We start from the raw sequence: 59,465 nt of genomic DNA on the forward strand, positions 1-59,465 counted from the left end.
TGGAATTTGAGAAAAGAAAAGGACTAAATTGAAATTTGGGGAAATTAAAAGATGATAATTAATTACATGGACATATCATCTTTTCTATCATCTTCTTCCCCAAAATTTACATGGAAACCCTAGAGAGAGAGAAGAGACTTTCTTGGCATAAATTGGTAAGTAATCATGTCTCGTTTTAATAATTTTATATTTTGAGATCGAGATAACATGTTCTCTTTATTTTGAGGATTTATTTGAAAAGTTATCAAGGTATGGAAATTGTGTCATGGATGAACATGCTGAAAATTGAAAATTTATGGTAGAAAATGAAAGGTTGTTAGTAAATAAACAACTTTTACAAAGTGATTTTGGGTGAAATTGAGATTTAGGGACTAAATGGTAAACTTGTGAAATTTAAAGGAAAAATTCTAATTTTTTGAAATCTATGAACTGCTATAAATACATATGAATTTTGTTTAGGCTTGAAAAGGGGATTAAATTCCATGAATTTCATTTTTCGAGCCTAGGGACAAAATAGGAATTAATGAAAAGTATAGGGGCAAAAATGTAATTTTTCCAAATAGTGATTTTGAACTAAATTGAATAATTTGAGTGTTAAATAAGTTTAATGTATTGTTATAAATCAAGAAAGATGAGAAATTGACCTTGATCGATAAAAAGAAAAATGAGAAAAAGTGAAATTATGAAAGAGTACATTTAGCAACAAAACAGCTTAGACAGCAACAATTGTGTGACTTTGAAAATTCACCAAAAATGGTGGAAATTGAATTAGAGGCTGAATACTATATTAAATTTAAGCTGAATGAATCTATTTTCACATAAAAGAAACAGAGCAAGCAAAAGAATTATATATTTTGAGATATTTGAAGTTTAGTTAGACAGAGTCAGAATGAGTTTGGAATCCTCTATTCTGACTTTGAAAAATTTTAAAAAATTGTAAAAAAATAATTATGGTATAATTTTTATATGTTTAGAATCCTCAGTGAATCTATTTTCAAGAGAAACAAACGAAAACAATATCCGAAATTTGTACAATGAGATAATTAATTTTTAGTGAAGAGAGGTCAGAACTGTCGAGCAGTGAAACAGGGGAAACTTTAAAGAATAAACTATACTATTTGGCTAAACCAAAAATTCTGAAAATTCTATGAAGAAGATATGTGAATCTAGTTTTAGGGAAAATTAACGGATCTTAATTTGGAGCTCTGTAGCTCGAGGTATAAATAAATTAGTGACTTTGACTCAGATAGACAACTTGAATTTACATACAGGAAAATAGTGATAGTATGGAAAATGTTGTTTCAATGTGTTATGCACATTAAGGATGTGGAATGGAGAGGAGGAGGAGGAGGAAAATTGGGAAAATATATGAATGATTTGTGTATAATTGGTCATATGCTTGATTATAATTTATAAACGATGAAATGGAAATGATGCTTATATTTGTGCATTATTGGTCATGGTTTAAGCTCATGTGTGAAAATAAAGTTTCATAGTATGTATGTATGGTATATCCGGCATATGATTTGACATGAAGTAATGTCATGAATGGTTTATGAATTAACACATGTTGATAAGCGTGATACATGAATAAATGTTGTGCTCATCCATGCTTATAATGCTTATGCTATATGTGTATTTGGCCAACATATTTGGTGTACATGCTTAGGCTTTGGCCAAGTAATGGTTGGATTATGCCACGTTAAATTTATAAGTTATGCATGGAAATGATAAGTGCCTAATTGGAAATATGCTTGTGATCATAAAAAAAAAGGGGTGGTAAGGTTTAAATTATGTAATCTCTAGTGAAATGGTTTATCATGTGGTTAGTTCCAAAAAGAGTTATGTTTAAATACACTAGCTTGCGACTATGGTTGAATGATATGTTTATATCTTGTGTGATATGCATAGGAAATGAGTGTAGAAAGGTAATAAAATATTAAGTTTATATGGTTCAAATTTAATGATTACATGTTAATTTCATGAATTATATTGTATGATGAGATATATTTGTTGATGAATTGAGAATAAAATAACAATGCAAAAAGTGAATAGATGACCAAATTGAGCGGAACGTCGGATTTGAGTACTTCTGATCAGTGACAAGTGATAAGTGGTAGTTTTGCTACACTTATCTGATCGGTGACAAGTGACAAGTGATAAGTGGTAGCTTTAGCTACACTTATCTGATCAGTGACAAGTGACAAGTGATAAATGTGATCCGTGTAAGACCATGGCAGGGCTATGGCTTCGAAAAATGCTAAGTGATCATACGCAAGACCATAGTTATACTATGGCAAAGTGGAAGTGAAGTATTCAATTTTCCGTAACCGTTCCCTACTTTGATTAAGGATGGTAAGTGACAAATGGGCCCAAAATAATTATAGTAAATGGATAGTGGTAGTGAATTTATACTAGGATGATGAGTTGAATTGATGTTGTTATTTAAGCTAAATTGATCTTTTCATTGCAAAATTGAGAATTTCATAAATGTGTAAATGAATGGTACAATCGATAAAGGTTGAGTTAAATGGTAAATACGTATTAAAATTGAACTTAATGATTTGAATTGTGAACATGAGAAATTTGTAAATTGAATGAAATGGAAATGAAGCATTGAATTATTAAGACTTGTAAACTGCATGAATATGTATCGGGTCTTGTAGCTCCTATTTATTATGAATATAATATTTTAAGGATATATTATGAAGAATTTTAAAATCATGTTAATAATTTGAAAGTTTTAATTTAGATGAAGTTTTATAACTAGGTTAAATACGTTTACAAGTGTATGTGTTCTAGTAATGCCTCGTACCCTCTTCCGATGTTGAATACGGGTAAGGGGTTTTACATTTTAATTATTAAATAATTAATATTTACGGAATGACACATCGAAATTGTGGTCCTGAAACTACTATTTCTGACACCACTGGAAAATAGGTTGTTACAAACATAGTCTTCACGATTTAGCTATAGCGTCTAGGCCAGGTTGGGAAGGTTACACAACCTGACCCGTATACTTGTGGAAACCACCTAACTTTTATATTTGGTTGCAAGAATTACACTTTAGATGTTAGCACGTCCAGAGGCGGTCAATGTGTTAAAAGTTCCCTTATTAACATTTTAAAGGGTAAGATACAATTGGCATGCCAATAGGGTTATTTGCGCGCTATACATGATAAGTAAAAGAAATGATACTGAATTCATTAATGTGCGGAGAAATCACTGCTTACCAAAATCAAGCATTTGTTGCAAATTACTAAGTTTGTCTCTGCAGAGATCCAAGAGTGTTTTAGAGAGATGTGAAGCCTACGAGCTTGGCACTTTGGTGCCCAGGTGTGTATTGGAGATATTTCTTAAATGAGCAATTACGTGTGTTTTGGTGGTTACCTGTGTATTTGTATCTGCTTATTAGAATTCATCGGGCTAAATGGTTATGGCACTAAGTTAAATGAATGAAAAGTAATGTGTATTATGATAGAAATAGAAGATATAATATGAAATGAGTGAAATAATGATATGTGTTCTGAATTAATATGTTATATGATGATTGAATAATGTAACTGAAGTATATATGCACTTGATGATATTTATTAAATGACACTAAATTGAGTTTAATGGTATTGTATGGATTGAATTGTCATGAGACTTGTGTCTGATGATCTCACCTTGTTGTTGTTAAATATGGAGATAGGAAAGTGGTATAGTTAGCTAATTCGTTATGTTAATAATGTTTTGAGGTGAGTTTATTGTATTAGTTCCTATGAACTTTCTAAGCATATAAATGCTTACTCTATTTCGTTTTCTATTTCTATAGTTGACGTTTTGCGAAACTCGGCTTCCAGACCGCCCTAGACCTCACACTATCCAGCTTCAATCTCAGTAGACTTTTATTTCATTCGAACTTGGTTATATGGCATGTATATAGGTTTTGGTATGACTATAAGTCTTATTGTGTATGTATGCACAGTTGAATGTTGAAACCTTGAATTTAGTTAATGGTTAGCATTATTCAATGGTTCAAGTCTTATAACTCAATATAGGTATGTAAGGAAATGGATGACAATGCTTTGTATGACTTAGTGAATGGATAGTTGCATAATTAGATAGGATAGAAGTGAATGTGTATGGAGGATAAGCATGATTTCAATGGAATCAAAGGTATAAATGTAATTGTATGTTTGGAATGCCATTGAGGCATATAGTAGATTAATGGTACATGATTGAGTTGTGGTATTTGGGATGTTGAAATGTTCATGTGTAGGTTAATTTTGGTGCCTAAAAGCACCATTGATATTTTGGTAGAGAATTGAATATAAAAAAGAATGATATTTTTGGTTTTTTGAAAGAAGTATCGATACTTTTAAAGGAAGCATCGGTACTTGACCAAATGAACAGTGTTTTAAAAATGGCAATATGCCAAAACAGTATTGGTACCAGATTTCAGTATCGATATTAGTGGAAGAAGTATCGATACCAAATCCTATGTATCGATACTTATGGTTTTGAAATGTTTTTGCTAAACAAACAGAATCCTAGGTATGAATACCAAATCATAGTATCAATACTTATGCCCTACTTTTGGAAATTTGTAATTTAGTCCTTTTTCATGTGTGAAACAATTTATTTATATTTATGAACTGATGAGTTTCGTTTCTATTTGTAATTACTATTGTACTCGTATTTAAAAAAATGATTCGATGATCTTTAAATTGAATTACTTGGCGTAAAATGTATGTAATTATTCTGGTGATAGGAGTAGCATCTGGTGATCGAGCCGGGTAAAGGGTGTTACACTAGACCTCTTCTTAATATGATTGCGTCAACATGAAGAAGATAAAACTTGCTCTTTAAGATCCAGTCTCAATGACCCTTGAAGTGGATTAACCATCCAATATCAAGTCTCAAAAACCCTTGGATCCAAACTCTCTCTAAACTCGTTTTCAAGATCAAGTTTCAACAAGCAAGCTTCATTGATAAAGGATAAAGTCTTTAATATTCTTGATTCCAAATTAAATCAAATTTTCAAGCAAGTATTTTTTTCCAAACCCAATTTTTAAATCTAGTCTCAACGACCCTTAAAGCGACTCGCATCCATCTAAAATCAAGTGTAGACGACACTTGGACCGAAGCTCCATTGAAGAGAAGAATCAAAGGATTCATCAATAGGTCGTAACTCATAATTTTGTAAACACTTTTTTTCCTTGCTTTAATTTTTTAGGTCTTATTTCAATTCAAAATTTACATGTAATATACATTTAAAAGATTTGGTTCATTTATATTGACTTATTGGTCGATTTAGGATCCACATTTGACTAATTAAGAAAATGATTTTAGAAAATATTTTTTCTTTTAATGTTAAATTATCTATCTAAAAGTTGGGCGGTACATCACAAGTCATTTTAGAATCCACACTCAATCTTCTAAGGATCAAACTCAAAATTTATGTCCACAAAAGACTTAAACCGCAAGTATTTTGCCACTCTATTAGTGGCATAGTTGACAATTTTTTTTAAAATGATATATATATGACTTGTTTTAAGGTTGAGGGAATAAAATTATCTAAAAATAAACTCATAATTAATATTAACGGAAGACCTTTTAACACAAATCTCTTACCACTTCATATATGGTTCAATTAATTTTAAATAAAATATCTTAATAAAGTAATATATATAATCACATGTGAATTAATCTACATTATTAGATCATTATTATTAAAATTCATTCTTATTATTTAAGAGTATAACACTTATCCGTAAAACAAATACTGACCAAACATATTATTGTATTTTAGTCTTGAATGTTTTTTCTTTTTCTTTTCAGAAAGTATAACAATACTAATCATTATTTAACTTCGTTGCTACTTTTCCGGTTCTAGTCAAACATACGTCATGTTTAATTTCCTAGAATGAAATAGACTAGAAAAATAGTTATTTAATTAAAATTGAGAAGAGGCAATAAATATTACTGAGTTTGATAAACATGTATTGTATTTTTCATCAGATAAAATAATATTAGAGAATTTGTAAGAAATAGATTAAAACGAAAATTTTGCCCTTAAATTAAAAAATTATTTTATTTATATATTTATTAAAATCTTATAAACTTGGGATAAATCTCAAAACTATAGATAAATTATGGTTTAATGTGTAATTATGTACATAAATTTTAATTTTGTGTAATTTTGTACATGAAATTTTGATTTGATTCAATTCTTGTAAATTATTAACACAATTATTGATATAACATTATTTTATGTTTATATACACATAAATATTTATATTTATCCAATATAAAAATAATTTAATATGTTTATTTCTTTAAATGTGCATGAATAAATCAAAATTAAAGTTTCAAATATATATTTGAGCCACAATTAGAGTTTCACGTGCATAATTAAATCAAATTAAAATTCATATATATAATTACACTTTAAATTAAAGTTAATGTATAATTTTAAAATTTATCCTTATAAACTTCCTTTGTAAGAAATGGAATAAAATGAAAATTCTACCCTTACATTAAGAATAATATTTCTTTTATATTATTATAGGTTGAGATTTTGTCTTGTGTTATTAAATAGTGTTTTTTTAAATAAAAGAAAATAAATAAAACATGTAGCAAAATCTTAACCACATTATTAAAATAAAAATTTCCACAGCCGGTGTATCAAATAATTACCTTTATTATAAATATCTTATAAACTTTTATAAGGGAAAATAAGAAAATATGTTGAATGTTGCTAGTCCTTGTTCCATAAAATAACCCATTCCTTGACATCCTCCAAAAATGATTACTATAAGACAAAAGAGAAGAAAGGATGAATAGTATTACATAGAATTCACCATTCATTCCAATTAAACTATTGAAAAATGATTCATCACAGAATATTGGAGGAAGGCTAGTCCATATCCCCAACCAAACGTGCAGTTAGCTGAAGGCGGTGTAGGTTTCAAGAACCATTACACTGAAGTCTTGCGAAAGAAAGGTTACATTTCAAAACACAACTAAATTTCAATTTTCAGAATAGCTAGGTTGAAGGCTAGTTTAGGTTATAGTACAGTATCTCACCACGGTTGGCCCATCCCACCAAGTCGCCTTGCCAACTGAATATCCTTCTTCACTGAGGCAAGAAAAAGTATATCAAGTTAGTTCATTCCTTTTGAAAGGAGAAATGTAATAAATTGATTGTTGATAATAATGTGCTAAGCAAATGATGCATAAGAATATAGCTAGACACACAGGATATAGAGGGTACAGAGATTTCAAGATTAAAACATAGTCTAAATTTTATATGTATAGATGAAGATAACAATTAAAAATGCGATAAAACTGATACTCAGCAAGTCAGATTTTACTCTTCTAATCAAAGAGTAAGCTAGATATTCAAAATAAACATTACAAATAGCTACCCCTCCTAAACTTCTCCTTGTTTCCCTTAATTGAGAGAGACTTCAACAGAGGAAAAGATTAATAGGCTGAAACCTGAATGATCTCCGTTAATATAAACAACTTCTTAAATAAACCCCAGAGTTGACTTCATAATGTTTACCAATTTATACCGCCACGTTATTATGGGTTATATGACTACCTTTAGGTCACTACAACATTTCAACATTAACTTAGGGAAACCGGAAATGCAGAACAAATATCGCCAACATGAAAATGTTCAAACAAAAACAACACCAGTTTCTCCACTGTTTAACTTACTCAGTGTAACACGCTTTGCATGAATTGCACACAGCATTGCATCTCCAAACAATTGAATCAAATAGTCCTCTGCTGCCTACATATGCACCTGAAGTTATATGCTCTTCAAAATATAAAGTAGAAAATTTATTGGTATTACAAATTGCCTTGCTGTTACTTATTTTCAAATGATCTATGACAAACTGAACAGACTACAGCTCATCATAATCATACAGTTCAACTCAGCAAATGGAAATTAGCAATTTAGCATAATCATACCACTCAGACGCAAGTTCATTTTTTGGACAACCTATGCATACATGATAATAAGGGTAAAATAATTTGCATGTGAATATTAGCAATCTAACCTATGCATTCATGATAATATGGAGGTCAGGAAGCATGATTTATAACAGACCAAACACATCCACAACCATATGCCAAAAATCAGAATGTATGTGTTTTACTGTGTTTGTCTGTATTTGATTTTGAAGTCTTACAATTTTTTCTTTAGTTTAGAAGATTGGATAAGTTACCAAACCTCTTGAATTGCAACTAAAGCTTCAGCTTGCCAACGACTTATGTCTGGAGCAAATCGGTAGCTAATAGCTCTTACCTACAAAATTTCACATAGAACATCAATACCTTCTGATTAAGCCTCATAAATCATAACAATGCTTAGCTGAAAGGTGCTGCATAATTCGCGCAGAGATGATTCGGATAAGTCACTGCAGAGATGTCAATATCAGCTAATTGTAAAATTTTATAGTCAAATATAGAAATTTAATAAGATGCCTCCTTTAATCAAATTCAACCATAACTCATGCACTCATAGCCAATAGAGCTTACTTTAATCTCAATTTACCATAATAATATTACAGTTTCATATACTGCAGCAACTGTTATGTGCATAAACTAAATAAGCACCAAAAACATAAAGAAGATGAGGAAGAGAGCTCACTTCTCTGATGAAGCTGGCAGCAGGAACGAGTAGATTTGAGGTCTTCTGGTATTTCCGAATCTCTTGAAGAGCCCTAGTTCCTGCTCGAAAACGATGAGGCCGCTTCAAGTTTCCTGGAGCTTAAACAATAAATAAGCAGAACATTTAATCTTCTTCTTTGTATGGAAAGAACATTTAATCTTTGATATAGCATGTACTTTGTTACTTTTAGTGCGGGAAAAAGGGGGGGAGTTATCAGATCCGAGAAAAACTCACTTGGCGTGCCCGGTCCTCCAGTTTTTTTTGCAGTTACCTTCAGGAACAAAAGATTGCGTATCTGACTCAGATTTGTTTTGCACTTGTAATAAAGAAGGAAAATAAGGGAAAATGTAAGGGGCGGGAGTGAAAAGACAAATAAAAATGCTATATTATGTGCTAACGGAGGTTAGAAGATAACATTTTTGTTTGATTTTGGTTTCATTCTTTTCATATTTGTGCAGGTTGTTTCTTCTAGCATGTCTTCCTACTTTTCTTTGGATAGGTACAAAATTCGATTACCAAAAGAATTAAAAGAAAAAAAAAAGAGAAATAGTAAATTTGGATTTGCTATAAACATAATAGCTGTTAGCAGTAATTGCTCGGATCTATGTTGAATGTTTCAAAATTTGTTCTTGTCTAGTTTCCTCACTCTACTTAGCCAGCCACCACATGGACAAGAAGAATAAAATCCAGCTTGGGAGAGCTAAGAAGAATAAAATTTCCGTCTTCTTCAATTTTCCCCCAAGACAACGTAAAAATCAACAAGATGACCTAATTTTCTGGATTCTCTATCAACATTTTCTCATTAACGAGACAAATCCAAATGAAGTTTAAAAAAATCAGAGAAAGGAAAAGTTACCGATCTGGTATGTGGTGATGCCGTCGCCGGTGAAGCCGCAGCGGCAGCTACATTTTGCAGATTAAGAGAGAGAAAACAGTAGCAGTTAGCAAAATTCAAAGCAAATTTATCTGTTGTAGAGAAAGATAGAAAGAGAGAAAATACCAGATGGCTTCCGTCTTGGTTTCTTAGCAGCGGTGTGCTTGGTTCTCGACATGGAAAGGACTGGCGAACTGGGATTCAGGGCACGATTGACCTTCGTTTCAACGCTGTCTTGTTATTTAGCCGAGGGAAAGGGGCTTCTTCAAAAATCTAACACAGCCAATAGCTCTAAAACTCTAGATCCGACCATTGTATTTAGACTATTTCAAGTTATGTTTCCCGCTTCATTTCACTTGAGATTTCAGCCGCGCCGCTACAAACCTGCAACGGATACGCTTGCCCGAAACGAAGACGTTTCGCCCTTTTTTTCTCCCTTTAGAGCCCCTACCAGGCACGAGTTCAAGCAATATAGTTTAGCTGACGGGAAAACCAAAACGACTTGCCGTTTTGAACAGATTTTGTTTTATCCTGACAATTTTGCCCTTCATACTCAACAATTTTACATTGAAGTCCTTTAATAGATAGTAGATAACAAAAATCCCATCAGAAAAATCTGTTAAAACTGGGTTTTGCTCATAAACCCTAAGAATCCAAATTTTCAATCCCGAACGATCTTCACCCTCTGTCCCAAACAGGTTATTCTTCCCTCTAATCTTTTATGTTCTTCTTCTTTTTTACAATTAAAAATGGAACCTCTGCTTCTGCTTGCTTCAAACAAAGCTTCAATATCAACCTCCTTCCCCCTGTTTCTCTCCTACAAATCCTCATTTCAGGAAAAACCAAAACATTCCACGAAATCTCATTTTCATCCCTCAAAGGGAGTTCCAGAGAAAACGCCATTTTTGGGTCGAAGCTTGGTTTTTCAAGATAAGGTTTTTACTTCTTTGGGTAATCTGAGAAAAACCCATTTCCCTTTTGAGCCAATAAGAGCTGCAGTTAAGAGAAGAAAAGAGCTTCCTTTTGATAATGTGATTCAAAGGGACAAGAAGCTTAAATTGGTCTTAAAGATAAGGAAGATTCTAGTGAGTCAACCTGATAGAATCATGTCACTTAGGTCGTTAGGGAGATATAGAAGAGACTTAGGTCTTGAAAAAAGGCGTAGATTTATTGCTTTATTGAGGAAGTTTCCTGGAGTGTTTGAAATTATGGAGGAGGGAGCTTTTTCATTGAGGTTTAGATTGACACCTGAAGCTGAAAGGCTGTACTTGGATGAGTTGAGAGTTAGGAATGAAATGGAAGGTTTGCTGGTTGTTAAGTTGAGGAAGTTGCTGATGATGTCAATGGAGAAGCGGATTCTGTTGGAGAAGATTGCACATTTGAGGACTGATCTTGGGCTTCCTTTAGAGTTTCGTGATACAATTTGTCAGCGATACCCTCAGTATTTTCGTGTAGTTCAAACTGAACGAGGCCCTGCTTTGGAGTTAACTCATTGGGATCCTGAGCTTGCTGTATCAGCTGCTGAACTAGCTGAAGAGGAAAATCGAGCTAGAGAGTTGGAAGAGAAGAACTTGATTATAGATAGACCGCTTAAATTCAATAGAATTAAGCTTCCCAAGGGTCTTAATCTTTCTAAGGGTGAAATGAGAAGGCTATGCCAGTTTAGAGACATGCCTTATATAAGCCCTTATTCAGACTTTTCAGGATTGAGATCAGGAACACCTGAGAAGGAGAAGCATGCTTGTGGGGTGGTACATGAGATTTTGAGCCTCACTGTTGAGAAGAGAACTCTTGTAGATCACCTCACTCATTTCCGAGAGGAGTTTAGATTCTCTCAGCAACTCCGAGGGATGATAATAAGGCACCCTGATATGTTCTATGTGTCTTTGAAAGGGGATAGGGATTCTGTTTTTCTTAGGGAAGCTTATCGTGATTCTCAATTGATAGATAAGGATCCACTGTTGCTTATTAAAGAGAAGTTTCGCTCTCTTGTTGCCATTCCTAGGTTCCCAAAAAGGGGTAGTTCAAAGAAAGATGCAGATAATAATGAAGAAAGCAACATGCAAGAGGAGGCAAGTGATGAGGAAGAAGAAGAAGGATATTCCGATATGGATAGTTATCTGAGTGATGGTGGGTTTGGTGATGATGAGGGTGGCGAAGATGATGACTATGCGAATGATTGGAGCGATGATGATGATGATGGTGATGCACCACCAGATTTTGATGACGATGATGAGCTTGTTAATGTTGGGTCAAGCAAACCAACTAAACAAGCAGCTTTCTCAGCCAAGAAAGAAGAAGAAAGGCGCGTTCCTGTATTTCCTGATGGTCGGCCAAGAGAGCGTTGGTAAAAAGATACCAAATTTGCTATAAAATGAAGACCCCACTCCTTTTGACTCCTAAATAGTTGCTTATCGTTGCTTGGCTTCAAAAGGTTAGGTTTTTTTCTGGAGAAAGAATCCAGTTTAGTATTTGGTGAGATGCCAAATCTTATTTCTTAAAAGCTTGGAGCAGTTCATCACTTTGTTAATACATCTGAGACATCACCATTGATCTAAATAGAAATGTTCTAGTGATTTGTTCTTGTTTATCTTTGTCTCATAGTACATTGCATTTATAACAGTGAAATGGCAGGTTGGAGCTCTTGGATAATTAAAGCATATCTGCAAACTGTACTAATATGTATAACTAGTTCATATATGCAATGTTTTAGGCAACTCTTTTGGGATGTTAATGTGTAGTTGCTTTACATGGTATTGCAGTGGCACTATTTCCAGTTATGATATTTACCCTATTTTGCAGGGCATCTCATTTAGGTTCCTTTGCTGCTCAGATTGTAACCAGACGTCTACTATTCACAAATGTACTGAAAATAATGTTAATAAATTTTTAAACGATAAAGAATGTTTGGGAACTTTGTAAAATGAATTCATTATATGTTTACCAAATTGCAGATCTACGCTGCTATACGTGGTTGTTAGTATCCGGCTGATTAGTACCGTCTGAGTCTTTAATTCGGCACCAAAAAAATTTAGGTATTTAAATGCATCAATATAACAGTATTAATACATACACAAATATGTATAATACATCCATCAGTACAGTACTGTAACTTTCTTGTAGGAAGAGATTTCTTGTATGTATCTCGAAATTATACTATGAACTATAATTTAATACGTAATGTAATATGTGAATTTAGATTTAGTATAATCATATTTTATAAAGTTTTTATTTTATTTTAGTTATATATGAAATTTTAATTGTATTTGTCACAGTATCTGAAAGGTTCCTATATTATGAAAATTGGATCAATTTAGTCCTTCTATTATTAAATGGACCAATTTAGTCTCTATACTATTAAAAGAATCAAATAAATCTAAATTATATTAAAAATATCTTGAAATATTTTTTTAATTGTAGTTCAATTCCAAACAAAAGTTCCATTTACGAAACCATAAAAACTTTAAAAATATTAACTTTGTTAAACATCTTTAAATAGTAAATTTTAAATCTGTTCCAACTTGACCTTATTTGAATTTTTTAATAGTACAGGGATTAATTTGATTAGGTTTCTATAAGAGAGGGACCTCTTACATGCATTGACCATTTAGAAAAACAAATAGATGTATTTTCTTTTATTTTGGGTAAATACAGAAATGAGTGTATGCAAAAGGAAGCATGAATGTTTCAAAACAAGCGTTAGTTATTTATAAAAATTAAACTAAAATTATACAATTACACAAAATTAAAATATCAAAATTTATGTATTCAGATTGATCTGAATGGGTGATAATAAGAGAGGGGTGAAAACGCAAAAAGAGAAAAAGCTTTTGGACATAAATAATAATAAAGCAAAGTATGGATAAAAAGCCTTATCCATGAAATCCTGAAGGCATCGCTGTTTCTTTTTTCATCCGATCGCGTCACGTAGAATGAAAACAAAACCCCAAAACCGCCGTTTCTTCGAAACCCAACCACCACCTTCACAATCCTCATTTCATTGCCCAACCGCCAAAAAGCCTCCATGGATAGAGTAGCACCATTCCAACGCTACTTTACTCTCTCCCAGAGTCAAAACCCTATAAAACCCAAAAAAGTTTCACCTGCTTCTGTAGCTCTTGGCCCCGCACTCATCTCTCCTGCAACCCAACTCTCTAATTTATCACTGTCGTACTCTTGGTCACATCTCTCTCCTTCCCCTGCTTTTCACTTCTCCGATGACTTAAAAGAGGTCAACAGTTTGGAGTCAGTTAAAGTTTTGCATGCCAGGTTGCTTAAAATGAGTAATAGTTGGAGTTCAGATTCTATGACTAAGAGTTTGATATCGAGTTATGTGAAATTCAACGATTTCAGAGCCGCTACGACGATTTTCTTCGTAGGTTTCGCTCGGAACTATGTTTTCTGGAGTTCTTTCTTGGACGAGCTTCAAAGTTGTGGGGGACAGACACGTAGAGTACTTGAGGTTTTTGGTGAACTATGTGGTAAAGGAGTGGTTTTTGATAGTAAAGTTCTTACTTTGGTTCTGAAGATGTGTGCTAGTTTGATGGATCCATGGCTAGGATTGCAGATTCATGCTGATTTGGTCAAGAAAGGTTTCGATTTGGATGTGCATTTGAAGTGTGCATTGATGAATTTTTATGGGAGGTGTTGGGATCTGGAGAGTGCCAATCAAGTTTTTAATGAAATGGTGGAAAAGAAAGAGCTTGCCTGGAATGAAGTTATCATGTTAAACTTGAGGAATGAGAGATGGGAGAAGGCTATGGAGTTGTTCAGGGGAATGCAGTTTTCTTGTGCTAAAGCGTATGCTAGTACCGTTGCAAAATTGCTGCATTGCTGTAGCAAAGTGGGAGCTCTCGAGGAAGGAAAGCAAATTCATGGGTACGTACTAAAATTTGCATTAGAATCAGATTTATTGGTAAGCAATTCCTTAATCAATATGTACTCAAGAAATAATAGACTGGAACTTGCTAGGAGAGTTTTTGGTTTGATGCAAGATCATAACCTATCTTCTTGGAATTCTATAATTTCGGCTTATGCTACCCATGGCTATTTGAATGATGCTTGGAATTTATTGAAGGAAATGGAATCATCTGATGTAAAACATGATATAATAACCTGGAACTGCCTTTTGTCTGGCCATGCCCTTCATGGATCTCATAAAGCAGTCCTGAAAATTTTTCGGAGAATGCAGGTAGTTGGTTTCAGGCCAAATTCAAGCTCTATCACCAGTGTTCTTCAAGCTGTCATTGAATTGGGAATATTGAAATTTGGGAGAGAAATTCATGGTTATGTTATAAGAAATGAGTTGGATTATGATGCATATGTGGTAACTTCATTGCTAGACATGTATGTGAAGCATAATGATCTAGGAAAAGCTCAGGCAGTTTTTAGTTGCATGAAAAGTAAAAGAAATATTGTTGCTTGGAACACGTTAATATCTGGATATTCGTTCAAGGGCCTTTTTGACGATGCTAGGAAATTAATGAATGAGATGGAAGAGGAAGGGATAACGCCAGACCTGGTAACATGGAATAGTTTGATTTCAGGATATTCCATGTGGGGGCAAGGTGATGAAGCTTTGGGCCTGATTCATCAAGTAAAGAGTTCAGGAATGAGTCCCAATGTGGTATCTTGGACTGCTCTGGTCTCAGGCAGTTCACAAAATGGAAGCTATAGGGAGTCTCTTGAATTCTTCAGCCAAATGCAACGAGAGGGTATCAGGCCCAACTCTGTCACCTTATCCAGCTTACTTCGAAACTGTGGAGGGCTATCTCTTTTACAGAAAGGCAAAGAGATACACAGCTTTAGCATTAAAAATGGTTTTATTGAAGATGTCTTTGTAGCTACTGCACTTATAGACATGTACTGTAAGTCCGGCAATTTGAAAGCTGCTTATGAGGTTTTCGAGAGGATTGAGAATAAAACGTTGGCCACCTGGAATTGTCTGATTATGGGGTTTGCAATCTATGGTCTTGGTAAAGAGGTGGTCTCACTCTTTGAGCAGATGCTTGGGGCAGACATAATTCCAGATGCCATAACATTCACAGCTGTACTCTCTGGTTGTAAGAATTCAGGTTTAGTTAATGAAGGATGGAAATATTTTGATAGTATGAGCTCTGACTATGGGATAATACCAACAATTGAACATTATTCTTGCATGGTAGATCTTCTTGGAAGAGCTGGATACCTTGATGAAGCTTGGGATTTCATGCAAAGTATGCCATTGAAACCAGATGCTACCATTTGGGGTGCTCTTCTTGGATCCTGCCGTATCCATAAGAACATCCAACTGGCAGAGATTGCATCAAAGAAACTTTTCGAGTTAGAACCATATAACTCTGCAAATTATGTTTTGATGTTGAATCTATATGCCATGTTTGACAGATGGGGGGATGTCGAATGTATCAAAGATTTGATGAGTGATATAGGGGTGAAAAATGGGCAAGTTTGGAGCTGGGTTGAAATTGATCAGATAATTCATGTATTCTGTGCAGGAGAGAACCATCCAGATGAAGGGGAGATATATTATGAGTTGTACCATCTGGTTTCTGAAATGAAGAAGCTTGGGTATAAGCCTGATGTCAAGTGTGTTTATCAAAATATTGATGACAGTGAAAAGGAGAAGGTGCTACTGAGTCACACAGAGAAATTGGCCATAACTTATGGACTAATCAAGTCAAGAAGCATTACACCTATCAGGGTAATCAAGAACTCAAGGATTTGCCCTGACTGCCATACTGCAGCTAAATACATGTCATTGGTTAAGAATCGAGAGATTTTCCTACGGGATGGTAGTCGGTTTCACCATTTCAGTGAAGGGAAGTGTTCCTGCAATGATTGTTGGTAACGACAGGTGCTGTTATGGCTTTCACCATTTCAGAAGGCACTATCTTAAGTTATGGGATGAGGTGTCTGCATAGCGTTTAAAGAGCTATCTCTTAACTTCAAAACATACTTTGAATCAATCAATTTTGAGTTTGAGAGCTCTAGTTATGATCGTTCTCTTGAAGACGGTGTGAGCGGAATTTTTGGACCGGATTATTATGGGGAATTACGTGTTTCGGTTTCGGTTTGTATATATTAAATTTTATTATTTATTTATTTCGAATTTTAGGATGTTTTTAAGTATTTAAAATTGTTTAAGAGTTTTATGTTTCTTAATCAACAAGAAAGTTTAATTCTACTTTGTTTAGAGTTTCATTATACTTATTTTGGTGTAATTAGTTAACCTACATAAAAGTCTTTCATTATTTATTATAAAGATACTTTGATCAATAAATTTTAACTCTTTGAGTTATTTCTTTTTGTGAAATTTCTATTTTGTTATTTTTTAGAAATAGGTTTTCTTCTTAATCTAGAAGCCATGGAAAATTGTTCATCCTCTAATTTATTAGGGTTCAGTCTTAGGGGATGGTTAGAGTCATTTGTGAAGTTTATTGAAAATCATTTTTTTATTGAAGCTTTGCACTTCAAGGGAGACAATTTTTCCATCATCCATTTTATTTTCATTCTTCATTTTTCAATTTGTTAATGATTATTTTTTGGAGGGTTGATTAAAGTCATTAATTAAATTTGTTGAGATATATATCTCAAATGGTTGAATTGAACACTATCACATTTACAGAGCTATGATGGGGTATAACTCTTCATTATGGTTTCTACGCATATGCATATGTTAACAACATATAGATGATTTAGCCTTTCTTTTCTTTCTTTTTACTATGGAAAAAAGGAAAATCCTAGGTCAGTAGCACCTCCACCAAAACTTGTATAGTCACTAGACCTTATGTTTCCATGGTATAGACTAAAATTGGTATTTTGTCTTCAAATCCAAAGTTTTATTTCACATGTCTGTTAGTAAAGATTTTATTTCTAACCCAGTGAAAAAGAATGCATTCATTCATCACTAACAAGGCAGAAATTGTATCCGTACAACACAACCAGAAAAGGGAACCTTATTTCTAGATGATAATAGGTCAAATTAAAATTTTCATCTCTTTACAATACTTAAATTGGGATGACAATTGTACAAGACCCGAGGTTCTCTTCTCCCCCCCATCTCCAATCCTATTTTTATATCTCTCGATTATTATATCTTCTACTTGACTCTGCCTTGAACCTCACCTTGACAAAAGAATTCCTCAATTCTTACTCGACTACCTCAAAACATTAAATACTTTTTATACCATATTAATGTTCATATGATTAAACAGAGGGTTACTACTAATTAATACAATTGGTCTACAAATTTTTAATTCCGTTCCGATATTATTACATTTTTTACTACTTATTTTATAGGCATAACAACATATCTAGTCCTCTAATTTTATAAAAATCATTTTATTCCTCCATTTAATTTTTTTCCTTTTTAGCCTTTAAACTTGTCTTGTTTCTCAAATCAACCTAAAATTGATGGAAAAGTTAACCATTGTTAACTCTGTTACATGGCATAAATGTAGATTGCCACATGGATGTCATATCAGTGATTAATTAATTTTTAAAAATTTAAAAATTCAAAAAAATTTATAAAAATTATATTTAAAAAATTAATTACTGATATGACATACACGTGGACTGTCACGTGAATGTTATGCCAGTAAAGTTAGCCAACATTAACTTTTTCATCTATGTTGGAGTGATTTGACAAACAAAGGCAAATTTAATAACTAAAAATGGCGGAAAAAATGAAAGATTAAAATGATTTTTTCTTTTTGTAAAATTGAATGACCAAATAAGTTATTATATCTATTTTATGCTTCACCCTAAAAATGATATGTGTCACGGTTCAAAAAAATAAATAAAACCATAATATCATTGTAATCTCGAGTTAAGACGATTCATCTGGACGACTCTATGTGCCACCCTATTACTGGTATGGCTAATAAAACAAAAAGGAACATTATGAAAATTTAAAGCTAAAGAACGTTCTTCATCAACTAAGTAACCCAGCAAAGTTAAATCAACCAAATTTCTTTGGAGTTTAGAAATCAGTCCATAAGCATTACCCTCTATGATTATATTTCTAAGCATCGGTTCTCAACAAATTTCAGCCCTATGTGTGAAGCCTCCCACTAGCGTGTACCACGGCACCCTACATCCTAGACAGATCCGCCTTATCAAATGCACCATCAATGTTTATTTTCAGTGTATTATCTATTCGGGCCTTCTCATGCACCACTCTCTTTGCTTATGAAATGATCGGGCGTCATCCTAAATTACGTAATATGAATTCATCCTACAGGCACCGAGCTGACTCTAAAATAATATGAGTTAAAATAATTTTTCCACAGTTTACAATTGCCAAAGTAACACAGCTAGGCTTGTAAAAGTAAAAATTCAATGCAAAACAAAATTATAAGCATTGATTGAAAATAAACCAAGCATAAAAAAATTTTACTGTGTCGTGGAAGAATCATTACCTTAGAAGCAAATTCGTCTTGATCGGTGTAATTGTATAATGATGTTGTCCCCAAGATTAACACAGAAATTCAATATTCGTACATCCGAATAAGGAAAGTGGAACACAATTGGTATTACTCTTCTCTAAAAAAATCAAGAAATAAGATAAAAATAAAGCTTTAAAGCAGGTCGGAAAACTTGGCCAAAAAAATCACACTAGGTTCAAAGGTTAGGGCAGTCATAGACGGTTCTGCTTAAAATTCAATCTCTTAGGCAGAATTTCTTCTAATATAATTTTAGTAAGATAACAAAGTTAAAAAAAAAAAAAAGATTTCATTTTGAGAAAAAAAAAGATAATTGAGACGAATGAGAGAAGCTCTCATTTTGTTGCTTGTAAAAAATGAGGAGAAATGACCTATTTATAGGATTCTCAAATGGTTAAAGTGGTCCAAAAAATTCAATGATCATATTATAATGGTCAGATCCTAAGAGTCATATTGTAACGATCAAATTACAACAACCATATTGTAACGGATACATTTTTACATCACCAACAAAAGCCTCCCAATCCAAAATATGCAACATCACCTCTAACCAATCTCTGTAATTATCCACTGGTCAATTCAATAAATCAGCATTTATTACCATCCATTCTAAGTGCAACATGTTCAAACCACATACATGTTCTTTAACACCGTTACATAAATGTTGGTAGCTCCCTATACATTGTTTTTTTATGTGTTGCATAATTGGCTTGCATTGTGTGAAATGCTGAAGGTTTTTGGCTTTGATGAATTAGGTAAGAATGCATATGTTTTGAATGAGATGCACTAAATTGTTAACTTATATGTGATGATGCATTAGTAAAATGTTCAATAAGGTATTAAAATGCATGAAATAATCCTAGGGAATGACATATACTAGTTGAATATGAAATGTTTGTGTTTGATAGTTAATCTGAAAAGTTGCAAGTTGATATTCATTTAGAAATTGTAGAAACAGTACATGACGTCGCGATGAGATCAAAACTTCAGACCACGATGAGACGTCAAATTTAGTCGTCATGACAAGGTTATAACAGTATGTCATGTTGCGACGAGGAATTCCCTATGTCGCGATATCAACTTGAAAATTTGCCAACATTACAATTTAGTCTTAATTCAACTTAGAGGTAGCTTTAGAACTTTTGTAAGCTCGTATAAGACCTAGTAATGATTATATGACGTACCATATATTCATATTACTTGTTTTTTCATGTTACTTGACATAAATTGAATATAATTGGATTATAGTTGCTCCAGCAACGAATGTGGCACTTAAAGCTCGGACCCGACGATTAGGTCGGGTATAGAGTGTTACAACAGCTTCTCAAAGTAATTGCATTAACATTTTGTTTCGAATTAATAATAGTTTATGAAAGCAATTTATCCAGAGATTTTAGTCTACTTACTAAAATTGTCAATTGACTAATTTGATTCTCCAAGTTCTGAATGCTTAATTTTTGCTCCTATTAAAAATTGTGTGCTAGTGACAAGTGATTGTGTACAAGCATGTGACCTTGGTTGAAAGTTGTGAATGGATGGTGGCCTTACTCCATAATTGAAATTTGGATGGTCCTGCCATCATAACTTGTAAGTATTTGAGGAAGGATCATATTTCTGTTGTGGTGCATCAAGAAATACTCCAACTGCATTAATAACTTCACGTAAATTCTCTTGAAATGTGGAGCATATAACATTTGGGTGGCTTTTTGCATGTTCCTTGTAGCCATTTGTGGAATAAAAGAAGTTATTTTAAAATTTTTATTTTCATGGGATCATACATTTATCTCATTTTAATGGTTGTGAATGAACTTTTTAATAGTTCTATTTACTATGACATTTTCATTAGTTCAAAAGCTTTAAAATAAAGAAAGGAAATAATATTATAGAGGAAAAAGAAGATGAGAGGACTTACCCCTTTAGTCCAGGACTACCCTTATCAATCCTTGGAGACATAGATGGTAAAAAGAAATTGAAAATACGCTCACAAAATCATGAAAATAAAATCTAACATCGTTTTCCCTGTTATCCTTGCTTTTGATTTGGGTGTCCCAGCCCAGGCCTTAGTTATTAGATATTATTGGGTCTCACTATTTCTTAATACGACAGGAATCCCATATCCTTGTAACCAAACGCCTCCATTCTCTTCCCCCTCCCTCCCTCTTCTTCTTTCTCTGACTCTTTACCACCGACCCATAGTAGGCTTTTTTCTTTTATTTTCAATCCTTTTTTTCCTATTTCCAAATTTATCCCCAATATTTTCATTTGCATTTGCTTTTTCGTCCTCCTTCACCTTCTTTTTCTGATGATTCGCCAATACTTCCCAATTTCCAGGATTGGTGCAGTTTCTATTTAGGGTTTTTGATAATATCACCGCTCCCTTTATTGTTTCCCTTTCCTTTCTTTTGCCCTCCCAGGTTTCCTTCTCCCCTTTCCTTTTTTTTCCTAGCTTTAGTTTTCTAGTTTCTAGGGTTCTTTTATCTGATTTTTGTTGATTTTTATTATCAATTAGGAAAAGAAAAGAAAACTTACCTGGGAAATTTATTAGAATATCCCGTTCCTTTTGGCAGTATTTACTGCACTTGCCATTTCCTTACTTCAGAAACGTTAATACGACGATATAGGTTGTTACCTGATTAATTAAAATAAAAGAAGAAGCCTAAAACTAATTCCAGAGTTCATTTTTTTCGTAGTCATATATTCACCTGGAAACCGTACGTATTGGAAGAAACCACTTTTATTTTCGGATTAGTTGCCTTTTTATTTTGAAATTATTGTCTTTTTTTTTTGTTGCGTTGTGGCGGTTCGAAGGGTTAAGAAGTTATTAGGGAAGGAAAAGTGGTTTAGGATTGCATGGGAGAGTATGAAGGGTGGGCGGCACAGCAGCCACCCATCGGGTTATTACCGAACGGTTTGTTACCGAATGAAGCCGCCTCGGTGATTCGGGTACTTGACTCGGAGCGATGGATGAAGGCCGAGGAAAGAACCGCTGATCTCATTGCCTGCATTCAGCCCGATTCACCCTCGGAAAGTCGCCGTAATGCGGTCGCGGATTATGTACAACGCCTAATCGCTAGATGCTTCCCTTGTCAGGTCCAATCAAATGCCACTCCATTATAATTTCTTTTCTTAATGTGAATGTCATTCTATGAAATTATATATGTCTAATTCTTCATTTTTGGTTTCTATGTTGAGGAGATGATTGAATGATTCACTCTGTTACAGATGTTAAATGTGGATAATTCATAAGGGGTATTCATATAAATAGGATAAAAAGTTCATATCTTTGCATTTCTTTTTCGGGATGTTGACTGGAAGGCTGAATGTAACTTATGCTATACCAATTTTAATGTTGAGTTTCTTTGCCTTTTGATGATAGGTGTTTACTTTTGGGTCTGTGCCCCTCAAGACGTATTTGCCTGATGGGGATATTGACTTAACAGCCTTCAGTAAGAATCAAATTTTGAAGGATACATGGGCTCATCAGGTTCGTGATATGCTGGAAAATGAAGAAAAAAATGAAAATGCTGAATTCCGAGTGAAAGAAGTTCAGTACATTCAGGCCGAGGTAAAGTCATGATTTGATGCCTTTTCTTCACAACTCCTATGGAATCTTCTCTGGAATCTCAGAGATTGTCTTGATTCTTAGAATATCTTGTTTATCCTTATGTCAACATTTTAGTATCCTTGGCCTGATTTCTTCAATGAAAATTTGCATGTTTGTGACACTTGCTACTGGCTGGGATCTTCTTATTTGCTGTGTTAATGCTATTCTTCCTATTTTTAATATTATCTGTAGAAGGTTTTGCTTTAACCTAGCTGTAGAATTCTTCACATGTTTGCTTGATGATGTTATTTTAACACATGAATTTGTTTTTATATTTCCTTTTTCTTCTCATGCACTTCAGGTGAAGATAATCAAGTGTCTAGTAGAAAATATTGTGGTAGACATTTCATTTAATCAGCTCGGTGGATTATGTACCCTTTGTTTTCTTGAAGAGGTCAGTGATGCAATACCTGCCACTTAATGTCTGCAGATTTATTTTTGGAATTGTGGAATGGTGGACCTTTAGGTATTAGTGTATGTTTTAACCAAGCTTAATGTCCATGTGTGTAGGTTGATCTTTTGATAAATCAGAACCATTTGTTCAAGCGTAGCATCATATTGATAAAAGCATGGTGTTATTATGAGAGCCGTATATTGGGTGCTCATCATGGACTTATCTCAACTTATGCCTTGGAAACCTTGGTTCTTTACATATTCCATGTTTACAATAAGTCCTTTTCTGGACCACTTGAGGTGGCCATTTTTACCTTTCTATTTTTTTTATTCTTTTTGCGTTAGTCTCCACATCTGTTTGACTTTTCTCACGTCTTCATGCTTAGGTCCTGTATCGTTTTCTTGAGTTCTTTAGCAAGTTTGATTGGGAAAATTTTTGTGTTAGCCTATGGGGGCCTGTTCCAATTCGTTCGCTTCCAGACATATCCGGTACTGCATTTTCTGGACATCTTATTCTAAGCTTTGAATAAGAATCCTCCACTTACCAATTTTTTTTTTTTTTTTTGTATTAATTACATTGTTTGAAATACTTTTTTTGCAGCGGAACCTCCTCGAAAAGATGGTGGAGAGTTATTACTTAGCAAATATTTTCTTGATACTTGCAGTTCAAGATATGCTGTTTGCCAAGAAAATCAGGGCCAGCCCTTCACTTCTAAACATTTCAATGTGATCGATCCTTTGCGTCTAAATAACAATCTTGGACGTAGTGTTAGTAAAGGTACATTTGTAACTTTTTTAAGTGGTTATTCCTTGTATTGTTTTGAGATTTCTCTGTCTTTGTGACTTCCTTCTCCCTTACCATTCTCTGTTTCCAAAACTATGTCTGCATACTTTGTTGCCATCAAATTCAGTTGTGGGTGATACATTGCAATGAACTTCTAATACAGCTACCTGATTAAGAACTTTTCAAAATATTTAACTTAAATTGGTAAAAAGGAAGTTGAAAAGACTGTCAATGCAGGGATGAAAAGGTAATAGAAAACAATTAGAATCTTGATTTTGTTTACTTCTGCAAAATTCTGGCACTTAGCTGAAACTTTATGATTAAGCATGTCATGAGTCGATGATGGATAGTGCCATGTACATGTAAAACTTTTCAGGCTTAGTGCTTTTGGAATAGATAGAGTTGTGAATTTTCTGGTTGGATGTATCCTCTGCTAATAATAGGTTTTGTTGTGCATAAAAATAATTCTATATTCTCCAGGCAATTTCTTTAGGATACGCAGTGCATTTGCATTTGGTGCTAAAAAATTGGCAAGATTGCTTGATTGTCCCAAAGAGGACCTGTATTATGAAGTAAATCAATTCTTTATGAATACATGGGAAAGGCATGGCAGTGGCCAACGGCCTGATGCGCCAAGGAATGATCTGCGGTGCTTGAGATTGTCAAATTTGAAACACACGCATGGATCTAAGAATATCAGAAACAATTCAAGCAGCAAAGGAAATGACATGTCCTCACAGCATGAAACTCAAGCTGAAAGAGTTCAAGGATCATTTGGTGTTTCATCACAGCATGTTAATTATCCTTTGGAAAGCACAAGTAAGATTAGTGATGTTTCTGCTGTTTCTCGTACTCAAAGTCAAAGGAGTCATGGTAGCAAGAGCAACTCAAAAACCTCTGATCAAGTTAGATGGGATTCTAATTCCAATCAGAATGTTCATAACGGTGCTGATCAGAGAATTTCTAAAGCAGAGAATTTGGTGATTGATGTTCAAGGAAGATATCTTTTTGCAAGGACGTGTTCTAGTCCTCAGCTTACTGAAACATATGGAGAAGTTATCTCTAATCAAAGGCAGAACAGAATGCCGGAGAGTGGGAAAACCCAGATTGCTTCTATGAGGTCAAATAATGACGGGGGGAAGAATATGGAATCTGGTTTGGCAGAAAGGCATAACATTAAATCTTCATCTGATGATCCTTCATCTATTAGGCAAGCATCAAGCCATCAAAGCATTGATGCTGCTGCTGATCCAAACAGTCTTCCAAATAGTTTCCAAGATGATTTTGGCTTGGGAACCATGAGTCAGGAATTTTCTTTGGTTCCAGGTGTACAAGGAATGCATCAAGAAGAGCAAGATCTACTGAACATGATGGCATTTTCTACGGCTCATGGCTTTAATGGTCAGGTTCCTGTTCCGCTAAATTTAGCTACAGGTCACTTACCTTTTCCTTTCCAATCTCTACCAATGGGATACAATCAGAGAAATTTGGGTGGAATCCTTCCTTCAAATATTCAAATGTTTCCCCAAGGATTGGTCTCTTCTCCTCTGGCCCATTATTTTTCTAGCATTGGATTAACCTCAAATACAGAGGATCCAATTGAGGCCAGTAGTGAAAATTTTGGTTCTCCAGAAATGAACTCAGGGGAAGTGGAACATGATTCATGGCAGGAACAAGACAGGGGCTCTAGTGGTGGTTTTGTTGATCTTGATAACGGGAGTATTGAAATGCTTCAGTCGGATGATAAGCAACTTTCAACCTCAGCTGGCTATAATTTTGTTCAGTCTTCTAGGGTAAGCAGCTCTAGTAGTTCTAAAACCCAACAGAAGTTTGCTAAAGAAACTCGAGGTTCAAGTAGGGAAGGTCATCTAGATGATAACCGAGGTAATGATGTTTTCTTTGATGAAAGAACTACAAGTTCTAGATCCATGACTGCTTCACATACAAGTTCACTCAGAAGTAAAACCTCATCAGAAAGTTCTTGGGAAGGGTCGTCAGCAAAGGTCTGTAAGCCAGCTTGGGAGAAAAGGGGTAGGAAATTGTCTTCTTCTGCGGTTCCTTCTGCTACATGTGGAAAAGGTAAAAGTATATCTGACTATTCCTCTCAGGCAGAAGACAATAGCAGAGACTGGAACCCACCATCAATAGTGAGCAGTGATATGGCAGAAAGAACTATTGAACCTCAACCAGTTTGTTCTTTGCCTGTTCCAAGGCATCAAATATCTGGATTTGAGACAGCCTTGACAAGTGGTTCAGATCCATTGATACCCATTACTCCATTCCTCTTAGGTCCAGGTTCAGGTCAAAGAACTATGGATAATTCTGGAGTTCCTCCCTTGGCCTTCACCATAACAGGGCCGCCAGTACCATTTGTATTGTGCCCTGTGTACAACATTCCAGCAGAAACAGGAGCTCCAGATGCATCAACAAGCCATTTTGGTTGGGATGAGGGTTTGGATAACAATGATTCTTGTCAGAATTTTGAATCATCTGAGGGACTTGATCAATCTGAGGTGTTAAGTACTTCTAGTTCTATGAGAAATGCTTCATCTCTCGAGCCAGTAGAGCGTAAGTCTGACATTCTTAATGGTGACATTGCTAGCCATTGGCAAAACTTGCAGTATGGACGGTTTTGCCAAAATTCACAATATCCTCCACCTCTGATTTATCCTTCTCCTGTTGTGGTGCCACCTGTATATTTACAAGGTCATTTTCCATGGGATGGTCCTGGGAGACCTCCTCCATCAAATGTGAACCTCTTTTCTCAACTTATGAATTATGGGCCTCGTATTATTTCTGCTCCCCATCAATCTGTTTCAAATAGACCTGCCAGCGTATACCAACAGCATGCTGATGAAATGCCAAGATATTGCAGTGGTACTGGGACCTACATGCCTAATCCTGTAAGACACATACTGACATTCTCTAATGAGCCTTTATGACTTTAAATTTCTGCATCTGAACTTTGCGTTCTTTGAAAAGTAATTTTGGTTGCATACATGGTCCTGTTTTTCCAGTTTGCATGCTTTGGAGAGTGATGTTTACATACATGGTCCTGTAATTTTTCCGTTCTCCTTTAATTTAGTGTACAATGTTACAGTGGACAATCTTTTCAAATGCAATATTGTCTTGGCCATAAGATATTCATACATTAGTCTGTTTTTTGAAGTGATCTTAATATTGTTAGCTTTGTGCCATTTAACATTTAAAACTATAGCCTTCATAATTTTTCTATACGATTTTCTACTTCAGAAAGTTTCAATCAGAGAACGGCATTCTGCAAATACAAGGAGGGGAAAATATAATTATGATAGAAATGACCACCATGGTGATAGAGATGGGAACTGGATTGCCAATTCAAAGTCACAAGCTGCTGGGTACAGCCATAGTTGCAATCAAAATGAAAAATCAAGGTTCACATGTGACCAATTGGGTGCTGTTGCTGATGACAGCAGAGCTGAGAGGCCTTGGGGCTCACATAGGCATGATTCATTTTCTTCATACCAGTCTCATAATGGACCGGTCTGTGCAAACTCTTCTCAAGGTAGCTCTGCCAGCATGCAATATGACATGTATCCACTGCCAGCCATGAAAACCAGTGGGGCGTCGTCAAATGGACCTACCATTCCTTCTGTTGTCATGCTGTATCCCTATGATCATAATTCTGGTTATGGTTCCTCTGATGAACAACTTGAATTTGGTTCTCTTGGACCAGTGGATTTCTCAGGCATGAATGAAGAAGCATCACAGGCAAGTGATGGAAGCAACCCAGGTGGGGTATATGACAAGCAAAGGTTTCATGGTACCTCTGCTCAACAGTCTTCTCCAGATCAGCCTTCTTCACCCCACCTCCAAAGGTAATTTGTCTTGCTTGTCTGAGATAGTTTCTTTACTAGACTAAACAAAAGGAGTCAGCCTAAGTAGCACGCCGCATCTATGCTATTGTTGAACTGCCTTTACTGGTCTAGCAATAGAGTTGATGGCGTATCTATGGACAGCTTGAATTAGCTGTATGGGAATTGCTGCTTGCTCTCCTCCTCTTCCCACCTTGGCATCACCCTCTTCCTGTCTGGTGCTCATAGTTCTGATCGGCTGTTTCTCTGCCATAAACCATGAGTCTATGACCAGTAGTTATTCCTTATATGGCAAGTATATTGAATTCTAAAAGTGGATCATAACCCTCTTTTTCAAAGTTCATACCTTCGACATTCTATTTTGAACTCTTTTGTTTCAATTAGATTGTTTTCTGAATCTCATTTATTTGTCTTTAACAGAGGACTTTGATTTTATTGCCAAATCTGTGGCTGAAGATGAGGATTCTCGGCCCCTTTCTTTTCCATCAGAGGGAAGAAATAATGGAGTGCCATTCGTGAAAAGCCCCTTACAAGGCATGTTTGTTCACATCTCACTCGAGATGGTCAACCATTGGCTTGTGCCTGTATGTACATTATGAATGATAAAATCATTTTTTTAAATGCTCTGCTTTTGAGGAGATGAGAGTAACGGTGAAAAGAATGCAGGACTCGGGAGGATAGATTTAAATTTAGGGTTCTACACATTGTAACCGAAATAGGAGCTCCTTAGGATTACAAAATGAAAGGAACCGAGTTCTCTATTAATTGCAATGATTTAGATGTACTTACAGTGAAATAAAACAAAATTATCAAAATTAAGTACTTAAAAATATCCAGTTGTGGTCTAAGGTAGCGCGCACATCAGGGCTATTCATAAGGCCCATCTCATTTAGGATGCGCGTGGGGATTTCAGGAAGGTTGTAAAGACCGATGCTTCTGCTCAAGTCGTTGGCAAGCTCCACAAGTCTATGCTTATCCTCGCCTACCTTCTTAATACGACTGTAATATCGAAAACATGCCGCATATAAGCCGACTCTTTGGTCTTCTTCTCTATGTCGGAAAGCACCTCCTCCACCTGTTCAACCGTATTTTTCGATTAATGTCTGGATCCACCAAAGGCAAAGGAGCCTCTGCAATTGCCAAATCCTTGATGCTAGATAGAAAGAAACCCTCCCATGGTGCTAGCAAGAGCATTCCCTGCGCTTTTTTACCATCATGGCCAGTTCCACCTAGCCGATGTATATACTGTGCTCTATTAGATGGCGCGCCCACCTGTAATAATAAAATGTTCGCAAGAAAAAAACCAACAGTTATAACTGTTGCACAGTAGACTGAATATAATCTTAGAGACAGAGATAATGCACTTGGATACAGACTGTTTCCAACTTGCAAGCAAATAACCTCATTTAACTATAGGTTCAAAAGATCAGTACATTTCCCAAAATACAACTGAGGAAAAGGAGATTTAATTTTAACTAGGGAAAGTATGCCTTTTTACCTGTATGACAAGTGTAACATCAGGATAATCAACCCCCAGGTAAATTAGATGTCACAAGAATAAGGCCTTTTGACTTTCGGAATTCATCAGACACCTTTGCGCTATGACTTGGTGTTTTCCTTTGAATGAATCTCTCTAACATTCATGTTCAGCTTACAGAGAAATTCCGCCACCAACCTTGTTACCGCAGTAGTAGTGCAGAATACAATAGCCTGCAGAATGGATTGCTAGATTACATATTTTGCGAAAGGATTGTCAAAATGGTGAGCAAATAAGTGGAAATTGATTTTTAAGTCCCGATACTAAACATTTAATAACATTAGCACAATCTTAGGAATGGGGAAAAAAAGGCCTTTATAGCTGCAACTGTCCAATTAAAAGTTGCACCTTGTAGTCAACATCATTTACAATATGTTCTTGCAGAAGAATATACAGTAGCGAAAAACGCTTGTCCAGAGGAGCAATCAAGTGCATTTGTTGGGCCTGGAATGTCCAAAATTTAAGCAATTAGAAGACATCAAGAGAATTCCATGTTTTAAAAAAAAAAAAAAGCAGGCTGAAAAACCACCTGTGAATGTGTCTCCTCAGAGCTTTCTTGAACTATATCGATAAATTCATGATCTTTTCTCAATGTATTATGGCAGAATTGATGGACCTTCACACAAATTAGCAACTTTAGCATTTTCTTCAAATTTGTGAAACATCATTATCCAATACACACAAGGGATAAAGAAAGAAACTTCTTCAGGAACTGTTGCAGAAAAAATAAGAGTCCGTTGTTGCTCTGGAACAGCAGCAATTATCTTTTCAACATCTTTACGAATACGCATGGCTAATAAACAATCTGCTTCATGAAGTACAAGTACATTCACATCTCTCAGCCTCCCTTCAAATCCTCTAGTATTCTCAATATGGTCCCAAAGCCTTGTAGGTGTAGCAACAATAACCTGAGAGTTAAAATGGGATAAAATGTAACATTCTACTGTACAAGATGTTGATAGTAAGTGCAGTATTAACTCAAAGTGAAGACCCAGAGTCGGGTTGACAGGAAACTGATGGCTCCCTGATTCAATACATTAGGATAGGACCTACAGTTTGATTCTTTTTTAACTCAATCTCATTCCAGTCCATGACAATCCAACAGTTTAACCATGTAAGGATAAAAAATTTGTCCAACATTGCCTTAATGAATAAGAAAGCAAGCATTAATTACAACTCACTCACCTCGCAACGGTTTTGTCGCAGGTTTTTTTCCCTCTGTAGCAACACTTCTACCTCCCATAAGAACTTGTACACCAAAAAGAGGGACTATACTTCAGTAAGTTGTTAGCTTCTGAAGCAACCTGATTTACAAGCTCTCTATTTGGACACATTACAAGGACATTAATTGCTGACGGCCGCTTAAAATAAGAACTAGTACGAGGAAATTTCAAAACAATTCCAATTAATGGAAGCTGAAAATTAGAAAGAAACAATAAGCAAAGTCAAGAACTCCAGCACATCTAATAATTAGCAGCACCAGTTTATAGTAAGTTTCATTAGTTCACAGAATTCCTGAATCCAATAGATACCACGTTGACTTCAGAGAAACTAGTGATTGTTGAAGCCTATAAATAATCTCTCCCTGAAAGTGACACAGGATAAAAGGAGAGAGCAAAAACATAGAAAGCAACAATCTTGTTGCAAGGTAGATACTTATTTCTCTTTCTTTTTTTTTCCCATCGAAAAGGACCTGATCATTTAAATCTTATGAAGAAAAAAGGTTTATAACTGATAACACCAGACCAGCAAATATTAACCCCTTATAAACGAAGTGGCTCAAACATGTAGCATCTTACAGAAAATGCTAGTGCCTTCTCCATGCCTGTTTTGGCCTTGGCTAGTACATCCTTGCCTAGAGAGAGAGAAAGATTGTGAACCAATGTGGTTAGCTGCTTGGATATGACAAAATGGAATATATCAACTCAAAACAGCAGAAAATCAATTCACAGATAATAAAACCAAAGGTAAAATCATTTCACAACATCATGACATCAGCTGATTAGCAAGCCAACATACAGCTCAACTGGAATTGTAGCTAGGCAAACCAAGGATAACACACATATTAAGGGTTGTTTGGTTCACAAAATCTAAACAGAGAAATGTTATTCCGAAATCTTATATTATACTTGAGAATGTGAAATTACTTGAACCAAAAGCACTTAATATTTAGAGGCTACCTGTTAACCATTTGATTGCTAATCTTTAAAAGCTATTTGAACAAGAAGGAAATATTAAAAGTGCCACAAAATTGCTGCTACTCTTGCTACACATTTGACTTCTTAGCCATTAACAATCGAAGTTTTCAATAGTAAACGAACAAGACAGTAGCGAATACAAAGGTCCTATCACTTAAATTCTGGGTATAAATATTGCCGAAATGGAAACAAACCTTGGAGTATTGCTGGAAGAGTTGCCTCCTGTACCAAGGTCATCTTCTCGTATCCAAGATCTTTTACTCCATTCAGTAACATGGGTGAAAGTGAAAGTCGATCAAATCTGCAAGCGTAGCAAGGAAAAAAAACCAGACATTTATAAAAAAATCCTAGATAATAAGAATCATGTCCCAGAAAATTGATAATTAAAAAAAAAAAACAGGCCTTGTTTCACTCAAATAAGACTCGAATTTCTCTGGTGAACCTCTTGGATTCCCTGTCTCCGGTCCCAGTGTGGAACTAGCATTCGGATTTCCAGAATCGAAACCAGTCTTAATTCTTTTTCCGTCCAACGAATACAAATTAGCCGAGGGGTCCCCAGTTCCACTCATGTTCGACTCAGACTCACTCTTTCTTTTCCTCTTCGATGAACCCATATCTCCCTCTCTACCTCTACTCCTATTTCTATTTCGTGCTCTATCCGCAGCTAATCCTCGTCTTCGCTAGTAAGTCAGTCAAGGAACGAGCGGTTCCCAACTCGCGAACCCAGTCACTGAGTTGGACTAGTCCTCGACAACGACCTTCGAGGCACGGATATCTTCTCTGTTTTCAGTGGCCTACGGGCAGTCAGAGGCTCCGATTACTGATGTCCCCCAATAACGGCTGAAGCCGAAAAACTTGAGTTTTAGGGTTTTAGGTTATTAGATATTTGTCCGAGCAGTCGTAAAACAAAAATCCACGTAGCCACGTATGAGTAATATATAATTTGATATATAAATTTTAATTTGGTGTAGTTATATATATGGAATTTTGATTGTGGTTCAAATGTATATATAAAATTTTAGTTTTGATTCAACTGTATGCATTTAAAGGAATAAATGTATTAGTTTATTTTATATCATATATATCATTTTTTATTGCAATATGAATAGTTAAAATAGTGTTATATCAATACTTATGTTTGTAATTTACTAAAATTAAATTAAATTAATATTTCATATATAAAATTGTACAAAATTAAAATTCATATAAAGTATTACATATTGAATCACAATTCATGTATAATTTTAAGATTTATCTATTTTTTTGAACATAATAATTAATTTAACTTCTACATTATGATAAAATAATAGAAATTAGTTTCATATAAAGTAGAACTTTTATATATGTTTATGTTTATTTTAATAAAAATATTGTATATAATATAACTAAAAAGTGATTGTTATATATAATGTTTATGATTATATAATATATATAAATTTTGTTTATTTAAATTATTATCAAGAATATATAAACTACGAGTTTGGAAAAAATTAACTTGACAAAAATAATTTTATTATTTATGATATTGCAAAATTGACATTTGAATATTTTTATTTTTATTATTTTGAATTTTAAAAGTTTAACCATGCTCTTACTTTTCTATATATTATAGATCAAAAATTAATTTTATTTCATATTGTTCATCACTAAAATATAAAATAATGATAATATATAATTTAAGGGTAAATGACATCCTATGTCACTTAACTATTAGTACTTTGAACTCGTACCGTCATAAGCCTTAGAACGTTACAAACCTAGAATACCAATGTGACTTAAGCGTTATCTGTACATAACCTTCCAGGATTGCTAACAATTATACTTAATGAATATTCTTGATTCACATGATTGTATCTCGCTACATATCTATTTGATTTATGCTAATGATGATATTATTAAACATTTGGTCACTGAATTACTTCTAATTTGTTAATAATGTAACTTTGTGAACTAATCTTAATTTACTTTAAAAGGTTTTCAAGGCATCGAACTATCAAAATTAAGTTGCATGTGCAATAAGAATCGTTATACCTTTAGTATTTGACTACCATGTTTATAGTAGTAATAAAATCTAAGGGACGTCTACTTTTTGCATGTTATATGTCTACATTTGGTTTGCTTAAGGACAAGCAAAAAGTTAAGTATGGGGGAGTTTAGGTATGAGGTTCTTATTTATATTCATCTCCACTAAATCTAGCTAGTTTAAAGAAAGAAACCAAGTCAAAACAAAGTCAATTTTTTTTCTTTTTTCTTTTTATTTGCAGCTAATTTTTTTCTTTCTTTTTTTTTTTTTTATCTTCATGTTTATTTTTCTATTTTCTCTTTTTCTTTTATTTACTTTTAATTATATGTTTACATTGCTTGAGGACAAGTAATGACTTAAGTGTGGGGGAGGTTGATCTACCACAATTCGTTGTAGCGGATTAGGCCCAATTCTATACTTAACGAGCTAGTCTTATAGCAAATTAATATATCTTTTATTAAGTTTTCCTTTTTATGACATAGTGAATAAAATGAGCATTTTTATGTGTTTTATGACCTTTTAGACCAATCTGAGGCTAAGGGAATACTAACATGTTGATTAAGTGTGAAAGACATCATTTGAGGGTAAAAAAATAGTGGACTGCTCTCGATGTTGTAACACAGAGCTGGGATGTTGCACACAGCAAACATAATACCTAAAGAACAGTCTGCCGAGGATGTCACGAAACAGGCTAAATGGTGTGGCGACACAGCCCTGAAGACACCAAGAATAAAGAAAACTACTTTCGATGTCGTGACACAGGCTTGAGGGTATTGCGACACAGCTGCGACGAGGCTAATTTAATGAGCAAGGGTGTTTTCATCTATGTAACCTAAATTAACATGCTCAACTGTCCTTACTTGACCTAGTTAGGTCATAATACATGTAATCTATAAATACTCGCTTAGGAAAACACATTAGGGGGGTTCTTAGATTTTTATTCTTGTTATTAGTTTTTACTTAGTTGATGTTATGTTCTTGTAATCAGAAGATCCTATTCTGAAGTGAGACGTTCGTGAGCGGAGATTGTTCTGGAGCCACACTTTCATCGATAAATCCATGAGCATCTCTTTCTTTTATTATATTCTTTATATTTATTCATTTAACATTGTTAATTGAATGTTTGTGTAAAGATTAGATTCAATTTATGTTTTATACATATTTTTCCTGTTTCAATTGTATGAATCTAATTGATTGATTGACTGGTGGAGTTCACTTTGGATTGGTTAGATCTGATTGAGTGCAATTAAGCCCTAAGATTGACGACCCTAGGAAGTCATTTAGGTAAGAATTAACACAAAATCAGTATTGCCTACCAAGCATCACTCAGTAGATCAGTGGTTAGGGAATGAAGAACTTAAACTCTAGGCTTGATGACCTTAGAAAGTCATATATATGAGAATTAACCCGAAATCGGTATTGCCTATCCGTGAAAGCCTTAGCCTTCCCTAGTCTGAATTGTGTCATCGAGAGATAAGTAGTTCTTGTCGACTAGTTAGGTTAGTAGAAGGTTGGGAAACCTTGCTAGGTTACCAACTATTTAGAACCTCACATCAATAATTAATTAGGTAAAACAATTGGATCTAGGCTAAAGGAACTCGCATAGTCAAAACAAGAGATAGGAGAGTTGATACATGAACTTAGGAATAGATTTAGGTTTAATTCAATTTATTTGGTTATTATTATTATCATTTTACTTCCAGATTAACAGTACTAATTCGTGACTTGAGTAGGTTAGTAGTTATTTTCAGTAATTGGCTGATGCCGTGTGGACCTTAAATTTCAAAATTTAAACTGAGCACACGGTCGTGTTACCAACCGTGTGTATCCAGAACACCTTTAAACTCAAGTAATGTCATCCACCTTTTATTAGAAATCAAGCTATACCATTTACATATATTTATACCAATTCAAAGCTCACTAAAACATGTCAAAACATGATAATTAAACATTCAATCTAAACCTATTTAATAGCCCTCAATGATATCACAATACAATCATAAAACAACAACAATCCAAAAAATTAACATTTATGCCAAGATTTTTCATGCCTAACCATACTTATACAATCATCATTACTTTAACTAAGATATCAATAAGCAAAGTTCAACAAGTGACCTAAAACATAAGAATCTATTTTCACAATTTAATCATACCTTATTAAACCATGCCTTTAACCATTTCATGTCATTCAAGCCATTCACTTTAAACATCAACAATTACCAACATTCAATATTGAGTTATGCTATTACCTAAACTTACACATAATGCCATTAAAATATTGGCTAACATCATCAACTTACTAAATGTCAATTAGGTACCAAGCACTTAATATATCAAGGTTACTTATAATCTTATTCATAACCAAAGTACTAGACATGATTGTTAATTTGCAAAGTAGACACCTTATATACATGCCACAAGTAACCATATTTTCAAACTTCAAAAACTATCGAGTCAGAAGATGGTAGGTGTGAACTCCTAACTGATCCGATCGACACGTTCAGAGTATCTAAAATCTACAGAACATAAAAACAGAAGTAAGTATATAAAATACTTTGTAAGCTCATACAATTCAATTCAATTCAATAACTTACCTTACTCATTTAATAGTTAATTTCAAATAGCTATTCAAAATATTATCCCTATCACGACATAGTTCAAAAAATTATGGTCAATAAATAACAAACATACGAGTATTCAGAGTTCGTATTTCCTCCACATTGACGATAAATTTCACATTGTATATCCTTTGATTTTTCGATGGAACTTTGTAAAAGAACTCAGTACACGAGTGCATGTAACATATGATGCTCATCCGAGCTAATCATATACAAAAATATCTGTGTTAGGTTACCCATCCGGGCAAAACCAGTGACAACACATAAAATAGACTGGCCAGGGTTATAAATACATGTAAGGTTACCAATCCAGGATAAACTTTAAAAACGACGACAGATCGCCAGTGTAGGCTAAATCTATGTAACATGTATATCCGAGTCCACAACAAATGCTGGAGCTTGGTCCAGTCGAGAATCAATTTGAAACCTCGTATATGAGACTTTACTCGGTCCATCAGAATTATCTCAAAATTCAATTCATTACCACATAGCTCAATTCCAATTTTAGTAGTTTATATATGTATATAATTAACAACAATTAATAACAAATTATAATCACAGAAGTAGTATGAACTTACTTGACAAAACCGTAGCAGTTTAGTTAACAAAGACTATTCAATAGTTTTTCATTTTCACCTAAGTCAACAACTTGATCAATATAATAGTTAAAATTAAAAATATCAATATCAATCTCAATCTCATAATATTACTCAAATCCATGCTTAAAATCATTTAATTTTATTTTACACAATTTCCTAAACTTTTACATTTTATTCAATTTAGTCCCTAAAATCAAACTTATCATAACTTCCAAATTTGGACTTCAAAATTTAAAACAATTTAAAATACACTCAATTACAACCACCTATTATAAAAATCACAAAAATTACATATCAATTTTTAGATATTAATAATTTAGTCCTTATGTTCAAAATTAACAAAAATCACTTTATAAAATAGTCCTTAAACATTTCATGACTTCCAAATTTATCATTTTCTATAAGAAAATCTAAGATTCATAGATGGCAAGTTTTAAACTCTTTAACAATTTTGAAAATGGAGATATGGGTTAGTTAGACCTAATTGTAACGATCTCAAAAACATAAAAATTCAAGAAACGAAATTAAAATCCCTTACCAATTTAGAGATTCAAGCATGAACGTGACCAAGGTTGAGCATGTTTTTTTTTTCAATTTTAACTTATATATTTGATTAACTTATTAATTAATCATATTTAGTTTAATAAATCATTAATTCATAACATTAATCTTAATTAACCCTTTTGGTGGATGATAAATGGCTATCACCACCATTTGACCATTTACCAATGGTCTAATTATTTATTTGGTACTCCAATTAATTAAGATTCCATAGTGATTAACTTTTACCACTTTTACAATTTAGTCCTTGAACCTAAATTAACCATCCAATCACAAAAATTTTCAGACTAAACTTTAATTCACATATATAGTAACTCCGTGAATATTAAATAAAAATATTTACGGGCTCGATTTGCAAAAATGAGGTCCCGATACCTCATTTTTCAAAACCACTTAACTTTATGGACAAACCACTTGTACTTAACTAATTGTCCAATTAAATGAAATTATCAAATCCAAATTCTCTATATCATAATATTTTACTCATAAATATTAAATAATAATATTTATAGACTTACTCGTCGGAATTGTGGTATCGAAACTACTGAAAAACAGGCTGTTGCACCAAGTGTTTCGTTGTAAACAAATTATATTACAACTTGACACGTATACTTGCGGACTCCGCCTTAACTCATATATTTAGTTGCAGTATTCTCACTTCAGACGTTGGTATGTTGGGATGCGGTCATCGTCAAGGCACAAAAAGGGAAATTATTGTATGACTCACGCTGCCAGTATCATAACAAGATGATTGCGGTGCATTTGAGAATGCGGGCAAACGAGATAATAAGAGAATCCGCCAAATAACGTAGGTAAGAAAAACTAGTAGAAGCGTCTGAAAATGTGGGTATGTTTAATAAGGGGATTCGCCAATTTGCGACGGTAAGAGGGATTAGTATAAGTGATTTTAACGCAACAGTTGAAATGGAAGAGATATTTTCTTTGAGGAACTTAAGTAACCACCATTATGAGCCCGCCAGTGTTTGGTGGGTAAACCAGCATTGGGTGTGATAAAGTGAGACAATTAAGTAGATCCTAATCCTAATGGTTTGTGAGTAAAGAGGCTGCTAGGAACAGGAGAGTTCGCTAACGACTAAACGGGTGAAAGACCGCTAAGGAATTATGAATAAAAAGGTTGTCCGCCAGTACTATTCAGTATAGGAAAAGTCTACTTGGGACTAACGATTGTGAAAATTCGTTAGGGACTCTCTAGAAAAGAGGTATTCCACTAGAGACTATATGTTATGGGAATTCCTGGTAATGGCCTAAAATGGAGAAAGTTCCTAAAAGACTATACTAAATGCAAGTCTGCAAAGGAAAAAGGGTACATAAATCATCCTCCAAATTTCATATTCAAGGCCGTAAAAGAGGATGTTAGATTGTTTCTTCCATGAGGAAGGGTCTATGCCATGGCTTAAGCCAAAAAAAAAGAAATTACTGGGTAATATGGTAATTACATGTTTAGTTTAGTGTGGAATGAGCGGATCGAGGTAGGGATTCGTCTTAATAGCAAAAACGGTTGTAAGTCTGCCAGTAGCAAATGTAGTCACTAAATCATGTATGCGCAAATATGGTTATCTTGAGGAGGCAAGACCATGAGAGTTAAAATGGGAATCTAAGATGAAGCGGGGCAGGATAAAGTTCCAAAAAGAATTGTTAATTGGAAGAGCATGCTACAATTAATTAGATTTACAATTGTGCACTGCAGTTTGAATAGATGCCATACACCGATCCGGATATCATAGAATGTGTCCCAATCACATTTTTGGCCATTCGGAGTATGTGGGACGCGAATGTTCCATTTATAGTGTACGTGACGGTGGAGATGTATGGATCGAATTGAGTGATGAGACATTTCGAATTAAGGCATGAAATTTCGCTGCCACTAGAGATATGGAATTCATCGAATTTTGAGATTGTAAGATGGAATTCCCACCCATTCGCGAACCTTTTTTGCATCAGACACGATATTCTATTTGGAGTAAATACCCTGATTCAGAGTCGCTGGCAAACCATATCTACTATTAGTGGAGGTGATGAGTAGACAACTTTGTCAAAAGAGGTTACAATGAGCGCCCAATAGCGTAGGTCCGGAGGAGGTGTGGTGAAAGGTTCATCCTCGTCTTTGACCTAACAAGCACCAACGATGTCTATGCCACATCTCGATCAGTTCACTCTACTTATTCATATTCATTTCACAAACCTCATTTTTTTTTCACAAGCACCACACTATGCACCACTACAGCACCCTGCATCTACACCTCTTGCAAGTACGTTTTTAGGGGCACCTTCATCCTTAACATTCTACGCCCCATGCTGACATCGATGCTGATACAAATATCGACACATATGTCGACCCATGAATCGTCACCGATGACGACACCAATGTCGTCATCGATATTAGTATCGATGCCTAGGTCAGTGTCAACGTATTTGAGTTTTACAACATTGTACGATTATTCACCGATAATGTCACAAACACCCATCACATCGTTGTTTTATCGAGGTGGGTCATCGACATAACCACCTTCTCATGGAGTGGAGGAAATATGATGAGAGGCTAGGATGGCACTGACATCAAGCGCAGAGTAAGGCGATAGAGACGAAGATAAAGTTAAGGGTGGGGATAAAGATGAAGCCAAAGGTGGAGATAAAGATGAAGACGACGATGGAGATCAATATAAGTACAAAGGTGGAGGTGAACACTAAGAAGGAGAGAACGATGATCATGATCAAGACTCGATCTGCCACCACTAGTTGTACGCAAAAATCTTACGCGCCCCTGTCAGCATTCACCTTGTGGCACACATTCAGGCCGACGCCATTGATGATGTCTTTTTGATTTGCTTATTGCGATGTAAATATAAATGACATCAATAAAGAAATGATCATTTTTTTTTGTATATTTCTATTGCAACTCATACTTGTTTTTGTTAAATTCTAATGTAAATTATACGTAAATTTCCATATATAATATTTGATATGAAATATGCAACTTTGGATAGGTACCTTTATTGAACTAGTGATTAATAAAGGTACTTGAAGTAGCGCTTAAAGTAGGAATTTTTACACTATGTAAATGTTAGTAGACAGTGGCAAAAACAATTGAAATGCAAGGTAAAAAGAAAGAAAAATTTTTGTACACAAAAAAAGAAGAAGCTTGGTAATCAATTTTGTATAGCTGAAAAAAATGAATGCTACCAATGTTGAGGCACCATTGTATCCCTCAATACAGAACATGTTTCCTTCATATGTCTTAAGTTTCTACAATACCCACATAACCTTTGCTGGTTTTCCCTCTCTCGAACATTCATATTCGTGCGTACCCGAGTGGAAGTCGGACGACCTTTCGGGATGCGACACAAGTTCATGTTTGGGGCCAACTCGAATGGCATACTGGACATGGAAGCCATACATTCTTATTTGGTATGGGTGGAAATTTAGGTCTCCATACATTGTAAATGCATTCCACTCCATACACATCGTTGATATGAGGTGTCTACTCAATTCATACATTCGCGCATACGGCAATTACATATGCGCATAGGAATCGAAGTGCCTAGAATCTTCCATAATCACACGTCCCTTCTGGTAGGTTGATATGATATGCTTCCCTCGACATGTCCTGGTTAGGCCTAGCGTACTCCGTGACCCGATATTTCAAGTTTCGATGTGAATGACACACTACATAGATAATATTCACTCTTACTGTATTTCGTCTAATTTCTTTCATGACATCTTCGCACCAAATGTGACCGCCCATTATCTGCCCAACATACACCACCGTTCACTTTGGAAATAAAGTAGCTAGGTGAAACTATGTTTCTTTGACAACTAAAATTATCCAAAAATGACGAGTCCTCTTCAGTATGAAATTGATGCATTCGGCTAGGTTCATCGTCATGTGCCCATACCGTAGACCCCTATCATACGATTACTTCCACTATTCGAAGGGTATGTCGATGAGGTTGTCCGCACTGGCCCTGTTGATGGTATACAAGTTATCCAACATCTCGTGAAAACGAGGTTGGACGAGCTTGTACGATGTCAATTAAAGCATACCGATGAATGCAAACGATATACAATGATATATGGTTTAGCATGACTGTGGTCAAAGTGGAAACTGCATACCCATGTCAGTGCATTGATCTCACTCACTTTCTGAAGGCCATTTTGTGTGGTAGTTAGATTTGACATGTCGTATATAGTACTTATGGTGGGTGTAATCCCAAAGGCTACCCTACCGCTCAATAGTGGACAAGATTCTGATTCCCCTGTCTGATATGAAACATATGCCAGGCTGTGGGCAAACACGACGGGGTAATCGATTAAGGAAGAAATCCCAATCATCTACCTTTTGGGAGGGAGTTATTACAAACGCTATCGGCAGAATTCTCCAATTACCATCTTGGGCAATAACCATCAACAATAGATGTTGATACCTCCTGTCCAGTCAAATGCTGCCAATTTGCACCAAAGGCTTGCAGTGCTAGAAGACTTCCCTACATTGATCAAATGTCTAAAAGAATCGGTGAAATACTCTTTTTCTAGAGACCAGACGATTGCTGAAGTATGTTGGTTGCATTTCTAGATCAATTATGAAACTTGGTATGTACTGATCCAATACCTGACATTATTTCCCTAAATCATTGTACAACCTTTCCCAGCTGTGATGCAACTTGTCCATAACCTTTTACTTTGCAACCCATGCTTTATAGTACGGTGATATGTAAACGTATTGGCTACGGATGTTTGCAATCAACACCGGGACGGGAATCTTGAGACTCGCCTTCACCATAGGTAGAATAATGTTAGCTACCATGTTAAAGTCTAGCCTCGGATGATCCTGACTTATACCTGTAAATTACGAGTTAAATTTACATTATTGAAAAAAGTGAAGACCTTAGCCATATCACATTATGTCAGAAAATCGAGTGATCCCATTGCGAACCTATTGCAACACAAATATGTAGACAAGAATACTTCTTTATCACCCACAAGCCCATCTGAATGATATTTTCCTTAAGACCGGGTCATTTTCATCTTCCTAGACCAACTAAAGCATATCGTTAGGTCCCTTACGGCACCATTTGTCCAATTTAGGTATCAGTAGGGACAAAACTACTCAAGAACTTTTATTAATGGTGAAAGCTAAAATTTAACAAAATCATAGAAAAGGCACTTAATTTTGCTGAGAATACATACCTTTAGTGTATTGGAGAGCCTAATTTGACGTATCAAATTATGATAAATCACTAAGAGCCAAGTTATTACTCTTTTCCAATAGAAATAGGTAGCCAAAATATTGGCGTGTATGATTTGGTATCTGTTACAAGGAGGCCACCAATGTTGTGGTAGATGCATTATCTAAGAGACCTAACTTATAGCATATTGGGATCTTGTAACACCCCTTACCCGAGACCGTTGCCGGAGTTGAGCATGAGGCATTACTTGACTTAACTTAAAAGCTCGGGGCATAAAAATTTACTTTTAAAAGTTATTTCACTATTCATAATAAGACCTGACCTCTCAAAATCAATTATAACTTGAGCTACAAAACTCAAAATTTAGATCCGTAAATTTTCCCTAAAATTAGACTCATATATCCTTTTAACATATTTTTTTTTAGATTTTTTGTTTCAGCCAATTAGGACAGTTTATTAGTTAAAGTCTCCCCTGTTTCACAGATCGACTGTTTTGACCTCTTGTCACTAAAATTCAATTATCTCATTGTACAGACTTCATATGCTGTTCTCACTTATTTCTACAGAAAATAGACTCAATGAGAAATCTATAAATATAAATTAAAACTCATAAATATTTGTTTACAATTTTTAATGATTTTACAAAGTCAGAACAGGGGATTCCAAAATCCAGTTTGCCCTTGTCTAACTAAAATGCAAATATCTTAGAATACATAATTTCTTTGTCTACACCGTTATTTTTCTATGAAAATAGACTCAATAAGATTTAATTCTATAACTCATCCACCCTCTAATTCATTTTCTATTATCCCTGGTGATTTTTCAAAATCACATCACTACTGCTGTCTCAAAACTGATTTACTACCAATTTTTACTTTTTCATGATTTCTATGTATAATTTAGCACCTAGAATTTTATAACAACAAACACCTTCATACTTAGCCATTTTAATAACTATTCATCATAAAATATTTATATATCATCTTTTGGTCATAATTTAAGAATATAAAATCGAAATGACTAAGTCCCTACACAAGCCATAGCTCAAAACATTTATCGTCTTAAAATATCGAGTTGTGATGGTTGATAGTGTGAACGCTCTCCGACGTCTTCAAGATCCCGACTATGCTTGATAATACTATATGAAATAAAAAGAAATAAAATATGTAGGCATAAAACTTAGTAAGTTCACAAGTAAATAAATAACAACATTTATCATAAACCATCAAACTCATAAATTTTCATCAAGCACTAGGATCTTTACTTTCTTCTTTACTTACTCACTTACTTGTTTACTTACTTACTTGCTTAAATAACTTACGATTATAACTTACTCTTCACTTACTGAAATTCTTTTTCTCAACTGATAACTGAGATATTTTCAATCCTTTATAACTCACTTGAATCTAGATATCATGCTTTTGCTTGAACTTTCACGTAACTTAATTCATTTTCTAGCCTATTGAATCACTTGGAATACTAAGGATACTCGGGTCTCTTGTCTGAATATAACATGCCAAAGCTATGTCCCAGACATAGTCTTACATGGGATGTTTCCTGTACTGCCAATGCCATATCCCAGATATGGCCTAACATGGGAGTTCTCATATCGGTGCCCATGCTATGTCCCAGACATGGTCTTACCGGGGACCTCTCATCGCGGTGCCAATGCCATGTCCCAGACATGGTCTTACATGTGACCTCTTATCTCGGTGCCAACGCCATGTCCCAGACATGGTCTTACATGAGACCTCTTTACCCAAATGTCATGACATTTGTATCCAATACACTCCTAATATTTCAACGGGGCTTTTATCATTGATTCTCTGTCATCTCATACTTAAGTCAACATTAAATAATTTCATGAAATAAATACATAATTGCTGGAAAATAGCAGCATTAATAATAATTATTGGAATATTACATTTATTTACCGTAAACTTACCTCAGTACAAAAATGTGATCAAATATAACACTTTAGTCCTCAATCTTTTTCTTTCCCCAGTCTAGCTCCAGATTTCGTTCTTCGTGATATATAATTGCAAATTTAGCTTATTTAATACCCACATTCACCAAAACATTCCTCGACTCTAACTTTGACAAAATTATGATTTTGCCCTTAAACTTTTACATAATTACACTTTTTCCCCAAAGCTCGAAAATTAAACTTCATCCCTTATTCTTATGTTTTATGACTTGATGAACATTTTTCCCTTCTATGGCAACATAAAATTCCCACTCTAACCCTTACTGATGAACATTAGGTATTTTTACCGATTGTGTCGTTTTACTCGTTTTCACTTAAAATCACTTAGAAAAAGTTGTTTAACATAATTTCAAGCTTCATATTCTACCATAAAACATAAAAATAAACACATTTATCCTATGGTTATTTTTCCAAATATGAACCCTAGGTTAAATTATTGCTAGAATAAGCTAAATCAAGTTACCGAAACTCTAAAAACGTAAAGAACATTAAAAAAGGGGCTAGAACAGACTTAAAAACAAGCTTGGAAGCTTGAAAAACCCTAGCCATGGTTTCCCCTTGTGAAATTCGGCCATGGAGTTGAAGATGGACAAAAATTGGCTTTTAATTTTGTTTTTAATTCATTTTAATAACTAAATGACCAAAAAAGCCCTTAATGAAAAACTTTGGAAACATGCCTAACCATGTCCATTTTTGTCTACCAACTTAACCAATGGTCTAATTAACATATAAGGACCTCCAATTTAAAATTTCATAACAATTGGGCACCTCTAACATGTAGAACTCAACTTTTGCAATTTTTACAATTTAATCCTTTTGACTAAATTGAGTGCCCAAACGTCGAAATTTTCGAACGAAATTTTCACGAAATCATTTTGTGAAATCGTAGACCATAAAAATATAATAAAATAAATTTTTTTCCTCATCAAATTTGTGGTCCCAAAACCACTGTTCCGACTAGGCCCAAAATCGGGATGTTATATTTCTCCCCCTTTTAGGGATTTTCGTCCCCAAAAATCTTATCTGTGAGGAGATTTGGGTATTGTTTTCGCATGGCCTTCTCAGGCTGCCATCTAGCCTCATCAACTCCATGCCTATTCCATAATAGTTTCACAAGTGCAATACTCTTGTTCCTTAGTTTCTTAATCTCTCTATTTAGAATTTTTTACCAGTTCTTCAACATAAGTCATGTCTGGCTGAATCTCAACCTCTGTCGGTGAGATCACATGTGATGGATCGGAACGGTAATGACGTAACATAGACACATGGAATGAATCTTCTCTAACTCAGTTGGCAAAGCTAACCGATATGCTAAGGGCCCAATTCTTTCAGTCACCTCGAACGGTCCAATAAAACGTGGACTTAGTTTGCCTTTCTTGCCAAATCTAAAAATTTTCTTCTGTGGGGATACTTTCAAAAACACTTTGTCACCAACTTGATGCTCGATCTCTTTTCTTTTTAAATCTGCATAAGACTTTTGTCTGTTTGAAGCTGCTTTTAAATAATCTTTGATAACTTTTACTTTCTCTTATGTTTCTTTGACTAGATCAACCCCATAAATTTGATTCTCCTTAAGCTTTGTCCAATACAAAGGTGCATGACATTTACGTCCATACAAAGCTTCATAAGGTGCCATCTTCAAACTCGACTGATAACTATTATAGGCAAACTCTACCAACGGGAAATATTTCTCCCAACTGCCTTGAAATTCGAAAACACAACATCTGAGCATATCTTCAAGTAACTGAATAACTCTCTCTGACTGACCATCGGTTTGAGGATGAAAAACTATACTGAAATTTAACTTTGTACCCAAAGCTTCCTACAATTTCCTCCAAAACCGCGAAGCAAATCTCGGATCTCTGTCTGAGATAATCGATAACTGTACCCCATGTAGTCTGACTATCTCTGAAGCATACAATTTAGCCAACTTGTTAAGTGAATAATCCATACGAATCAGAATAAAATGAGCTGACTTCGTTAGCTTGTCAATTACAACCCATACCGCATCTTTCTTTTTCGGTGTCAACAGTAACCCTGGTACAAAATCCATGGTAACTCGGTCCCATTTCCACTCAGGAACTAACACAGGCTGCAATAAACCTGAAGGTACCTGATGTTCAGCCTTTACCTGTTGACAGATCAAGCATCTAGAAACAAATTCTGAAATATCTCTTTTCATTTCTGCCCACCAGTACATTTTCTTTAAATCGTTATACATCTTTTACTACCTGGATGAATAGACAAAGAACTACTATGTGCTTCCTGTAAGATCTTCTGAATAAGCTCATTAATCTTTGGTACACATACTCTGTCTCTAAACATCAAACAACTATCTGAACCAATCTGAAAATCAGACTCTATTCTCGACTCGCATTGAGCTCTTTTAGCTTGCAACTCACTGTCATTTTTTTGAGCTTCATAGATTTCTTCAAGAAATATCGATTTAGCCATCAACTCAGTCAGGTGATAATCGATCACTAGCTCATAATCTTTAATCAACTCTAGCCATCTTCTTTGCCTCAAGTTCAAATCTTTCTGAGTCATCAAGTATTTCAAAATTTTATGGTCAGTAAATATTCGACACTTCTCACCGTACAAGTGATGTCTCCAAATCTTTAACACAAATACAATGGCAGCTAGCTCTAAATCATGCGTCGGGTAGTTTTCTCATGTAGCTTTAACTGTCTGGAAGCATATGCTATTACTTTACCTTCCTGCATAAGTACACAACCCAATCCATTCAAGGATACATCACTGTAAATCACAAATTCTTTACCCGGTTCTAGCTGTACTAAAACAGGAGCTTCAGTCAACAATGCCTTTAACTTGTCAAAACTCTGCTGACACTTCTCAGTCCATTCAAACTTGACATCTTTCTGCAACAATCTTGTCAATGGGGTAACTATATTGGAAAATCCCTTTACAAACCACCTGTAATAACCAGCTAATCCAAGAAAAATTCTAACCTCTGACACATTTCTAGGTGGTTTCCACTCAACAATTGCTGAAATTTTACTCGGATCAACTTTAATACCATCACCTGACACAATGTGTCCAAGGAATTTGACTTCTTGAAGCCAGAACTCACTTTTACTAAACTTGGCATACAAATGATTATCTCTTAGAATCTGTAAAACTATTCTTAAATGTTCGGCATGTTCAGTCTCATCAGGAGAATAAATTAGAATATCATCAATAAACACAACTACAAACTTATCCAAGTACAGTCGAAAGATTCGGTTCATTAAATCCATGAATATGGCAGGAGCATTAGTCAAACCAAACGGCATCACAAGAAACTCATAGTGACCATACCTAGTCCGGAAAGTAGTCTTCAGAACATCTGATTCTTTAACCCACAATTGATAATAATTGGATCTCAAATCTATCTTGGCGAACACAGTGGCTCCCTTCAATTAGTCAAACATATCATCAATTCTAGGCAGTGGATATTTATTTATTTTTATTTTTACTTTGTTTAGCTACCGATAATCTATACACAACCTCATCAAACCGTCTTTCTTTTTCAGAAAAAGCACTAGTGCACCCCACGGAGAACAACTAGGCCTTACAAAACTTTATCAATTAATTCCTGCAACTGAGCTTTCAATTCTTTCAATTCCATCGGAGCCATTCTATAAGGAGCAATAGAAATAGAAGTGGTACCTGGAATCAACTCAATACCAAACTCAACTTCTCTAATAGGAGGCAAACCTGGCAATTCTTCCGAAAACACATCGGAAAACTCTCAAACTACTGGCATTGATTCAATTTTCAACTCTGGATCTTTAGTATTCAATACAAAAGAAAGATAAGCTTCATACCCTTTTCTCAAACATTTCTGAGCAGACATAACAAAAATCATGGCAAGAGAACTATCTGACTCATCTGCCTTTTCTTCGAGTCTTGAACTTCAATTTTAGCTTTTCCTTTTTCTTTTTATTTTAACAACTCCTCTGCCTTACACGCTCTCTCAACTAGAACAACAAACTCTTTTATCTTTAGAACACCAACTGACAGTCGAATATCATCATTGAGCCCATCCTCAAATCTTTTACACATAATAGCTTCTGTAGATACACACTCTCGAGCATACTTGCAGAGTCTGAAAATTTCACATCCATACTCAGTAACAGTCATCTTACCCTAATTTAACTCAAGGAACTCTTTTCTTTTCTGGTCAATAAACCTCTGACTGATATACTTTTTACGGAACTCCTCCTGAAAGAAATCCCAAGCAACTCTCTCACTTGGTACAACTGACACAAGAGTCTTCCACCAATGATAGGCCGAATCTCTAAGGAGTGAGACAACACAATTCAACATTTCTTAGGTGTACAGGATAACTTATCAAATACTCTGATAGTATTCTCAAGCCAAAATTCTGCTCTCTCTACATCATCATCTTTAGTAGCCCGAAACTCTTTAGCCCCTTGTTTTCTGATCTTATCAACTGGTGGCCTTTCTCTTGTAACTGTACCTGTACCTGTAACTGGAGGAGCTACATGGGGAATCTAAAAATCATGAGGGGGTGGAGGTCTAATAGCCAGATTCGTACGAACGAACTCGGCAAACCATTCATTCATAGCTTGGAAGAAGGCTTTTCGAGCCCTTCCTCCCGGACTAACTGTAACGGGCCTTTCACTACCATCTAGTGGCACCGTCCCTTCTGCGGAAGTGGGCGCATTACTTTCTACATCATCTGCATCAGCTCGTTCAGGATCCATAACTATAAAAGAAAACATTTTAATATCGTCAGAAGTCGTCACACTATCAAAATACAAGTATGGCATGTATAGCTAGGCTCTTATTCATACTGAATATTTCGAGAACCGGCTAAACCTGCTCTGATACCAATAAAATGTAACACCCCTTACCCGAGACCATTTCTGGAGTTGAGCATGAGGCATTACTTGTCTTAACTTAAAAGTTCGGGGTATAAAAATTTACTTTTAAAAGTTATTTCATTGTTTATAATAAGGCTATTCACCAGTGTAGTAGTCACTAAATCAATTATAACTTCAGCTAAGAAACTCAAAATTTACATCCGTAAATTTTATCTAAAACTAGACTCATATATATTTTTACCATAAATTTTTTTATAATTTTTGGTTCATCCAATTAGTACATTTTATTAGTTAAATTCTCCCCTATTTCACTGATTGACTGTCCTGACCCATTGCTACTAAAATTCAATTATCTCATTGTACAGACTTCATATGGTGTTCTCACTTATTTCTAAAAAAAATAGACTCAATAAGAAATCTAGACGTATAAATTACAACTCATAAATATTTTTTTTACAATTTTTAATGATTTTCCAAAGTTAGAATAGGGGATTTCGAAAACCACTTTGACCTTGTCTAACTAAAATAAAAATATCTCAGAATACATAATTTCTTTGTCTACACCGTTATTTTTCTATAAAAATAGACTCAATAAGCTTTAATTCTATATCTTATCCACCCTCTAATTCATTTTCTACTATCCTTGGTGATTTTTCAAAATCACATCACTACTGTTGTCTCAAAACTGATTTACTACCAATTTTTACTTTTTCATGATTTCTATGCATAATTTAGCACCTAGACTTTTATAACAACAAACACCTTCATACTTAGCCATTTTAATAACTATTCATCATCAAATATTTACATATCATCTTTTGGTCATAATTTAAGAATATAAAATCGAAATGACTAAGTCCCTATACATGCCATAGCTCAAAACATTTATCGTCTTAAAATATCGAGTTGTGATGGTTGATAGTGTGAACGCTCTCCGACGTCTTCAAGATCTCGACTATGCTTGATAATACTATATGAAAGAAAAAGAAATAAAAGAAGTAAGCATAAAGCTTAGTAAGTTTACAAGTAAATAAATAACAACATTTATCATAAACCATCATACTCATAAATTTTCATCAAGCACTAGGATCTTTACTTTCTTCTTTACTTACTTCACTTGCTTGTTTACTTACTTACTTGCTTAAATAACTCACGATTATAACTTACTCTTCACTTACTGAAATTCTTTTTCTCAACTGATAACTGAGATATTTTCAATCCTTTATAACTCACTTGAATCTAGATATCATGCTTTTGCTTGAAATTTCATTTAACTTAATTCATTCTCTAGCCCGTTGAATCACTTGGAATACTAAGGATACTCGGGTCTCTTGTCTGAATATAACATGCCAAAGCTATGTCCCAGACATAGTCTTACATGGGATGTTTCATGTACTGCCAATGCCATATCCCAGATATGGCCTTACATGGGAGTTCTCATATCGATGCCCATGCCATGTCCCAGACATGGTCTTACGGGGGACCTCTCATCTCGGTGCCAACGCCATGTCCCATACATGGTCTTACATTGGACCTCTTATCTCGGTGCCAACGCCATGTCCCAGACATGGTCTGACATGGGACCTCTTTACCCAAATGTCATGACATTTGTATCCAATACACTCCTAATGTTTCAACGGGGCTTTTATCACTAATTCTCTATCATCTCATACTTAAGTCAACATTAAATAATTTCATTAAATAAACACATAATTGCTGGAAAATAACAGCATTAATAATAATTATTGAAATATTGTATTTATTTACCGTAAACTTACCTCAGTACAAAAATGTGATCAAATCTAACACTTTAGTCCTCAATCTTTTTCTTTCCCCAGTCTATCTCTGGATTTCGTTCTTCGTGATATATAATTGCAAATTTAGCTTATTTAATACCCACATTCATCAAAACAGTCCTCGACTCTAACTTTGACAAAATTACGATTTTTCCCTTAAACTTTTACATAATTACACTTTTGCCCCAAAGCTCGAAAATTAAACTTCATCCCTTATTATTATGTTTTATGACATGCTGAACATTTTTCCCTTCTATGGCAACATCAAATTCCCACTCTAATACTTACTTATGAACATTAGGTATTTTTACCGATTATGTCGTTTTACTCGTTTTCACTTAAAATCACTTAGAAAAAGTTGTTTAACATAATTTCAAGCTTCATATTCTACCATAAAACATAAAAATAAACACATTTCACCTATGGGTATTTTTCCAAATATGAACCCTAGGTTAAATTATTGCTAGAATAAACTAAATCAAGTTACCGAGACTCTAAAAACGTAAAGAACATTAAAAACGGGGCTAGAACAGACTTACAATCGAGCTTGGAAGCTTGAAAAACCCTGTCCCCGGTTTCCCCTTGTGAAATTCGGCCATGGGGTTGAAGATGGACAAAAATTGGCTTTTAATTTTGTTTTTAATTCATTTTAATAACTAAATGACCAAAAAAGCCCTTAATGAAAAACTTTGGAAACATGCCTAACCATATCCATTTTTGTCTACCAACTTAACCAATGGTATAACTACCATATAAGGACCTCCAATTTAAAATTTCATAACAATTGGACACCTCTAACATGTAGAACTAAACTTTTGCACTTTTTACAATTTAGTTCTTTTGACTAAATTGAGTGCCCAAACGTCGAAATTTTTTAACGAAATTTTCACGAAATCATTTCGTGAAATCATAAACCATAAAAATATAATAAAATAAATTTTTTTCTCATCGAATTTGTGGTCCCGAAACCACTGTTCTGACTAGGCTCAAAATCGGGATGTTACAAATCTAGTACCTTTAGTGTAGTATTTTCGTCGATATGTACTTTTATTTTTTGAACAAATTATTTTAATAAAATATCCATCAGTTTAATTGACATATTTGTATATTGTCCTCAACGGTTTTTACATGTAAAGCAAGATTAAAGCAAATATTGACTCGTTGATTATCTATCGTCTAACTAGTACTAACTAGTATTACATGGTTAGACTGTAATAAGAAAAGACAACTTACATTAGTAGATAATCTAAACATGTCCTTAGTCTAATTGAAAATGAGCAAACCAATTGGAAAACTAATATTTCATATATCAAGTCCAATTAGAGAGGTGTTTTGTCTTGGGCATTAGAGCGAATGACTCCTAGAAGATAGAGACATATATGTGACTAACTGGACTAGCAATGCATTGGACAAGTAGAATAGATCCTAGATTTGTTTATAGATTTATTCACTTGCGGCGTTCATAGTGTGACATATCTTAATCTTAAGTGGATGATGAACTATAGATTCATGACTCGTATACTTTGATGTAAATGAAAGCCTGAGTTAAAATAGATAAGAAATTGAAAGGTGGTATGTTGGGTATATGACTTCTGCAATTTGTAGTATCATTCCATAATGGTAGAATTCATAGCCCAAATAAAAGCATAAGTGATATCCTCTTATCGACATTACATGATAGATAAAACGTAAATATGGTCATGGGTTATTTCTCTTTGTGATAAATGATTTAATTACTATTTGATAGTAATTGACTTTTTATGAAGGAAGATGTAATGGTTCTTGTGAGATAAAATAGGATCATATTGGGAGAACAAATTTATCCTAAAGAAATTAAGGATTTATTATAGGGTAACACACTTATGTTATCGTAATGTTATATCATAAGGAGAGCTCATCCACGATAATTTAGTGGAATGACTTCGTGACTAAATAAGTTTATAATTAATAGGCAAAAAGTCGAACTTAATTATAAATTAATTATGTCCTAATTATATATGTCTAATTTATCCCTCTACTAGCTTGAGATAACTATAAATGAATTAATTAGAACAAAATACTATGGAATGAATGAAAATGACAAAGTAAGAGAAATAAATCACAAGTATCACTATCCGCTTTTCTCACTAAGTACAAAAGATTACCGAGAATTAATTTAAGTTATTTGAATTATTATTTAATTAATTATATTGAAGTTTGAAGTGAAAATTAAATTAAGTCATTATGGATTTTTGAATAGGGCAATTAAATGTATTTTTCTCATAGATTTTATTACGATAAAGTTGCTTCAACTTTAATAAAATTAGAATTGAGTTGTGAAAATAATTTAATTGAAAGTTTATTTTAAATAAATAAAATTTTGTGTAATAGAAAATAAATATTGTGTTGGATAAATCATAAATGTTGTATTAAAGTTCAGGAAACACATATAATTAGACCAAATACAAGAAATGCCCAACTTGGCCTTATACCATGTAAGAGACGGTAAACCCTAATGTTTTACTTGGGGTGTCGTCGCCCCTTGTATTATAGTTTTACTATATTATTTTATTTTATTATTAAAATAATATTATTTAATTAGACCTTATTCAAATATAAATTTTGTACTTTTTCTCTATAAAAAGGAACTACCAGTTAAACAATTTACAACACTTAATAGACGTATTCTGAAAGAAAGTAGTGAAAATTTATTTAACAAAATAAATTTTATTTTTTGGGAAAAATGCGTAGTTATCGATTATAAAGAGAAATTAACTTTCCTACTGAAAGTTAATTAAACATTTTCATGGTGATTTTGTTTGTGTTGCTCGAGCTCACACTTAAGGCAATTTGTGGTTTGTGGATAGTGAAAAAGGACGTCTCGTTGAAAGCAGGGATCAACTTAACTGCCTCGTACAAAGAACATGTACTATTTCGATCAGTAGGTTTATTGCTATAAATATGTAACACCCCTTACCCGAGACCGTTTCCGGAGTCGAGCACGAGGCATTACTTAGCTTATCTTACCAATTCGGAGCTTAAAAACTAGGTTTGAAAATTTATTTCACTATTTACAGCAAATCTGTCTAATCGCGCAGCAGTTACTAAATTAATTATAACTTGAGCTACAGAACTTGAAATTTAATTCCCTAAATTTTCCCTGAAACTAGACTCATATATCTTCCTACCATAAAATTTTTAGAATTTTTGGTTCAGCCAATTAGTACAGTTTATTAGTTAAAGTCTCCCCTGTTTCACCATTCGACTATTCTGACCTCTTGTTACTAAAAATAACTTTTCTCGTTATAGGATTTTCATATGCTATTCCCACTTGTTCCTACAGAAAATATACTCATTAAGGAATCTAAGCATGTAAATTTCAACTCATAACAATTTTTGTACAATTTTTAATGATTTTCTAAACTCAAAACAGGGGACACCAAAACTGTTCTGACCCTGTCTCACGAAAATTCACATATCTTAAAATATAAAATTCCTTTCGCTACACCGTTATTTTTCAATGAAAATAATCTCAACAAGATTTAATTCCATATATCATTCACCCTCTAATTAATTTTATACTATCTTGGGTGATTTTTCAAAGTCACATCACTGTTGCTGCCTGAATTCTGTTTCTTTGCAAAATTTCATCCTTTCATGATTTCCATACATAATTTATCACCTAGACTCTTATAACAACAAATACCTTCATACTTAACCATTTTAATAACCATACATCATCAAATACTTACACACCATTCTTTAGTAAAATCATAATCACAAACATACAAAATAACTAAATCCCTATACATGCCATAACTCAAACGTGATTCGATATAAAATACCGAGCAGTTGTGGTTGATAGTGTGGACGATCTCCGACTTCTTTAGGATCCTTGAAGTAGCTTTGCAATACTATAAGAGAAAGAGAAATAAAAGAAGTAAGCATAAAGCTTAGTAAGTTTACTAGCAAATAAATAACAATATTTAACTTAAATAATTAAACTCAAATGTCTATATCTCTAGTTTACTCTTTAGTTAATCTCATACTAGTTCTCTTGCTTGTTTACTTAGAATACTTGTGTACATAACTTACTCAACTCTTGCTGCATCGTTGAACATCAATTGATAGTATAATAAGTTCTTAACTCTTATAACTTACCTGAGCTTGCCATTTATGCTTTAAACTGAACTTTCATGAACATGATTCGTTTACAAGCCCGTTGAGCTACATTGGAATAATAAGGATACTCGGGTCTCTTCTGATAATAACATGCCAAAGCCATGTCCCAGACATGGTCTTACATGGGATGTTCTCATGTTGGTGCCCATGCCATGTCCCAGACATGGTCTTACGGGGACCTCTCATCTCGGTGCCAACGCCATGTCCTGACATGGTCTTACATGGGACCTCTCATCTCGGTGCCAATGCCATGTCCTGCACATGGTCTTACATGGGACCTCTCATCTCGGTGCCAATGCCATGTCCCGACATGGTCTTACATGGGACCTCTCATCTCGGTGCCAATGCCATGTCCCGGACATGGTCTTACATGGGACCTCTTTACCCAAATGTCATGACATTCAGTATCCAAGACCATCCTTATGTATCAACGGGACTTTTTAATTTTAATTCTCTATCATTTCATGCTTAGATCATCATCAAATAAATTCATAAAATAAATTCATAGTTGCTGGAAAATAACAGCATTGATAATAAATATTGAAATATTGCATTTATTTACCGTAAACTTACCTCGGTACCAATTATAGTCAAATTCACCAACTTAGTCTTCAACTTTATTCTTCCCTTTGTCTAACCTCGAGTTTCGTACTTCTTGATCTAAAATAGTAAATTTAACTTATTTAATAATCACATTCATCAAAACAACCTCGACTCTAACTTTTTAAAATTACAATTTTGCCCTAAACTTTTACATAATTACATTTTTGCCCCAAGGCTCGGAAATTAAACTTCATCTCTTATTCTTATGTTTTATAACATTCTGAACATTTTTCCCTTCTATGGCAACATCAAATTCCCACTCTAACATGTACTTATGAACATTAGGTATTTTTACCGATTATGTCGTTTTACTCGTTTTCACTTAAAATCGCTTAGCAAAAGTTGTTTAACATAATTTCTAGCTTCATATTCTATCATAAAACATCAAAATAAACACTTTTCACCTATGGGTATTTTTCCAAATATAAACCCTAGGTTAAATTATTGCTAGAATAAGCTAAATTAAGCTACCGGGACTCCAAAAACGTAAAAAACATTAAAAACGGGACTTGGGATCACTTACTATGGAGCTTGGAAGCTTGAAAACCCTAACTATGGCTTCCCCCCTTGCTGATTTCGTCCTAATGAAGAAGATGATGATTTTTGCCATCTTTTTCCCTTTTAATTCATTTTAATTACTAGATTACCAAATTGCCCCTAACTTAAAAATTTTCTATTTCACTTATCTCATGTCCATTTTTGTCTACCAAGTTACCAATGGTATAATTACCATATAAGGACCTCCAATTTAAAGTTTCATAACAATTGGACACCTCTAACATGTAGAACTCAACTTTTGCACTTTTTACAATTTAGTCCTTTTGACTAAATTGAGTGCCCAAACGTCGAAATTTTCGAACGAAATTTTCACGAAATCATTTTGTGGAATCATAGACCATAAAAATATAAGAAAAATTAAATTTTTCCTCATCGGATTTGTGGTCCCGAAACCACTGTTCCGATAACCTTGAATTTAGGCCATTACAAAATAAAACAACAACTTGATTTTAGAAAATTTTTAAACTTTTGTTGTACCTAAAATAATTATTTTCCAACAGTGTTTGTGGCCACAGATTTGGTACAAAAAATTAAACTATCTTAGCAAGTTGATGATAAGATTCAAAAGCTTATTGGGGGCTTGGTAGGATCAGTGGGTCTCATGCTAAATATAATTTGGATGGTCAATATTTGAGAAGAAAACAAAAGTTGGTAGTTGGTAATAACTTAGACTTGAACTTTCATAACAGTTCTTTGGAGGACCATTCAAGGGTTCATGGTGTTGGAAAAAATCTGGTTTGAAAACGATTTTTTTGCACAGCCAAAAATTAAAATTTTGAAAATCGACTTGGTTTGTGATATTTATAGTAATAAACCTTAAACCTAATTCGTACCTATGTTTTCGAATAAGCGAATCCTTGATGTTTTTTTACTTTCAACCAATTGATCTTCTCCGTTATTCTCGTACCACAAACTACTTTGAGTGTGAGCTCGAATCAATTGAATCAAAACACAGAACTAAAAAAAGTTTTCTTTTCCGTTAGGGGTGAAAACGAAAATTCTCTCTTCTTTAATAGAAACAGGTAGAGCTGTTATTATGGAAAAATATATTTAATAGTTGAAAATAAATTCTCTTTATTTTTCGGCAGAATAACAATCTCTCAAAGTTGTGTAAATAGCTCTATCGGTGCCATCTATTTATAGGGAGAGAAGGTAGAACCCTTGTTGAATTGTAGAGGTTTATTTCAAATAAAAACAACCTCCTAGTCCAACTTGGAGAGGGAGAGGGGCTAACAAGGTGTGCTTCCCCTCATAAGTATTATGATGGAGACTCGGACCTCTCATTGTATTAGGCCAAATTATATGTGCTTTCTAAACTTTTAACCCAACATTTTATAATTTAATCTAACTCATACATATTTTTCTATTTTCCAAAATAAACATTAATAATTTATATTAAACAATTTTCTCATCCCTATTTTACCCCCAGTAAAATTTTGACGATTTTACACCCGATAAAATTTTGATGATTTTACCCTTAGTAAAAATTCAAAAAAATATGTTTAATATTTCACAACTCAACATGTTTAGCGTGACCGAATGATATATTTTTATTTGTTGGCTTTAAAATAGCTCAAAAACATAAACTCATTTTTTCGATCATTTTTAAGTAATTCACATAGATTTCCAAATGGATCATTCTCATTTCCATTTCCATTTTGGAAACCTACATTCTTTTCCAAATGATTTCATTTCTCCACTTTGGAAACAACCATAACCATTCCTAAATGTTTCCCATTTCTCTTTTCCTATTCATTCCATTCATTTTTATTCAAACATGCAATTCATTTCGGGTTTCAACGAGCTAGCAGAGGGACCAATTGAACATAGTAATTAGGGATCAAATAATTTATAATTAAGTTCTAGCTTTTCGCCTATTAATTATAAACTCATTTAGTCACGAATTCACCACTATATTATCGTGACTGAGCTCTCCCTAATGACATACCATTATGAAAGCAACTACTCAATGCTCATCCAATGACCTTGTCAAAAATGTGTTACCCTCATAGGATTCCTTAATCTCTTTGAGATAATATACGCTCTCCCAATATGATCATATTTTATCACATGGTAACCATTACATCTTTTATGAAAAGTCAATCATTATCAAATAGTGATCAAGTCATCCATCACAAAGACAAATAACCCGTGACCACGTTTACTTTTCATCAACCATGTAATGCCTATGAGAGGATATCATTTAACCTTGTCTCGGGTTATGAATTCCACTATTGTGAATGGCGCTACATACTGTAAAAGTCGTACACCCAACACACCAACTTTCAGTTTCTTATCTATTTGAACTTAGGCTTTTGCTTACTTCAAAGTGTACAAGTCACGCATACATAATCTGTCATCTACTCAGGATTTAGGTATGTCACACTATGAACATCACAAGTGAATAAATCCATAAACGGATTCAGAATTTATTCTACTTGGGTCCAGTCTGATGTACTGTTAATCCAGTCAGTCACATCTATGTCTCTATCTTTTGAGTCATCTGTTCTGATGCCTAAGACAAGGCATCTCCCTAATTGGACTTGATAGACGACATATTAGTCTTTCAATCGGTTTGCTCATTTCCTATTAGACTAAGAACATGTTTAGGTTTGTCTACTAATACAAGTTATCTTTTCGTATTATGATTTGTCCACGTAATATCGCTTAGTATTAGTTAAACATTAACAATCAATGAGCAACATTTACTTCTATTTTGCTTTGCATGCAAAAACCATGTGAGAAAAATATACAAAGTATTAATGTAATTCATGAATAATTTTATTAACCAATCTGTTCGAAAAATTACAAATGTACTTAGACGAAAATACTACACTTATGGCACTAGATCTAGCACATGACATCAGGAAATGGTTGGCTAGTTTCTTGTACTGGAAAGGAATGAGCAAAGATGTTCAACCTTGGGTGGCTGAGTGTGTGGTGTGTTAGAGGTGTAAAGTTGATAATGCAACCTCAATTAGAGTATTGCAACCTCTGTCCATACCTAACAAAGCTTGCATAGAAGTGAGTCTTGATTTTATTAAAGGATTGTTAGTTTCAAAGGGAAAAAGTTTCATATTGGTGGTAGTGGATGCATTGAACAATTATGGACACTTCCTAGGACTTTTTCATCCTTACTCT

At 34.3% G+C, this 59,465-nt stretch overlaps 4 protein-coding genes, 1 long non-coding RNA gene and 1 pseudogene across 11 annotated transcripts; 3 read left to right on the forward strand and 3 right to left on the reverse strand.

Moving 5' to 3' along the window:
- Positions 1 to 6,833: 6,833 nt before the first annotated feature.
- LOC105796043 (histone H3-like centromeric protein CENH3) lies at positions 6,834 to 10,009 on the reverse strand. Of its 5 annotated transcripts, none has more exons than XM_012625692.2 (7): positions 9,675 to 10,007; positions 9,531 to 9,577; positions 8,909 to 8,990; positions 8,654 to 8,766; positions 8,234 to 8,308; positions 7,714 to 7,789; positions 6,834 to 7,126 (listed from the first exon to the last, which is right to left on the reverse strand). In XM_012625692.2, exons 1-7 carry the CDS (start codon positions 9,724 to 9,726, stop codon positions 7,071 to 7,073), a joined length of 501 nt encoding a protein of 166 aa, XP_012481146.1. In that variant the 5' UTR covers positions 9,727 to 10,007; the 3' UTR covers positions 6,834 to 7,070. The 5 variants fall into 5 exon arrangements, 4 of the variants coding, with proteins under 4 accessions (XP_012481146.1, XP_012481157.1, XP_012481138.1 ...); XM_012625703.2 differs by having other exon boundaries at positions 8,909 to 8,945; positions 9,675 to 10,006; XM_012625684.2 differs by having other exon boundaries at positions 8,654 to 8,772; positions 9,675 to 10,006.
- Positions 10,010 to 10,150: 141 nt separating this feature from the next.
- Positions 10,151 to 12,758, forward strand: LOC105796025 (protein WHAT'S THIS FACTOR 1 homolog, chloroplastic). Of its 3 annotated transcripts, none has more exons than XM_052633305.1 (3): positions 10,151 to 11,982; positions 12,351 to 12,411; positions 12,503 to 12,758. In XM_052633305.1, the coding sequence occupies exon 1, from the start codon at positions 10,298 to 10,300 to the stop codon at positions 11,897 to 11,899; it is 1,602 nt and encodes a 533-aa protein (XP_052489265.1). In that variant the 5' UTR covers positions 10,151 to 10,297; the 3' UTR covers positions 11,900 to 11,982; positions 12,351 to 12,411; positions 12,503 to 12,758. The 3 variants fall into 3 exon arrangements, with proteins under 3 accessions (XP_052489265.1, XP_052489266.1, XP_052489264.1); XM_052633306.1 differs by having other exon boundaries at positions 12,365 to 12,411; XM_052633304.1 differs by having other exon boundaries at positions 12,351 to 12,515.
- Positions 12,759 to 13,435: 677 nt separating this feature from the next.
- Positions 13,436 to 16,731, forward strand: LOC105796015 (pentatricopeptide repeat-containing protein At4g01030, mitochondrial). The gene has a single exon (XM_012625665.2). It carries the CDS (start codon positions 13,573 to 13,575, stop codon positions 16,393 to 16,395), a length of 2,823 nt encoding a protein of 940 aa, XP_012481119.1. The 5' UTR covers positions 13,436 to 13,572; the 3' UTR covers positions 16,396 to 16,731.
- Positions 16,732 to 21,109: 4,378 nt separating this feature from the next.
- LOC105762666 (uncharacterized) lies at positions 21,110 to 28,456 on the forward strand. Its single transcript, XM_052633574.1, has 9 exons — positions 21,110 to 22,081; positions 22,368 to 22,556; positions 22,897 to 22,989; positions 23,106 to 23,288; positions 23,375 to 23,477; positions 23,590 to 23,766; positions 24,253 to 26,675; positions 27,025 to 27,629; positions 28,047 to 28,456. The coding sequence occupies exons 1-9, from the start codon at positions 21,842 to 21,844 to the stop codon at positions 28,054 to 28,056; spliced, it is 4,023 nt and encodes a 1,340-aa protein (XP_052489534.1). The 5' UTR covers positions 21,110 to 21,841; the 3' UTR covers positions 28,057 to 28,456.
- LOC105796006 (DEAD-box ATP-dependent RNA helicase 31-like) lies at positions 28,359 to 32,270 on the reverse strand (annotated as a pseudogene).
- Positions 32,271 to 54,692: 22,422 nt separating this feature from the next.
- Positions 54,693 to 55,823, reverse strand: LOC128042305 (uncharacterized). Its single transcript, XR_008197474.1, has 2 exons — positions 55,737 to 55,823; positions 54,693 to 54,895 (listed from the first exon to the last, which is right to left on the reverse strand). It is a non-coding gene; the product is annotated as an uncharacterized LOC128042305 (long non-coding RNA).
- Positions 55,824 to 59,465: the final 3,642 nt, after the last annotated feature.

The sequence above is a fragment of the Gossypium raimondii genome, chromosome 7 (genome assembly GCF_025698545.1).
Source record: "Gossypium raimondii isolate GPD5lz chromosome 7, ASM2569854v1, whole genome shotgun sequence".
NCBI classification, from domain to species: domain Eukaryota; kingdom Viridiplantae; phylum Streptophyta; class Magnoliopsida; order Malvales; family Malvaceae; genus Gossypium; species Gossypium raimondii.

What these genes read in the sequence shown, in the direction of transcription:
- LOC105762666 (XM_052633574.1), top strand. Translation starts at nt 21,842, where the DNA reads ATGGGAGAGTATGAAGGGTGGGCGGCACAGCAGCCACCCATCGGGTTA. An exon ending in CCCTTTGTTTTCTTGAAGAG is followed by an intron (nt 22,990 to 23,105) that starts GTCAGTGATGCA and finishes CCATGTGTGTAG; the next exon opens with GTTGATCTTTTGATAAATCA. An exon ending in CCTTTTCTGGACCACTTGAG is followed by an intron (nt 23,289 to 23,374) that starts GTGGCCATTTTT and finishes CTTCATGCTTAG; the next exon opens with GTCCTGTATCGTTTTCTTGA.
- LOC105796015 (XM_012625665.2), top strand. Translation starts at nt 13,573, where the DNA reads ATGGATAGAGTAGCACCATTCCAACGCTACTTTACTCTCTCCCAGAGT.
- LOC105796025 (XM_052633305.1), top strand. Translation starts at nt 10,298, where the DNA reads ATGGAACCTCTGCTTCTGCTTGCTTCAAACAAAGCTTCAATATCAACC.
- LOC105796043 (XM_012625684.2), bottom strand. Translation starts at nt 9,726, where the DNA reads ATGTCGAGAACCAAGCACACCGCTGCTAAGAAACCAAGACGGAAGCCA. An exon ending in ACCAAGACGGAAGCCATCTG is followed by an intron (nt 9,578 to 9,674) that starts GTATTTTCTCTC and finishes TGCAAAATGTAG; the next exon opens with CTGCCGCTGCGGCTTCACCG. An exon ending in CTGCCAGCTTCATCAGAGAA is followed by an intron (nt 8,309 to 8,653) that starts GTGAGCTCTCTT and finishes GAAATTTTGTAG; the next exon opens with GTAAGAGCTATTAGCTACCG.